At 44.2% G+C, this 72,089-nt stretch overlaps 2 protein-coding genes across 2 annotated transcripts; both read left to right on the forward strand.

Annotated features, from left to right (window-relative positions):
* The first annotated feature begins 26,241 nt into the window (after window positions 1-26,241).
* LOC127611384 (pirin-like) lies at window positions 26,242-33,808 on the forward strand. The gene is given in 8 exon segments (XM_052081892.1): window positions 26,242-26,264; window positions 27,082-27,297; window positions 27,299-27,338; window positions 27,408-27,492; window positions 28,010-28,054; window positions 32,548-32,630; window positions 33,033-33,099; window positions 33,184-33,808. Coding segments are annotated over 8 exon segments (678 nt in total). The 3' UTR covers window positions 33,303-33,808.
* An 818-nt stretch (window positions 33,809-34,626) lies between these two features.
* LOC127611546 (vascular endothelial growth factor D-like) lies at window positions 34,627-41,689 on the forward strand. The gene is given in 9 exon segments (XM_052082129.1): window positions 34,627-35,210; window positions 38,891-39,016; window positions 39,018-39,093; window positions 40,299-40,419; window positions 40,619-40,688; window positions 40,765-40,892; window positions 40,987-41,105; window positions 41,291-41,456; window positions 41,547-41,689. Coding segments are annotated over 9 exon segments (939 nt in total). The 5' UTR covers window positions 34,627-35,096; the 3' UTR covers window positions 41,566-41,689.
* The last annotated feature ends 30,400 nt before the right edge of the window (window positions 41,690-72,089 follow it).

The following is a 72,089-nucleotide window of genomic DNA, read 5'->3' on the forward strand; positions in this document are numbered from 1 at the left end:
GGGTGGGAGGGACTGGCCATCATAGCTTTTAGCTTAGTTAGCATCCTTCTGTTGCCCACCTCCTCCAGAGTGTCAAGGGAGCAACCCAGGACAGAACTGGCCTTCCTGACCAGTCGCTCCAGTCTCTTTCTGTCCCGGGCTGAGATGCTGCCTGACCAGCAGACAATGCCATAATGGATGGCCGAGGCCACCACCGAGTGGATAGAACATCTTAAGGAGTGACCCCTGAACCCCAAAAGACCTCAGTTTCCTGAGTAGGAAACTGTCCTTTCCTAATCAGGGTGTCCGTGTTTATACACACAAAGTCGCGCTGCTGCGGTCCTCTGCATTACATCTGTTAGTGAACGCAAAGAATACAACGGATAATAAACGCCATCAGGCGCCGACAGGTATGGCAGCCTCGGTCACACGCTCCCTAGTATTATCCCTGTTTTTGTCATTTTCGTTTATTTTTGCCGACCCTGAGCGGCTTACTTACACGAGGGAAAAGTTGCTGCGCATTGGGGAGGCTACGCTCGGCCTTTTTTCACCATCCCATCGATCCATCTTGCTAATCTACGATCTCTGCCAACTAAGATGGATGAACTTCTTCTCACAAAGGAAATTGGCTGTGCAATCTTCTGACATGCTCTTCCAGGTCAACATCATGAATGGGAGTAAATCTATTTCTGGCTGAAATCTGAAAAAAATTCATTTTTTTATGCAGGTATGAAGAGGAACAACACAACATCTCAGTGATGGCTCTCACTGTAAAGCCCTGAGTGGGGAGCAGTTCAATTTGATCACTTGTAATGTCAAGTGCTGGTCTTCCTCGTCTACCTAAAGTATGGAAATAAAAGGATTAAGGAATTCAAGCAAACGAATCACTACGTGTTTTTTTATATACTGTATACAGTACAGGCATATAGACACAGATGTACATAAAAGTATATGCAGCTTCAAAACCACGAGCAGCTATTTTCTCTAACCATTTTACTCAAGAAAAAAATAATTCAAACTTATAATTGAATAACTAAAAGATCACTAGTTATTGCTTAAAAGTGTACAGCCATCGCGTTACTTAATAGTCTACTGATTTGCAGGAAAACCACTGGTATAAAACGACGTTTGACAGGGTGATAGAAGGTAAGTCACAGCAAGTCGTCAGTAAAACCCGTGTGTAGTTCGAATAAAAATACATACGAAAAACCAATGACAAAAAATGGTAGCCATTTTACCTGTGTGCAAACGATGTGCCACATGGGAACAAACACGTCCACCATTAGGAGTGGGTCCCGCAATGATGACAGATCGGAGATCTATTGGACTTTGAATCAAACTTTGAATAGTATCAGCGCTAAACTGGTCACTAACTCTTCTTAAATTAGCAATTGAAATGTTTATCGCGCGTGCTTCACTTTCACCGGCAGACCCTTGATGACAGGCACTCTCTATTGCCCTGCACCTTCGCCGAATACGTCTCAGGACACTGTCCGCCATTGTTGCTTTAAAAAACTAAGTGGGCACAGAATTTCCAAAATCATGAGCCCTGACTGGTGGGATGACACTATTTTGAAACGTACAGCCAATAGGATACCGTTACATGTTTTCGTAATCATCCTTATTTGCATTTAATGCAAGTACAGTGTAATGTCACTAGCACTACAAGTGGGCACATTTATGGCCTTACATGTTCACTAGTAAGCGTCAAAATCATCTTACCAGTGAACTAGTGGGCACATTTATGGCCTTAAATGTTCAGTAGTAAGCGTCAAAATAATCTTATTAGTGAACTAGTGGGCGTTTTGCGGCTTACATGTTCACTAGTAAGCGTCAAAATGACCTTACTAGTGAACTAGTGAGCGTTTTGTGGCTTACATGTTCACTAGTAAGCGTCAAAATGACCTTACTAGTAAACTAGTGAGCGTTTTGTGGCTTACATGTTCACTAGTAAGCGTCAAAATGATCTTACTAGTGAACTATTGGGCGTTTTGTGGCTTACATGTTCACTAGTAAGCCTCAAAATGATCTTACTAGTGAACTAGTAGGCGATGTGTGGCTTACATGTCAACTAGTAAGCCTCAAAATGAACTTACTAGTGAACTAGTGGGCACATTTATGGCCTTACATGTTCACTAGTAAGCGTCAAAATGATCTTACTAGTGAACTAGTGGGCGTTTTGTGGCTTACATGTTCACTAGTAAGCGTCAAAATGACCTTACTAGTGAACTAGTGGGCGTTTTGTGGCTTACATGTTCACTAGTAAGCGTCAAAATGATCTTACTAGTGAACGAGTGAGCGTTTTGTGGCTGACATGTTCATAAATAAGTGTCAAAATGATCTTACTAGGGAACTAGTGGGCGTTTTGTGGCTTACATGTTCACTAGTAAGCGTCAAAATTACCTTACTAGTGAACCAGTGAGCATTTTGTGGCTTACATGTTCACTAGTAAGCGTCAAAATGACCTTACTAGTGAACTAGTGAGTGTTTTGTGGCTTACATGTTCACTAGTAAGCGTCAAAATGATCTTACTAGTGAACTAGTGGGCGTTCTGTGGCTTACATGTTCACTAGAAGCCTCAAAATTATCTTACTAGTGAACTAGCGGGCGTTTTGTGGCTTACATGTCAACTAGTAAGCCTCAAAATGATCTTACTAGTGAACTAGTGGGCACATTTATGGCCTTACATGTTCACTAGTAAGCGTCAAAATGACCTTACTAGTGAACTAGTGGGCAATATGGAATAAATACTCAAAGGGCTTGCCAGGCAAGCCCATTGAGTATTTAAAGGGTTCAAAGGGCTTGCCTGGCAAGCCCTTTGAGTATTTATTCATCCGTGATGGTATTGTAGACCAATGAGAGCACGTCCGACAGACACGTGGACTTCGGGCGGCCAATCATGATGCATTTCGAGCCAAGCCCCAACAAAAACGGAGGAGAAAACTTTCAGACGCTTTGAAAGCTTTTGGGGTACATATTACTCTTGTTGTTACACAAAATTTTGTTTTACGATTATTTTAGGCGGTAACGTTATGGTGTAAATGTCAAATACGTGGTCAATTTATCAAGATGAAGCCTGCTTAAAAATTTGCTCCAACAATTTTGGAGATGTGTCTGACTTTGACAGCAATGGCGGCAGTTCAACGCTGACAGTCGCAGTCGGGTGCAGATTTATTTCGGCAGGACTTTCTAAAATCTGCCGTTTGCTCTGACAGTTCTCTGTCTGACAGTCAAATTTTGTCTTATTACTCACAAGCTAATTGACATTTAAAAAAAGAGTTAATGTTTGGAACACGATTTTGCTCTTACTGTTTGCTGCCTTAGTTCGTTTGAAATATTCGCTTCCTGCATTACATGAAGTACATTTTTTAATATTCACAAGACTGTAACTGTGCATTATAAATAATGTCACATTTGCACTATGTTTTACTGGATCTACAACTAAACTAGGTCCTCGTTTCTGGGAGAGTCCACAGCACCTCCTGTATCACAACCATTCTGCCGGCACACCTTCAGCAGCACGATGTTTCTAACGGGAGCTGGAGGGTGATCAGCTTCATTGAAGAACAGGAGGAGGAGAGGCACAACGTTTGTCATTTGTGATATGTTTTTAGACTTTTCTCCTAACTAAAAAAACTATGTTTTGTTAATTTCTTGATATAGTTCTTGTATTTAAATATTTTAACAATCAAATATTTTTCAACTGTGTTTTAGATATGAATTGTATGAAATAAATCAGTGAAGCCCCATTCAAATTCTACTCTATCTAATCTGCTCGATCACACTGCTGTCAACCTGCTGTACCTCCAAACTCCTTGGCTTACTCGCAGTTGGAGGGTTCCCCCCGAACGGGGGGACAAATCAAGGAACCAATCCCTGCACCCCGAACGGGGTGCCCTTACGGCCGTTTTTTTTTTTTTCGGCTAACCGCCCCCTGAACCTGGCAGGGTGGCGGGCGGACCTTTTGCTCCAGGCGGGGGACATAGAGACAAATCCGGGGCCCACACAGACACTCTCACGCACGCAACAAACACACACACAACAAACTACCTGGACATGCGACATTTGCACACAACAGATTACAAGAAGACAGACATCCTTCAGATGCAACCACCACACACCACACTGGGTACACAAACATTGCACAAACATAAACACTAGACAATACAACATAACATGGAAATGCAGACTACATCCCAAAACACCACCACGAACAACAACACCTCGTAGGACACCAACAGGCAGCAGAGCACAAACAGACCAAAACAACACACTCGCCTCACCAACACTACCCTCAAACGCAACACGGACAGACAACTCCAACAGAGATACAACAAACACAAGACCACCCCCCCCCAAACCTGGACCTGCAATAGCTGCAATAGAATCATCACACGCAGACAAACCTCACTCAGATGCAACTCAACACACCCACACTGGATACACAGACATTGCTCCGGCATCACCACCCGCCAATACACAAACACGTGGACATGCAGAACACACACGCAAACAACAAACACCCCAACACCACAACCCCCGAACAACCCACAAAGAACAACACCCACCAACAAAAACAACAAACACACACTGACCATACTACAAATAAACATCAACGGCATCCAAAACAAGAAAACAGAACTAGAAGAACTCGCCTCACAACAGCACGCAGACATCATCACCATACAAGAAACCAAACTAGAAAAACAACACAACACACCTCGTCTCACCAACTACACCAGCATTAGGAAAGACAGAGAACACAAGGGAGGAGGTGGACTGCTCACATACATTCACAAATCAGTCACATTCACTCCCATGAACATCCCCAACAACATTAACACCAACACTACAGAAATTCAAACCGTAAAGATTCGCATAACCAACCACAAAAGACTACACATATGCAACATGTATATACCCCCCAGAGATACCACCCGACCAGACCACGCCACAGAAGACACAGACATCACCAACACCTTCCAATACATAAACTCGCTGAACAACACCATTCTAACCGCAGACATCAACGCTCACTCAACACAATGGCACTCTCCCTACGACGACCACAGAGGCACCCTCATTGCAGACATACTACAGAACTCCCAACAAATCACTCTAAACGCAAACACACCTACCAGAAAACCTACAAACATCAACCAACAACCAACATCACCGGACATCACAACAGCCAGAAACAGCATCACAAACAGAACAACATGGACCACAATACACGCACTCAGTTCAGACCACCTTCCTATCAAAATCACACACAACACGCGTGCTCCTTTCCGCCTACAACAACACCTTCAAACTTACACAAATTACAGGAAAGCAGACTGGGAAGGATACACCTCTGAAATAGAATCAGCACTGGAGAACATAACCATACCTGACAACATCCACACAGCCAACACCATGCTCACAAACCTCATACTTACAGCAGACAAACACCACATACCCCACGGAAAAATAAAAAGCAAATCACTTCTCCTACCACAACACATCAGAACACTCATCAGCCAAAGAAACGACATCAGACAACAAAACCACCAAGACCCACGCATCACAGACCTAAACAAAGAAATAGACACACAAATCCAAAAACACAAACAAGAGCTATGGAAAGAACACTTAACGGATGCATGGAACCACAGACACAAACAACACATACTCTGGAACACAGTAACAAGACTATCAAACAAAGAACAAAAAGCACCAGAAAACACCACAATACAGTTCGGACAACACACGGCAATATCCAACAAACAGAAAGCACGAGCATTCAACAAACAATTCACCAACATAATACAACACAAAACCAACAGAACATACAGACAACTACAACGCAAAATACGAAAACTCAACACCACGCCCATAACCATCACAGAACAACAAGTCAAACAAGCACTACAACGCTCCAAAAGCAACAACTCCACAGGCCCAGACAACATAAACATCAGACATCTGAAACACCTAGGCCCCAAAGCAATAACACTACTCACACACACTTACAACACATCACTCAACACCAACACCATCCCCGCAATATGGAAGACTGCAAAAATAATCCCAATACCAAAACCCAACAAAAACCACGCACTCGACCCATCTTACAGACCAATAGCACTACTCAGCCCAATAGCCAAAACAATGGAAAAGGTAATACTACCCTTCATTACCAACAACACTCAACTACCCTCTCACCAACACGGCTTCCGAAAACAACACTCCACAACCACAGCACTACACCACATACACAACATCATAGCCACAGGTTTCAATCAACAAAAACCACCACAACGAACAGTTGCCATAGCCCTAGACATGTCCAAAGCCTTTGACACGGTAAACCTACACACACTCACAAACAAACTCAACAACACTAACACCCCAAACATCATCATCAAATACATCTTCAACTACATAAGGGGACGCAGACAATACACTCAATACCGGGGGGAAACATCAGAACATAGAAACACGAAAACGGGGGTACCACAGGGGGGAGTACTTTCACCAACACTATTCAACATATACATGGCAGACTTACCATAACCACCTCCAAATGTACACACAGTTACATATGCAGACGACATCACCATTCTATCCACACATGTCAAACCACAACAGGCACAACAACAAGTACAAAAATATCTCCACGACATATACAACTGGACAAAACAGAACCAACTCACACTCAACGCAGACAAAACCACCACCACTCTGTTCACACCGGATCCGGCAGAATACAGCAACAGGCTCACTTTACAAATAGATAACACCACCCTACCCACAGTCCGCGAACCCAAAATACTGGGATTAACATGGGACCCCAAACTCACCTTCTCAAAACACACACAACACACTCTAACCCGCGCCAAGCAATCAAACAAAATACTTAAAGCCTTAACAACCACTCACTGGGGAAAATCCAAAGAAACTATACTCACCACATACAAAGCAACCACAGTCACACGCCTTGAATACGCAAACACTATATGGTCACCAACACTATCGGACACAAACAAGACAAAACTCCAGACCACACAGAACACAGCACTCAGAATAGCAACAGGATGCACACAAGACACAAACATACAACACTTGCATGAGGAAACAAAAATCTCCCACTGAACACCCATCTAAAACTACACGCATCGCAAATCAGACAAAAAGCCCAACACCCAACCCACCCACTACACCCACTCACTCAACAACCACCACCACCCAGACAAAAGAAACAAACAATCTTCCACAACAACAACTACACACACAACAAAGACACAGCACCACAGGACACCAACAACGACACCATAAAACAGAACATGAAAGACATACACACCCACTTTGTACAAACACACTTGGACACCAGACAACACAACAAAGTAATACATGCACCAGCACCAGAAATAGACCCATCAGAGCAAGACCTACCACACAGAACCAGACAACTCCTAGCACAACTCCGAACCAACAAATCACCAGCCCTCCACTCCTACCTACACAACATTACACCGGACACACACCCAACACCACTCTGTGCGCTATGCGGCACGCAAGTGCACGACACACAACACCTGTTCACCTGCACAAACATACCCACCACACTGACTCCGGAGGACCTCTGGCGAAACCCAAGCGGAGTGGCGGCCCTGCTCGCCCGCTGGGCGGAGGAGGGGGGTCTGGGGATCCGGGAGACGGAGTGAGGGCCCGGTCCCCCAATGTCGGGGCACGGGTGGGGTCGACAACAACAACAACAACAACATAAAAAAAGACTTCCCCTTTAAATATTCCTGCTGCATAATATATCTCCTTTCCTTTCGTAAAGGATGGTCAGAACCTTTCCTAAGCATTATTAAAATTTAGACGATCTTTGCTCCAGGTGCTACCGGCTCATCTCACTCGGTTAGGATAGGAAAGGAAAGTTCCTATGCCAAAATGATAATCCAAAAAGGGCCCCTGTTGGTGGATAATCAGGCCATGGGAGGTGTGAGTAAATTGTGAGGGGGTGTTGGCTGGAGCTAGAAATAATTTTGGTGTCTTGTCCCTGCAGTAGGTTCATTAAAAGAGCAACCAGTGTTTTCACCACCATGGTCGGATCTTACTCTGGAGGGTAACCCATACAGGCAGGTGGCTTGGACAAAATATTTCAACACTGTCAAAGCTGTGTTGCCTGTGCTCCAGTTGAAGGTACGTTATTAGCCTGGAATTCCCATCAATGCCGGCATGCGTCACAAACACCCACCTGTAAAACAAACATGAAAAGAATAATGATTAAATACAAGAAAACAATCAAGTTTCATATCTTGTTTGAAATATCATCTCGGTAGAGAAGGTATTGCTGTGCACTTAAGACTACATGGAGGCAATTTGGAGTTTGTGTAACTTGGATATACAAATGATAAAATTCAATTTAATCTGTGCTGTCCATACAATATGGCTTTCTAATGCTCCCACGAGTACAAATATAAGATGATCCCTTATTACCGAATGAGACGCATATGCCCATCTATGTGCCATAAACTATTGGGGAATGGCACATAGTATGTTCTTCTAGCCACAGTCTGGCTCCATCTCTGGGCTGCAGCAGCTGGCTCAATACGGTTGAGGATTTCTCGAACTCTTTTTCTTTGTACTACAATACCATCAGCACGCAGGTATGCCCTCATCATCTGCAACAGGTTCATAAAACAACACAATAAAGAAAGTACACTTTCACAATGAATATAATGATATATACATGAAGGGACAAGAGTATGTAGAGGAACACTTGCTTCCGAGCCTGATCTGGGAAATTGGCTGTGCAATCTTCTGACATGCTCTTCCAGGTCAACATCATGAATGGGAGTAAATCTATTTCTGGCTGAAATCTGAAAAAACTTCATTTTTTTTATGCAGGTATGAAGAGGAACAACACAACATCTCAGTGATGGCTCTCACTGTAAAGCCCTGAGTGGGGAGCAGTTCAATTTGATCACTTGTAATGTCAAGTGCTGGTCTTCCTCGTCTACCTAAAGTATGGAAATAAAAGGATTAAGGAATTCAAGCAAACGAATCACTACGTGTTTTTTATATACTGTATACAGTACAGGCATATAGACACAGATGTACATAAAAGTATATGCAGCTTCAAAACCACGAGCAGCTATTTTCTCTAACCATTTTACTCAAGAAAAAAATAATTCAAACTTATAATTGAATAACTAAAAGATCACTAGTTATTGCTTAAAAGTGTACAGCCATCGCGTTACTTAATAGTCTACTGATTTGCAGGAAAACCACTGGTATAAAACGACGTTTGACAGGGTGATAGAAGGTAAGTCACAGCAAGTCGTCAGTAAAACCCGTGTGTAGTTCGAATAAAAATACATACGAAAAACCAATGACAAAAAATGGTAGCCATTTTACCTGTGTGCAAACGATGTGCCACATGGGAACAAACACGTCCACCATTAGGAGTGGGTCCCGCAATGATGACAGATCGGAGATCTATTGGACTTTGAATCAAACTTTGAATAGTATCAGCGCTACACTGGTCACTAACTCTTCTTAAATTAGCAATTGAAATGTTTATCGCGCGTGCTTCACTTTCACCGGCAGACCCTTGATGACAGGCACTCTCTATTGCCCTGCACCTTCGCCGAATACGTCTCAGGACACTGTCCGCCATTGTTGTTTTAAAAAACTAAGTGGGAACACAGAATTTCCAAAATCATGAGCCCTGACTGGTGGGATGACACTATTTTGAAACGTACAGCCAATAGGATACCGTTACATGTTTTCGTAATCATCCTTATTTGCATTTAATGCAAGTACAGTGTAATGTCACTAGCACTACAAGTGGGCACATTTATGGCCTTACATGTTCACTAGTAAGCGTCAAAATCATCTTACCAGTGAACTAGTGGGCACATTTATGGCCTTAAATGTTCAGTAGTAAGCGTCAAAATAATCTTATTAGTGAACTAGTGGGCGTTTTGCGGCTTACATGTTCACTAGTAAGCGTCAAAATGACCTTACTAGTGAACTAGTGAGCGTTTTGTGGCTTACATGTTCACTAGTAAGCGTCAAAATGACCTTACTAGTAAACTAGTGAGCGTTTTGTGGCTTACATGTTCACTAGTAAGCGTCAAAATGATCTTACTAGTGAACTATTGGGCGTTTTGTGGCTTACATGTTCACTAGTAAGCCTCAAAATGATCTTACTAGTGAACTAGTAGGCGATGTGTGGCTTACATGTCAACTAGTAAGCCTCAAAATGAACTTACTAGTGAACTAGTGGGCACATTTATGGCCTTACATGTTCACTAGTAAGCGTCAAAATGATCTTACTAGTGAACTAGTGGGCGTTTTGTGGCTTACATGTTCACTAGTAAGCGTCAAAATGACCTTACTAGTGAAGTAGTGGGCGTTTTGTGGCTTACATGTTCACTAGTAAGCGTCAAAATGATCTTACTAGTGAACGAGTGAGCGTTTTGTGGCTGACATGTTCATAAATAAGCGTCAAAATGATCTTACTAGGGAACTAGTGGGCGTTTTGTGGCTTACATGTTCACTAGTAAGCGTCAAAATTACCTTACTAGTGAACCAGTGAGCGTTGTGTGGCTTACATGTTCACTAGTAAGCGTCAAAATGACCTTACTAGTGAACTAGTGGGCAATATGGAATAAATACTCAAAGGGCTTGCCAGGCAAGCCCATTGAGTATTTAAAGGGTTCAAAGGGCTTGCCTGGCAAGCCCTTTGAGTATTTATTCATCCGTGATGGTATTGTAGACCAATGAGAGCACGTCCGACAGACACGTGGACTTCGGGCGGCCAATCATGATGCATTTCGAGCCAAGCCCCAACAAAAACGGAGGAGAAAACTTTCAGACGCTTTGAAAGCTTTTGGGGTACATATTACTCTTGTTGTTACACAAAATTTTGTTTTACGATTATTTTAGGCGGTAACGTTATGGTGTAAATGTCAAATACGTGGTCAATTTATCAAGATGAAGCCTGCTTAAAAATTTGCTCCAACAATTTTGGAGATGTGTCTGACTTTGACAGCAATGGCGGCAGTTCAACGCTGACAGTCGCAGTCGGGTGCAGATTTATTTCGGCAGGACTTTCTAAAATCTGCCGTTTGCTCTGACAGTTCTCTGTCTGACAGTCAAATTTTGTCTTATTACTCACAAGCTAATTGACATTTAAAAAAAGAGTTAATGTTTGGAACACGATTTTGCTCTTACTGTTTGCTGCCTTAGTTCGTTTGAAATATTCGCTTCCTGCATTACATGAAGTACATTTTTTAATATTCACAAGACTGTAACTGTGCATTATAAATAATGTCACATTTGCACTATGTTTTACTGGATCTACAACTAAACTAGGTCCTCGTTTCTGGGAGAGTCCACAGCACCTCCTGTATCACAACCATTCTGCCGGCACACCTTCAGCAGCACGATGTTTCTAACGGGAGCTGGAGGGTGATCAGCTTCATTGAAGAACAGGAGGAGGAGAGGCACAACGTTTGTCATTTGTGATATGTTTTTAGACTTTTCTCCTAACTAAAAAAACTATGTTTTGTTAATTTCTTGATATAGTTCTTGTATTTAAATATTTTAACAATCAAATATTTTTCAACTGTGTTTTAGATATGAATTGTATGAAATAAATCAGTGAAGCCCCATTCAAATTCTACTCTATCTAATCTGCTCGATCACACTGCTGTCAACCTGCTGTACCTCCAAACTCCTTGGCTTACTCGCAGTTGGAGGGTTCCCCCCGAACGGGGGGACAAATCAAGGAACCAATCCCTGCACCCCGAACGGGGTGCCCTTACGGCCGTTTTTTTTTTTTTTCGGCTAACCGCCCCCTGAACCTGGCAGGGTGGCGGGCGGACCTTTTGCTCCAGGCGGGGGACATAGAGACAAATCCGGGGCCCACACAGACACTCTCACGCACGCAACAAACACACACACAACAAACTACCTGGACATGCGACATTTGCACACAACAGATTACAAGAAGACAGACATCCTTCAGATGCAACCACCACACACCACACTGGGTACACAAACATTGCACAAACATAAACACTAGACAATACAACATAACATGGAAATGCAGACTACATCCCAAAACACCACCACGAACAACAACACCTCGTAGGACACCAACAGGCAGCAGAGCACAAACAGACCAAAACAACACACTCGCCTCACCAACACTACCCTCAAACGCAACACGGACAGACAACTCCAACAGAGATAGAACAAACACAAGACCACCCCCCCCAAACCTGGACCTGCAATAGCTGCAATAGAATCATCACACGCAGACAAACCTCACTCAGATGCAACTCAACACACCCACACTGGATACACAGACATTGCTCCGGCATCACCACCCGCCAATACACAAACACGTGGACATGCAGAACACACACGCAAACAACAAACACCCCAACACCACAACCCCCGAACAACCCACAAAGAACAACACCCACCAACAAAAACAACAAACACACACTGACCATACTACAAATAAACATCAACGGCATCCAAAACAAGAAAACAGAACTAGAAGAACTCGCCTCACAACAGCACGCAGACATCATCACCATACAAGAAACCAAACTAGAAAAACAACACAACACACCTCGTCTCACCAACTACACCAGCATTAGGAAAGACAGAGAACACAAGGGAGGAGGAGGACTGCTCACATACATTCACAAATCAGTCACATTCACTCCCATGAACATCCCCAACAACATTAACACCAACACTACAGAAATTCAAACCGTAAAGATTCACATAACCAACCACAAAAGACTACACATATGCAACATGTATATACCCCCCAGAGATACCACCCGACCAGACCACGCCACAGAAGACACAGACATCACCAACACCTTCCAATACATAAACTCGCTGAACAACACCATTCTAACCGCAGACATCAACGCTCACTCAACACAATGGCACTCTCCCTACGACGACCACAGAGGCACCCTCATTGCAGACATACTACAGAACTCCCAACAAATCACTCTAAACGCAAACACACCTACCAGAAAACCTACAAACATCAACCAACAACCAACATCACCGGACATCACAACAGCCAGCAACAGCATCACAAACAGAACAACATGGACCACAATACACGCACTCAGTTCAGACCACCTTCCTATCAAAATCACACACAACACGCGTGCTCCTTTCCGCCTACAACAACACCTTCAAACTTACACAAATTACAGGAAAGCAGACTGGGAAGGATACACCTCTGAAATAGAATCAGCACTGGAGAACTTAACCATACCTGACAACATCCACACAGCCAACACCATGCTCACAAACCTCATACTTACAGCAGACAAACACCACATACCCCACGGAAAAATAAAAAGCAAATCACTTCTCCTACCACAACACATCAGAACACTCATCAGCCAAAGAAACGACATCAGACAACAAAACCACCAAGACCCACGCATCACAGACCTAAACAAAGAAATAGACACACAAATCCAAAAACACAAACAAGAGCTATGGAAAGAACACTTAACGGATGCATGGAACCACAGACACAAACAATACATACTCTGGAACACAGTAACAAGACTATCTAACAAAGAACAAAAAGCACCAGAAAACACCACAATACAGTTCGGACAACACACGGCAATATCCAACAAACAGAAAGCACGAGCATTCAACAAACAATTCACCAACATAATACAACACAAAACCAACAGAACATACAGACAACTACAACGCAAAATACGAAAACTCAACACCACGCCCATAACCATCACAGAACAACAAGTCAAACAAGCACTACAACGCTCCAAAAACAACAACTCCACAGGCCCAGACAACATAAACATCAGACATCTGAAACACCTAGGCCCCAAAGCAATAACACTACTCACACACACTTACAACACATCACTCAACACCAACACCATCCCCGCAATATGGAAGACTGCAAAAATAATCCCAATACCAAAACCCAACAAAAACCACGCACTTGGCCCATCTTACAGACCAATAGCACTACTCAGCCCAATAGCCAAAACAATGGAAAAGGTAATACTACCCTTCATTACCAACAACACTCAACTACCCTCTCACCAACACGGCTTCCGAAAACAACACTCCACAACCACAGCACTACACCACATACACAACATCATAGCCACAGGTTTCAATCAACAAAAACCACCACAACGAACAGTTGCCATAGCCCTAGACATGTCCAAAGCCTTTGACACGGTAAACCTACACACACTCACAAACAAACTCAACAACACTAACACCCCAAACATCATCATCAAATACATCTTCAACTACATAAGGGGACGCAGACAATACACTCAATACCGTGGGGAAACATCAGAACATAGAAACACGAAAACGGGGGTACCACAGGGGGGAGTACTTTCACCAACACTATTCAACATATACATGGCAGACTTACCACAACCACCTCCAAATGTACACACAGTTACATATGCAGACGACATCACCATTCTATCCACACATGTCAAACCACAACAGGCACAACAACAAGTACAAAAATATCTCCACGACATATACAACTGGACAAAACAGAACCAACTCACACTCAACGCAGACAAAACCACCACCACTCTGTTCACACCGGATCCGGCAGAATACAGCAACAGGCTCACTTTACAAATAGATAACACCACCCTACCCACAGTCCGCGAACCCAAAATACTGGGATTAACATGGGACCCCAAACTCACCTTCTCAAAACACACACAACACACTCTAACCCGCGCCAAGCAATCAAACAAAATACTTAAAGCCTTAACAACCACTCACTGGGGAAAATCCAAAGAAACTATACTCGCCACATACAAAGCAACCACACTCACACGCCTCGAATACGCAAACACTATATGGTCACCAACACTATCGGACACAAACAAGACAAAACTCCAGACCACACAGAACACAGCACTCAGAATAGCAACAGGATGCACACAAGACACAAACATACAACACTTGCATGAGGAAACAAAAACTCTCCCACTGAACACCCATCTAAAACTACACGCATCGCAAATCAGACAAAAAGCCCAACACCCAACCCACCCACTACACCCACTCACTCAACAACCACCACCACCCAGACAAAAGAAACAAACAATCTTCCACAACAACAACTACACACACAACAAAGACACAGCACCACAGGACACCATAAAACAGAACATGAAAGACATACACACCCACTTTGTACAAACACACTTGGACACCAGACAACACAACAAAGTAATACATGCACCAGCACCAGAAATAGACCCATCAGAGCAAGACCTACCACACAGAACCAGACAACTCCTAGCACAACTCCGAACCAACAAATCACCAGCCCTCCACTCCTACCTACACAACATTACACCGGACACACACCCAACACCACTCTGTGCGCTATGCGGCACGCAAGTGCACGACACACAACACCTGTTCACCTGCACAAACATACCCACCACACTGACTCCGGAGGACCTCTGGCGAAACCCAAGCGGAGTGGCGGCCCTGCTCGCCCGCTGGGCGGAGGAGGGGGGTCTGGGGATCCGGGAGACGGAGTGAGGGCCCGGTCCCCCAATGTCGGGGCACGGGTGGGGTCGACAACAACAACAACAACATCAACCTGCTGTAAATAATGCCTCCATTCATGATTGTAGAAACCCCAGAACGGTAAACATGTGATTATTTTATTTTAAAATATAAGAAGCCTATGTTTTGCAATTGTGCTCATTTTCATTGTATTGCACGACAAATATAATAGATGAGCCGGTTTGGGGACATCATCAACCAAGCTGCTGCTCCAATTGCAATGCGATATATTGTCCTGCTCTCCTAAATTCGCATCTACACCACAAATTATAACATCCTAACTGATTTAGCAACAACTGAAAATTCACATCATTATTTAGGGAGTTGCATAACTGTTGCATTATATGGTGCCCTATTCATTTTATTTAGTATAGCATACATATATAAAAGTGGAAAGATACTGCAGAGCTGTGCCATTACTCTTTATCTCTGTGTACATAATAAATAAACATCACCTACAGATACATTGGTAAAAATTGCTTGATTCCTTCTGTATACTGTAGATATTACGCAAATGGCGGTAAATAATTGTGAAAGCTCAGAATCAGGTTTTAAAGGGTTAATTCTTTGCTGGGTGGAGCTCTTATCATGGAGCCAATAGGAGGTGTCCTCGGGTGGTGTCCGTCCCTCATTCAGCTCGGGTCCTCCACCAGAGGCCAGGAAGCCCGAGGGCCCCGCGCAGTACCCCCGCCGCTCCCAGCACCGCACACCTCCGGACCGAGATGTCCGACGCTGGTCCCGGGATCTGTCGCAACCACCCATCCAGTCCGGGGGTCACTGCCCCGAGCGCCCCGACCACCACAGGCACGACCGCCACCCCCACCCCCAGGCCCTCCCCAGCCCCTCCCCGAGCCCCCCATGCTCCCCCCTCCCGATGCCTCCACCACCTGGGACCGCCACATCCACCACAACGGCCCTCCTCCGCCCCCCATCCACGACCACGACATCTGGCTGGCTCGCCACCACCATCCCGCCAGTCTGGATCCGGAAGTCCCACAGGATCCCCGCTCCGCCACCCTCCACCACCCTCGGAGGTGCCCCCCACTCCGACCCCGGGGCCCCCAGTCCACACTCCGCACAGATGCCTCGGCAGACCACGCCAGCCACCTGGCCATGGCGCTCCACGCAGGCCCCCCCTGCCAGCATCCCACACCCCGCAGCCACGTGCCGGATCGTCCCAGGCGCCTCCCCGCACAACCCACACCCCGGGTCCTGTCCGGCGCGGCACATCCGGGCCTCGACGGCTCCGGCGCCCAAGGCCCGCTCCTGAGCAGCCAGGATGAGCGCCCCTGCGCTGTCCCCCAGGCCAGTCCCCTCCAGCCACCGATAGGACTTCTTGAGATCAGCCACCTCAGCCACGGTCCGGTGGCACATCCCGCGTAGGGGCCCGCCCCACCACGATGGTCCCCCCCCCAGCGCCCGTCCCTCCGCTCCCCACTTGGGGCAAAAAATGAGCACATAACACCATCCAGTGTGGGTCCTTGGGCAAGAGCCTTCACGCTAATGCGTACCTCATACAATGATGAGAGACAATAAAATGAATGACATGCCAGCTCAGACGTCGCCCGGCCAAACAAGGTCTGCGTCAGGTGCTGGGGAACCAGAGCACCTTGATGAAAAATGGAGCAGAGATGGGCAAGATGCAATAACATGGCTCTGTTGGAATGCTACTACTCAAGCAAGCCTAGTCAGAGAGGTTACATGGAGAGAATGTGGGCTAAATGGTTACTTCGAAACCCACAGTCACGGGTGGCCACGAAACAACTCGTAACTCAGTGTTCCAACATCCACAAACGGCAACTGCTGTCACAACTTGAGATTGATGAGGTACAACGCAGGTTCCATGGTGAGGGGCCCCAGGCTGCCAGATCAGAGGAGGAGTTCATACCAGAGTGAATGCAGATGATGAGATTGGGAGGCCAGCCCCAATGAATGAAATGCTGAGCGAGGCAGCAACTGACCAGAAAGCTAAGATCATGGCAAGAATGAAAGCTGGGAAACCTAGAATCCGATTACAACGGCTATGTGAAGTACCACCTGAAAGTCTCTTGGAAAGTGTGAATTCAGCACTGAGGGCGATCCTTACCGTAACGATCACGGAAATTAACTGATATACGCTTCAGCATCAGTGATCCTTGAGATGCTTGGCTATAAGAGCAACCATGGAAGCCATGAGATACATTACCGACCATGGAAAAGACGGTTGGAGGCTAAGATCAAGGCGGCTCGGAAAGATGCGAGTCAATTGACTGAGGTCCAGAGAGGTGTGATGAAAAGGCCGATCCTGAGAGGTACATCCAGATGACCATATATGAAGCACTCGAAACAAAGGCTCCAAGCCTTGTCCAGCCGCCTAAAGCGGTACACGAAAGAGAATGAGGCCAGACGAATAAACAGGCTGTTTGCAACACAACCTGCGAAAGTGTACGCTCAGTGGCAGGGTCCTAACAACAGAGCTGATCCACCAAGACTGGAAACTGAAAGGTACTGGAGAGGCAGATGGGAGAAGGAGGTTGCACATAACAGCAGTGCACAATGGCTGGTCACCCAAAGAGAGGAGCACAGACACCTCCCTGAACAGAACCCAATTACCATAACAGTGGCAGACATAAAGGAAATAGTCTCAAATATGAAGAACTGGACAGCACCAGGCCCGGACATGGTCCACACTTACTGGCTAAAGAGACTCACAGCACTCCATGAGCGCCCAGCAGCACAAATGAACCAGCTGCCTCGGGATGCGACTCACCCAGGATGGCTAACCGAAGGGCGAACGATCCTTATCATGAAAGATCCCTCAAAGGGTGCAGTCGCATCCAACTATCGGCCAATAACCTGTCCCTCCACAATTTTGGAAGCTCATGTTGCGGCTAAGATAAGTGCACACATGGATCAATACATGAGCGAAGCACGGAAGGGCATTGGTAGAGATACCAGGGGAGCCAAACATCAGCTCCTGGTTGACAGAACAGTCGCACAAGACTGCAGGTCCCGATGTACCAACCTGTGCACAGCCTGGATTGATTAAAAGAAAGCCTATGACTCGATGCCACATACATGGATCACTGAATGCTTGGATGTGTATAAGGTGAACAGGACCCTAAGAGCCTTCGTTGCGAACTTGATGAGGATGTGGAAAACCACACTTGAAGCCAATGGCAAGCCACTTACCCAAGTGTCCATCAAATGTGGCATATACCAAGGTGATGCACTCTCCCCACTGCTGTCCTGCATAGGACTGAACCCCCTAAGCCAAGTAATCACCAAGACAGGCCATGGATACCGCCTCAGAAATGGAGCTACGATCAGTCACCTCCTCTACAAGGATGACATGTAGCTGTTTGCTAAGAGCGAAAGGGACATAGACTCCCTGATCCACACAATCAAGATCTACAGCAGCGACATCGGGATGTCATTCGTGCTGGAGAAATGTAGTCGGATGGTGACTAAGAGAGGAAGGGTAGTCCGCACTGAAGGGGTCTCACTCCCTGAAGGAACAATAGCAGACATTGAGGACAGCTACAAGTACCTCGGTATACCACAAGCCAATGGCAACCTCAAACTGGCAACAAGGAAAGCGGCTACGGCCAAATACCTCCAGCGAGTGAGGCAAGTCCTAAGAAGCCAGCTCAATGGCAAGAATAAGACCCGGCCGGGCAATAAACAGCTATGCCCTTTCCAGTGATCAGATACCCTGCAGGAAAAATAAGGTGGCCAAAGGAAGAGATTCAGACCACGGATGTTAAGACCCGAAAGCTCGTTACCATGCATGGAGGGTTCCATACCAAATCCAGCACCCTGAGACTGTACACAAGCCGAAAGGAAGGAGGCCGGGGACTAGTGAGTGTGAGAGCCACTGTCCAGGATGAAACATCCAAGCTCCACAAATACATCAAGGAGAAGGCACCAACGGATGATGTACTCAGAGAATGTCTCAGACAATGGGGAACAGAAGATGAGGTGCTGGAAGAGGGACCATCATGGGAGGACAAGCCCCTACACGGGATGTACCACCGGACAATAACTGCTGTGGCCAATCTCAAGAAGTCCGATCAGAGTTCTAGAGAGGGCTGGCCTGAAGGACAGCACAGAGGCACTCATCCTGGCTGCTCAGGAGCAGGCCCTGAGCACCAGAGCCATCGAGGCCTAGATATACCACACCAGCCAAGACCCAAGGTGTAGGTTGTGCAAAGAGGCACCTGAGACGATCTAACACATAACTGCAGGGTGTAAGGTGCTGGCAGGGAAAGCCTATATGGAACGCCATAACCAGGTGGCTGGCATAGTCTACCGAAACATCTGTGCGGAGTATGGACTGGACACCCCAAGGTCAAAATGGGAAACACCTCCGAAGGTGGTGGAGAATGACAGAGCGAAGATCCTATGGGACTTCCAGATCCAGACTGACAATATGGTAATGGCGAACCAACCAGATATCCTGATGATAGATAAAGGGCAGAGGAAAGCCGTTGTAGTGGATGTAGCGGTCCCAAGTGCTGGAAACATCAGAAAGAAGGAACACGAGAAACTCGAGAAATCCCAAGGGCTCAGAGAGGAGCTGGAGAGAGCCTGGAAGGTAAAGGTGACAGTCGTGCCTGTGGTGGTCGGAGCACTCGGGGCAGTGACCCCCAAACTAGATGATGAGTGGTTGCAACAGATCCCGGGAACAACATCGGACATCTCAGTCCAGAAATGTGCAGTGCTGGGAACAGCAAGGATACTGCGCAGAACCCTCAAGCTTCCTGGCCTCTGGTAGAGGACCCGAGCTGAATGAGGGACAGACACCACCCGAAGGTGGGTGAGACGAGGATTTATTTACTTATTTTTTGACTATATACAGTCCCTGATTGACTGTTGTATTCTTGAGATACAGCACAAACATTGCTGATTACTTCAGCGTTCATCCTTTCCCTATGGAATACAATGTTAACAGAGTGGTGGCTTGCTGACATGGTGATGCACTGCAGTTCCAAAACAACAATGGCGGAGCCACACGGGTTTGCAACAGAAAAAAAAACACAAGCAGCCAACACCTGACCAAAAAGATGTTTGTGAGAAATATAACAACAAAAAAGTCACCGATGCAAAAGCACAGAGACTATGTTTATATGCAGACGTACTATATGCTCATGCATACTTGACATTTTCAATGGTCAATTTCAACACCAGGTTGGTCATATTTTTTTTACAAAGAAAACACCTTTATTTCAGCCTTGTAACAGGACTGTACTGTGTTATGGCTGCTTCATCATCGCCGTCGTGAGTCGTTATGAGTACAAATATTTTTATTTGGTGACATTTCTCTCTTAATATACTGTATGATACATTTTAACTGTGTTTGATCATTTAAAAAATGTGTTAAAACACCTTTTTTTTTTTTACGTTCTGGAAATGATTTTATAACTTGCCTAAGGTGTGTAAATTGAAGGAAACAACTGTAACATTCGTTCATCTATTTTCTATACTGCTCATGAGAGTCACAGGTGACCTGGATCCTATCCCAGCTCAATCCCGATGATAGGCATGATAAACCCTGGTCGCCTCTCTATTGCAGGGCACTTATCGACAAACATCCATTCACACCTAAGGATTTGTTTAGTTTTCAATTAACCCAAAAAGTGTGGTTTTGGAATGCAGGAGGAAGCCAGAGTACTGGCATAAAATCCCAACAAACATGGAGAGTGCATGCAAACTTCTGGAGGCCCAAGCTCGGATTCTAACAACCGACCTCAGGACTGTTAAGTGACCACAACATATTATATATAATTTTACTTTGACCTTAATGAGTAACTTTTTTATTCAGTTCACATACTGTAAATACTTTTTAAAAAATGTATAATTTTCAAAGGCATTAAAAAGTTACTGAAGTTTTTTTTCTTTTTAAGGTAACCTCTATCCGCTGTTGCAGCATGATCTAATGGTTACTTTAGGCCAGTGGTCATCAACTAAAAATGCTGTAGGTCCACTTTTGTTTTTTTTAATAAGACCAAGGTCCGATTCCATGCACGGGAATCACGGGTAGCAGGGCTATATGCCCATTTAGTATGGTAAAGCCAAGCTTATACAAATCAACACTCCTCACAACAAATCAATAATGGGGTGCATGAAAATAACAATTATTCACTTTGCCAGTACACAGCAAATAATGAGAGGTATTGTGTTGAGGCACAGGAACTCTTTTATTTTGTTAAGTTGTGCCTGCTTAATAATACAAATAGCCCTTTCAGGGAAATAAGACATTTTTACTTTAACTTTGTTAAACAGTAGTTGTGTTTTTTCCCTTACTTTAACAAAAACAAAACACTAATTTTACCAAAATAAATACTAAACATGAAAACAAAAATATCATTTTCATGTGTACAATTCCTCTTTTCAAATCCCCTCTCCCCCTTAAAAATATATCAGAAGAGGTCGTGTTTTCCCGGTGCTTTGTGCTGTCATTTACCGTCCTCATAAATACAACAAAGACTTTTAAAGCAAATTTTCAACCTTTCTTGCGGAAATCAGGCTGAGATATGATCGTATCCTCTTAATGGGGGATTTTAATAATATAACATGTCCTCGGGGTATCGAGGAAACCACAGTCAGGTGGTAACAATTCAATCAAAGCGTTGTACTCACCAGTACCTGCCGAAGTCTCCGTAAGACACAGAAAATCCAAGTCATAGAAAGGAAATACTCCCTCGGAATATCGGTCTTGTTCGTCAGCGACCGGGCGTTTAACAACGCGATCCTTGTGGAAGTAGCAACGGGGGGATTGCCTCTGTCAATCGCCGAGGGGGAATTCCCTCAAAAGGTTTCGCTGGGTTGGGTACCCGGCGGCTGGGTGTTAGGTTCCGAGGTCGGCCGGGTCGCGATGGCACCGGCGGGGGAGCGGTCCCCGACGCCGGCCGCGGCCCGGCCTGGACTATGGGAGCGTAGGCAGGGCGAACGGCGACGCCGGCGGCCAGCCGAGGCTTTCCGCCGGCGGCCGCCGCCGCCCATCGAGGTCGGTCGCGCTCCGGGCGACGGGAGTGCCGGGGCGCGACGGGGTGCGCCGGCGCCGCCGCCGACGGCATCGCGGGGTCGGGCCGCGGGGGCCGGGGGGCGCTTCGGGGTCGGGGTGCGGGACGAGCAGGCGACCGGCCAACGACCGGCACCGTACCCACCGCACGCCCGTCCCCCTCACGCCGTCCCGGCCCCGCGCCTCTCCCCGCGGGCCGCCTTCGAACGTCGCCACCGCCGCCGCCGTCGCCTCCGCCGTCCCCCCCGCGCACTCGGCGCTTCCTGCTTTCGTGGTCCGGGGGCCGGGGCGCGCCGGGGTGCGCCGGCGCCGCCGCCGACGGCATCGCGGGGTCGGGCCGCCGGGGCCGGGTGGCGCTTCGCGGTCGGGGCGGGGGGGAGCAGGCTACCGGCCAACGACCGGCACCGTACCCCCCACACGCCCGTCCCCCTCACGCCATCCCGGCCCCGCGCCTCTCCCCGCGGGCCGCCTTCGAACGTCGCCGGCGCCGCCGCCGTCGCCTCCGCCGTCCCCCCTCGCATCCTGCTTTCGGGGTCCGGGGGCCGGGGCGCGCCGGGGTGCGAGAAAGGCGCGTTGGGAGAGCCAACGACCGTTAGCAAGCACGAGGCGACGGGGTCGAGGGCACACCACGCCGGAGCGATCGAAGTTTGTCTCAGATTCCGTTTTAGCTTCACAAGCTGACCACTGCGTTTGCTGCGGCGGCGGCGCTTCCGTGAAGGGAGCGAGCGAACGCGGAAGAGATCAACCGGCAGGTTAGCCACGAACGGAGGTAGCGTCTTTTCACCAGTCTTGCCAAAACGCGTGTGTATTGGGATAGACGCGTGCCGACGGTTATGTATGGGCACGCCTTAAATTCAAATGAGCCAATCAGCGTATCGTATATGCTGACGCTTAGGTATGGGCACACCGTAAATTCAAATGGGCCAATCAGCGCATAGTATATGCTGACGCTTAGGTATGGGCACCTAAAATTCAAATGAGCCAATCAGGGCATCGTAAATGCTAACGCATATGTGTGGGCATACCTTCATTTCAGAGGAGCCAATCAGCGCATCGTTATCGCCACATGCCCTCCTCAGACAGGGTCTCCAGTTAGTCAAACATTATACACACAAAGTCGCGCTGCTGCGGTCCTCTGCATTGCATTTGTTGGTGCACGCAAATACAACAGATAATTTTAACAAGCGATCGCGGTAATGCGCAGATTATAGTCCAAACATATAAAATGTATAACATAAAAATCACTTGATAATTTTTTATTTGATACAATTTGCCGTGGGTCTGGACAGAGAAGGCTCGGGCAGAGGAGGTCAGCGGTCCGGTCGTGGATTGCAGTCCGCCAGTTGAGGAAGACTGCTTTAGGCAAAACATGCAATACAGCAACTGGTTTGGCATGTGTTGGCATCACAGGGAAGACTCCATTAGTGAAATGGAGGAGCTATCTTGGTAATGGTTGGTATCCTAAGTCAAGCCATTTGACAGCCACTGTTGGATTCACCTGACGCTTTAAGAGGGGCGAAGCTGCCACTGACAGGCGACCGTTCGCGCGAGGTATAAAAAGCAGAGTCGCATTATGTTGCGTTAGTGAAAACACTCGCTTCTTCGTCGGCATGGCCCAATGATAAGCTACGCTTGTACTTTTATTTAACAGAAATCTAAAGTTAGCTTTAGATTGATCATGACCGGTTGCTTTGTTTGTCTGCTTTGCATTATGTCCGTTGTGCTTTGTTTGTAATCACAGTCATTACCGCTCGCAATCGGCAATGTAAACAGCGTGGGCTAAAGTGTTGTTAAAACAGTGGTGTCTTTATTTAACTCATTATGCATAGTTTTCATGTTTGTCCAGCCGTAATTTGATTTTGAACGAAGTACATTGCGTTGCAGCTGGGCTTAATCATGCTGGCGCTCCACTTCCGGTTTGGAGTGAATCACTAACACGCATTTCAATTGATACATTTATTAAAGACTCAAATGTTTAAACTCATTTCGATAATGTGTACACAATACCCTTGTATTTCAAACTACAGGGTCAGGCAAAATGATCTGACACATTTAAGTACACAAAGTAAAGAAATAAAAAAGTGTTTTTATTTTCAAAAAGTACATACAATGCCATTTTCATGTAATGCCATTTTGCTTTGTTTCTTAATGCCATTTCTCTCCCCCCCCCCCCCCATTTCTTTTTCATCTGCTGCCATGAATTGGACTGGTGAGCATCACACTTTCATTGTGGAAATGTTTATCAAAACAAACAAATATGTATGTAACTGCGACACAACGAGCGTTCCGTTTGCATTTCAATCTTGGTAGACATGATCCCGTACCAGCTTAAAACACGATTTTGTTCTGGGTTACCAACTTCAGAGCTACTGGATCTGCATTGAAACGAATATCAACCGGCTGACTTCGCAACGCCAGAACTCCACTTATTTTTTAAAACCTGATGAAACAGAATGGCATTATATCTACTTTTCAAAAATAAAAAAAAACGGTTTCTCTACTTAATTTGCCTTTTATTTAACCTACAAATGTGTCAGATCATTTTGCCTGACCCTGTACAACATGGGTGCCCATTACGTCGATCAGGATCGACCGGTAGATCGCAAACTGGTCCCAAGTTGATCGCGAGGGGTGTAGAGAAGGAAAAAAAACAAACGATAATTTGTGTGTCTTTGTGCATGTTAGTAATATATATTTTTGTGTTAATGTACACTGCACCCTAATCATCACATCAGACTCATTTTCATAAAATAAAATAAAGCAGGTAAATCTTTAACCGACGAAGTTGTTAGCGCTCAGGAGTCTGCAATTGCAGCTTATGATCCGAGCTGTTGTGCTATATCTTTTATCGTTATCATTATTCTCCACCAGAACTAAACATAATTTTTAAAACATAATGTAACAGAATGGCATTATATGCACTTTTCCAAAATAAAAACACTATTTTGTTTCTTTACTTTGTTTGCCTTTTATTTAACCTACAAATGTGTCAGATCATTTTGCCTGAGCCTGTACTTGTTTGATTTTGTACTTGATCAAAGTGCTCACTCACCGTGGACAGAACTCAACTCAACTGTATTTATACAGCACTTTAAAACAACCACCGCTGTATACAAGCACTGGACATGGAGCAAAAATAATCCATACAATAAATAAGACAGTAGAAAGCACAAAATCAATGAAACGAAAAAAAATCTCAAGTCCTAAACGTTGCTGAGTGAATAGCCAAAGAATGAAAATTCGTTTTAAGACGAGTTTGACAGATGGGCAGCAAGGGGCCTTGTCAAATGTACAGTGGAAGGTCATTCCAAAGACGGGGAGGGACCAGCGATATAAAGGCTCAATCCTCTCTTGGCCCCAGGTAACTTTGAATAGTGTCTCCTCTGCAGATGTGAGGCACCGGGCAGGTGAATAGAGGTGGAGGAGCTCAGAGAGGTAAGGTCGGGTGTGGCTATATTCAGATTTGAAAACAAATAATAGAATAGTAAAATGAACTCTAAAATGCATTGAGAGCCAGTGAAGGGATGCAAGATTAGGAGCGGTGTGCTCCCTTTTGAGTACCAGTCAAGAGGTGAACAGCAGCATTTTGGACCAACTGGAGATGCATAATGGAGGACTGGTTGATCGCAAAGTAACGTTCATCACAGTAATCCAGCCGAAATGTGAAGGCATGAATTACTGTTTCAAAGGGCTGTTGAAAAAGGAGAGGCTTTACTTTAGCCAGCTGCCTAAATTGAAAAAATGTTGGATTTAACAACAGCACCAATTTGCCGATCCACTTTGAAATCACTGTACAGTTTTGAGACTGTTGACTTTAGATAAGTAGTCAGGAGGCCCAAGTCAGCAAGAATGGTATGTAAGGGCCACTGGGACCAAACATCATCACGTCTCCTTGCTTTTCATTGAAATTGAAGAAATGCAACTCCATCCTCTAAACAGGATAAACGTGACGTCAGTGAGAAAGCATCTTTTTGGCTCAGCGGGAAATAGATCCTTAAGATGGAACCCAGAGGGAGCAGATTCAATCAGAGCAACTGAGGCGCCAGAATTGAACCTTGTGGAACACCACATTACAATGGGGCAGTTCGTGACTCCGAGCAACCAAGGCTAACGCAAAAAGTTGTGTCAGCTAAATAGGACATAAACCACTCAAATGACATGAAAACTAATGCCCACCTTGTGCTGCTAACGAGCAGATAGAATGATGTGACCCACCGTAAGTATAGAATCAATAGTTTTAAATAGTACACGTGGTTTGTGACGATAAGCCCAAATTAGGTTTTATAAATGTTTTCTTTTTGCCTCTTGAATGATGATCAGGTTGGTATTCCCGGCAGTCTTTCTGAAATATTGTTAAGTGGCCTGCAGCTTGTTCTTTTTCCAAATACTATGTCTTAGTTTAATCAAGTGACCAAAGTTTCTACTTGCCTGACTTTACGCCTGTACAGAACACTGGATTGTGACTTCTGTGTGTGTGTGTGCGTGTGGGGGCGCGCCCAGTGGATGACTGCAGGAAGGGGAGTGGTTCATGCTGAGATGCCCATGTCTGAGGAACCCTTGGTGGGTTTGCAGCTGTGGGTGAACCTGTCCAGGCAGAATAAGATGGTGCAACCAGCCTATCAGGAATTGCAGAGCTCAGATATCCCCAAAGAGACTCACGGTGGGTCACTGTGGCTGTAATATCGGAGAAGCCTTAGGAGCAAAGGTTTCTGCTTGTGTCTCTTCTATACAGTGTGTTCCATTGGTTTGCATATTGATTTATGCCGTATTGCAGTCCAAGGTCTACACAAGGACACCAACAATGTATTTGGATTTTGTGCTGAAGATTGGAGCCCAACATGTACAGCCAGTTCCATCAGGTAAATAATAGTCATAAGGTATATTGAATGTATGGAAGAGGTTTGGTTATTGAAATCGTTCTGCTGTGGTCCATAGAAAATAATTAAAAAAATTAATCGGATGACTGACTAAATAGCCGATTATGGCCCTTCAACCATTAACCAGAATAGTCGGCTAAATAGGGATGTTATTTTATGCATTGTGATTAAATATCTACCTTTTTTAAATGAACCGGCCTCTTAATTGGTCATCTATATTTTTCTCTGCTAAAAATCGTCCTCGGCCTCAAAATATCCAGATTGGTTGGGCCCTAGTTTCTACCAAATGGAGAAGTATTGGGCTTTAAAATATATAAAAAAAAGAATTTTGTAGGTCAGTTTTTCACATATTTGGCTATCAAATGAGTAATGTGTTAATATTTGTTATGTTTATTCTACACTTAGATGATCCATACATTATAAAGGGAACAACAGTATCTCTACTTTTGTTCGGCACATGCAAGCCGTACCACTTAAATAATTGTTTGAATTTTCATAGGATGGACTGCCTTCATTTACACTCTCTCAGGAACCATTCATGTTGGTGAGTCCTGGACTTTAAACAAGAACGACTCTTGTTTTATTTCTGTCATGTAACATTTTCTTCTTAACATGGAATCAAAATTAATAGTGCCCGGACAACCCCCTTTTAGGCTCACCTGCAATTATAGATCATCAAAAAATATTTTGGGAATGGTTTCACTGAAGATTGGGCGAGTACCGATACAGGTATTGTTTTTTTTGTTTGTCCATGGTGAGAGATGCCCTTGCAGGTGAGGGCATACTTATTGCTCCCCCGGCTCTGTTCCTTTACTTTCAAGTTTACCCCTGTGGACGAGATGATAGCCTCCTGCCTTCAGGTGGGGAGATGGGCTCCGAATGTTGTTTGTGCCTATGCACCTAACAGCAGTTCAGAGTACCGAACCTTCTTGGAGTCATGGAAGCGGTTGGTGGAGAGCACCCACTCTGGGGACTCCCTTGTTTTTTTGGGGGACTTCAATGCTCAATGGGCAGCGACGATGAGACCTGGAATGGCATGTTTGGGACATGTCTGAGGTGCACTCTCCTATTTCTGTGGTTGTGGTCACCGAGGTGGTTAAAAAGCTCCTCAGTGGCAAAACTCCAAATGTGGATGAGATCTGTCCAGCGTTCCTAAAAGCTCTGTATGTTGTGGGGCTGTCCTTGTTAATATGCCTTTGCAGCATCTCATAGACATTGGGGACAATGCCTCTGGAATAGTAGCACGGGGGCTTGGTTCCTCTTTGTTAGAAGGGGGACCAGAGGGTGTAGTCCAAATACACGGCGCTCACAATCTTACCCTCCCTGGTAAAGTCTATTCAGCGGTGTTGGAAAAGAGGGTACCGTGAGAAGTTGAATATTGGATTTAGGAGGAGCATGTGGTTTTTGTTATGGCCGTGAAGTCGAGGACCAGCTCTTCGCCCTCGGCAGGTGCTCTATGGACTTGGAGAAGAAGTTCGACCATATACCCCAGAGGATCTTGAGGGGGGGTGATCTAGAATGCCCCAGTATGGGCTGCTCGATCCATGTACATATGGTGTCAGAGTTTGGTCTGCGTTGACGGAGGTAAGTCGGATTAGTTTCCAGTAAAAGGTGGACTCCGACAATGCTGCCCTTTGTCAGCAATTGTGTTCATAAACTTGACAGGATTTCTAGGTGCAGTCAAGATGTTTAGGGGGTCCGGTTTGTTGACCACAAGTATTACATTTCTGCTTTTTGCAAATCATTTGGTGCTGTTGGTGTGGAGTGTAAAGTGATTGGAATAAGAATCAGCACCTCCAAATCGAAGGCCATGGTCTTCAGCCGGAAAAGGATGCAGTGCCCTCTCAGGGTCAGGGATGTGAGATCCTAGGCCAAATGGAGGATTTGGGGTCTGGTTCACAAGTGAAAATTGAATGGAGATCAACAGGTGCATCGATGCAGTGTCAACAGTGATGCGATTTAGTGTAGCGTCAGCAATGACGTGGACTATGTATCAGTGTGTCGTGACGAAGAAGGAGCTTTGCCGAAAGACAAAGCTCTTGATGTTCAGGTCATTCTAAGTTCCTACTCTCACTCATGGTGAATGAAAGAACAAGATCTTGGATACAAGCTGACCGAAATTACTTTCCACGACAGGGTCTCCGTGCTCTCCTTTAGAGATGGTGTGAGACGCTCGGTTATCCGGGAGGGACTCGGGGTCGACCTGCTACTACTCCGTACTGAGAGGAGCCAAATGAAGTTGCTTGGGCACTTTGTTGTTGTTCCTCTTGTACGCCTCCATGGTGAGGTGTCTTACTGGGAGGACTGCGAGGACCAGGATGACTCGGTACACGCTGGAGAGACTGACTTAGGAATGCCTTAGGGATTCCCCAGCCAGAGCAGGATGGAGTCGCAAGAGAAAGGGTGTTGGATTTATTATTTTCTAGTAATCATACATTCACGTATTATTTGATTGATTCTCGTGTCGTCATTTTATGCTCGCAATGAAGAATGCTTCCGCCTGTCAGTATAGTTTGATTTTGCTTGCAAAGAAGAACGCTTATGCTCCCAATCATTAGTTTGCTTTGCCTGCAATGAAGAACGCTTATGCTTTCAATAAAGATTTATCCTTTATTATTTACTCACATCTATAATCATTATATGCTCTTCATTATGTGCTCACTTTTGCTTGCTGTACTGTGTGAGGAGTTAGGGTCGCAACCACTTTTCCGAGGACGTGGCTGGGAAGAGATAACTGTTAAGACTAAACAGCGAGCAAGGCTGAACCGTGAATGGAGCCATCAACACCAGCTGCAACGGGATGTTTATGTCTATTTGCACACATGTACGTAACTTGCACTCACATACACACACATAGTCAAACAAGTTCAGAGTGTGTTCAACAGCCCCCACCCTTTAGGTTGGACACACCTATGTAGTAGCTTTTCCCAATAAATGAGGGGGTGAAGGGGGAGATCGTTAGGGTTCCGTGTGGAGAACTGAAACCGAACGCTCTCCTCGTTCCCTCCTGGTACCAGAATCGAGTCTCCTGTCTCCTCCTTTTGGTTATTCTTGAGTGTCAATTTGGACTAACCTGACAAAGGGAAAACTGCTAAATCTTCTGACCCCATGACCCCACCTCAGATGAGCAGAAGAAAATAGATTAATGGGTGGACAGCAAAATACTACAGGGCTTTGCAAATTAAGCTCCTTAACCGACTTCAATATAATTCCTTGATACCCGCAAAAGAGTGATTTCACAGATATTGTATGCATGTTCCTAGGGGTTCACTGTATAACTTCAGATGTCATAGCTACCTTTTAAAGATTCTACCTTTCATGTGAGTTGTCCTGTTTGCGCTTGATCTGGTTTTGTGTGAGAGACAAAACACTTTTACACAAAAGCTGCTATTTCCAGTGAGACATCTATTCCTCCCTCCAAAAATGTCATGTTTTATTAGTGACAAGCAAGCCTTTCTTAGATTGGGCAAAATTGCTCTCAGATGTGTTTATGAACCCAAAACAATAGGCATTTGACTTTAATCGCATTAAGATAAGATAAGATAAGATATCCTTTATTTGTCCCACAATGGGGAAATTTACAGCCTCCAGCAGCAAGAATGTATGTAGAAAGAAGAAGAGGAAAAAAACAACAACAACAAACATCTTTCAATTAAATAAATAAATAAATTCAATTAAATATGAACACAAATGGATAAATCGCAGTACTATTTACAATTTACCTTCACATCATTTAATTATTATTATTATTATGATTGTTATTTTTTATTCATCAGCCTGACAGCAGTCGGTAGGAACGAGCGTCGGTATCTCTCCTTCTTGCAGCGTGGGTGTAACAGTCTCTGGCTGAAGGAGCTACCAAGTGCTGTCAGGGCGGGCTGGAGGGGGTGGGAGGGACTGGCCATCATAGCTTTTAGCTTAGTTAGCATCCGTCTGTTGCCCACCTCCTCCAGAGTGTCAAGGGAGCAACCCAGGACAGAACTGGCCTTCCTGACCAGTCGCTCCAGTCTCTTTCTGTCCCGGGCCGAGATGCTGCCTGACCAGGAAACAATGCCATAATAGAGGGCCAAGGCCACCACCGAGTTATAGAACGTCTTAAGGAGTGACCCCTGAACCCCAAAAGACCTCAGTTTCCTGAGTAGGAAGAGTCGGCTCTGTCCTTTCCTAATCAGGGTGTCCGTGTTTGTGGACCAGTCCAGTTTGTCGTTGAGAAGAACACCAAGGTACTTGTAGGAGGTCACCCTCTCTATGTCCATACCCTGGATGTTCATCGGTGCTGGTGAGGACTTTTTCCTGCAGAAATCCACAACCAACTCCTTAGTTTTCCTCGGGTTGATCTGGAGGAGATTCTGCTGGCACCAGTCCACAAAGTCCTTTGTCAGTCCCCTGTACTCACGATCATCCCCTTCTGTAATGAGGCCAACAATCGCAGAGTCATCGGAGAACTTCTGAAGGTGGCAGTTTGGAGTGTCATGTCTGAAGTCCGAGGTGTAGAGGATGAACAGGAATGGAGCCAGAACAGTCCCCTGCGGCGCTCCAGTGCTGCAGAGAAGCTGGTCCGACTCACAGCTCGACAATCTCACGTACTGCGGCCGATTTGTGAGGTAATCTACGATCCATGCTGTGAGATGGTGGTCCACTCCGGCGTTCTGTAGTTTGCCTCCCAGCAAATTGGGCTGGATGGTGTTGAAGGCACTGGAGAAATCAAAGAACATGATTCTCACAGTGCTCCCAGCCTTCTCCAAGTGTGACAGCACTGAGTGGAGGAGGTAGATAATGGCGTCTTCCACGCCGATGCCAGGTTGATAGGCAAACTGCAGCGGGTCCAGTGACGGGCTCACCAGCGGTCGAAGGTGGGCGAGGATGAGTCTCTCCAGCGTCTTCATCAGGTGAGACGTCAGCGCCACCGGTATTAGCGTCCAACACCACATGTTCACGGGCACAATAACAATGAGTCAAATACTTGTCACTTGGATCATTTTTGGGGATCAATTTAATGAGACTGAGATGTTCCAGTTGAACATTGTTCTCTTGAAGGCCCTGATGACGAGCAGCAGAAGGTGGAGCCCCGTCACACGGTGGTTTTTGGAGATGGGGACAGTGTTCGATTTGAAAACAAGGTAAGAGATACTTTATATCACAGGTGTCGAACTCAAAGCCCAGGGGCCATATCTGCCCCGCCACCTCATTTTATGTGGCCCGCAAAAGCAGATCAAACATGTGAACTTCCATGATCCTTTCTAAAATGTCTACCAAAATTCTCATAATTTAAAATATCATATGTAATAAATAAGAGATATATTCTAAGCATTTTCTTGTTGCCAAATCCCTCATGATAGTAACTTAAACAATAGTTCAATCAGCAGCTATTCTTGACTTCTTTATATGGATTCAGTCAGAACGGCCCTCCAAGTGAAAGGCTAACTAAAATGTGGCCCGCGCCAAAAATGATTTTGACACCCCTGCTCTATATACTCTCTGTGTCATTCTACTTCAGTCCACTTCTTTTATTTTCTCTTCAGGGTTCCAACATTTGCCATTTTGTCCTGATAGCTGGAGAACCCATCAATGAGCCTGTGGTGAAGCACGGTACGTATGTTCATTTGTTTGTCGACAACATTCCGATGTGTGTATACTAAATGGAACAAATGGCTTCATGTGTTTGCTCTTCAGGTCCATTTGTAATGAACACGCAGGAAGAGATCAACCAGGCTATCAGTGATTATAGAAATGGTCAAAATGGCTTTGAGCGAGCCTTAAACTGGCGATCTCAGATCCGAGATTCTCTTTAACCATTATGTTGTACAAAATATATTGTTTGTTGCTTGCATCTATTTTTGAAATCTTCTTTTGGTCATAAAGTACATTTACATTTTAAATTCCATTTTATTAGAGCAACAACACTAGCACAGTAGTTTTTCAACCTTTCTATGCCGTGTGCTGTCTGAAAATAATATTCTCGCTCTCGAAGTGCTACCACAATTACCAACATCAAGTGTTCCAAAAAAATGTTTTATTTCTAAAAGGTTTATTTAATATTGCTGCAAGCTATTTTAATGTCATGTATATTTTGAACATTAACTCTACACTTAAGAAAATGCCAACAAAACAAAATTACTTATAAATAATGATTCATTTAAAATGCTTAGCGCGTAAAAGGTGAATTAAAAACTGCACCTAAACAAACAGTCCTAAAAGATTACAAGTAAATATATTGTCCTAACAAGTCAAATACAACTGAACTGTCCATAACAAATATATTGAATATTCAACATAAATAAAGGTTTGTCCATTTAAATCAGTTACCAGTATTCTTTTGCAATTACCCTGAAGGACGGTGCATCCAACATTGTCTTGAACATTTTTTATGTGTTAAAATATAATAATATAGAACTAAAAGAAATTATCATTTTACTAAATGTGTCATTTCTCAACAGCATTATGTTTAATTAATTCTTTATTCTGTCTTGTATTAGTCCTCACTTGATTTTGGGGTTGGGGGGGGGGGCAGGGGTTTACTTATTAATAATATTAAAGTTGTATTGAATTCAGGACACTTACAACTGATAATTTGATGACTCTTACTGTGTGTTGTCCTTTATATCGGAAATTGTTCAACTCTTCTGCTGGATCTCATTAGATTCTACAAGCCCAAGTCAATCAATACCACTGAGGTTTGCGAGTGATTGCGAAGGTAACAAATGTTTTCATCAGAGTTAATTCAAGGTCGCAAATGTTTGCAATGACGTTCTAATAATATGCAAAACGAATTTTGAACATGTTAAACAATTATTGGTGACAAGAAAAACGTTTTTCTTTTTTTTAATGTCTTTGCAAAAGTCGGCGACATTGAACGAATCCCGACAAAAAAAAATTGCTACCTTTGCAAACACTCAAACCTTCGTTGCTTGATGGGATTCGGGCTTCAATGAAATATCTTCCTTCATGGTGATTTCCTCCAAGTAAGGAGGGGTATCATCTGTGGGACCCTTTCATGTCTGGATCACATTTAAAACACATGTTTGTGTGTGTGCAGAAGAAATTCACGATGAGGGGATTTAACAGCACTGAAAGGGTTGAGAGCTCAAAGCCAATAAGACAAAAAGCATTTTGTGGATTACGAGGTACAGTAGGTGTAAGGCAGCCAACGACTAACTTAGATTCATAACCAAAGAGAAAGGGAACAGACTGAAATGCTCTCCGAGCTTTTTGCTGGTTCCATTTGGACAAAGGAGAAGGTGGGTGATAAGAAGCCTTCAAGGGACTCAGAATTTTATGAGGTCCTTTTCAGCTTCCAGCTCATTGCCTACTTACTCAAGTGAACACCGCATCAAAGCTGCACAAATAAGACGTTCGAGTTGTAAAGCCCCTCCATTTGGCTGGCGGGTGTCTGGGGGCTGCTTTTGTGACAGGTTACGTCTGGCTCACGCAGACACAGACACGCCCACAGAGCAGGGTTGAGAATTTATGCAGCACATACACGGAAGAGATCAGCTGGTCTGGCACTCAGAGACGTAGCCAGCTGTGAAAAGGAAGACAAGTTCATAGCGAGTGCTTCTCAGAGGCCAGAGCGGAGGATCCGGGGGATGCTGGTGAAGATGAAGCGGACTCTTTATCGAACCTCCTGCTTGGTGACACTGCTGGTGGAGCTCAGCTGGATCAATGGGGGCCTCGGCCTGCAAAGACAGGTTGGAAGTAGGGTGAGTGGCGCATGGAGCTTTTGGTCTTTATACACAAAAGTCACAAGAGCTTGGAGTGCGGTTGGAGTGCGTTGGGTGAATGGATGATGGATGGATAGATGCGGTCCTCAGGTGGGCGCATGTTAACCTGCAAAGCATACTTCACTGTAACCAGAAGTGGCACTCTCACTCTGTACTTAAATAGAAGTCTTACGTTAAAAATAAAAAAACACCATTCACGGTCACCAATGATAAAAGAACCTCAGTAAAAAGCAGTCACACACCGACCACGTACCGATGGCACCTAAGTGGGGTTTTTTTGGTCGAAAAAATTAATGTCCTAAAAGATACTATTTGAGGATTCTCTTGGAATAACTGAAATAAGAAGCTACGATGTTTGAATCAGTGACAACTGTACTTTGATTTTTTTTTTCAACTTCCAATATCTCTACCTTGATTCCATTATTTTTCACTCCTAGCCAGAAATCTGTCGTTTCACTTCCCCCTTCAATAATTCACAGTACTGAAATGTCATCACAAACTACTGAGTTTTGTATGTGTGTGTGTGTGTGTGTGTGTATATATATATATATATATATATATATATATATATATATATATATATATAAGGGCGGCCCGGTATCCAGTGGTTAGCACGTCGGCTTCACAGTGCAGGGGTACCGGGTTCGATTCCAGCTCCGGCCTCCCTGTGTGGAGTTTGCATGTTCTCCCCGGGCTTGCGTGGGTTTTCTCCGGGTGCTCCGGTTTCCTCCCGCATTCCAAAAACATGCGTGGCAGGCTGATTGAACACTCTAAATTGTCCCTAGGTGTGAGTGGATGGTTGTTCGTCTATGTGTGCCCTGCGATTGGCTGGCAGCCGATTCAGGGTGTCCCCCGCCTACTGCCCGGAGACAGCTGGGATAGGCTCCAGCACCCCCCGCGACCCTAGTGGGGATCAAGCGGCTCGGAAGATGAATGAATGAATGAATATATATATATATATATATATATATATATATATATATATATATATATATATATATATATATATATATATATATATATATATATATATATATATATATATATATATATATATATATAATCCTACAAAAACACTCTCACACTCACGAGTGAAACGCTGAAAAAATTATCAAAATGCAATCACACTCACCACTGAAAAGTTTGCACATGCTCAACTGATTTTTTTTTTCTCAGTCTATATACAGTACATTCTTGATGGTATAGTGGTACACTTGCATGACTTGTGAACGGGCAGCGTGGGATTGTTTCCTAGGGTGTGGATGTGTGTGTGAATGGTTGTTCGTCTGTATATTTGCCCTGGAAGTGACTGGCAATCAGTTCAGGGTGTAGCCCACCTTTCGCCTGAAGTTAGCTGGGATGGGCTCCAGCAACCCTCTGACCCTCTTCAGGATAAGCGGTGTTGAAAATGAAAAGATGGGTACGGTACATTACCGGAATGCTCTCATACACTACTTATCTCTTGCACACACATGATCGCATTTTCTATCACTTGCACTACTGACACTCTTGCACACAATTGAAATGCTACTATCAAAATACACATAGTGAAAGACACGTTTCAGTAGTAGGGAATAAACTCTTTTTTTAGTAGTGTGTTTCTGTGACCAAAAAAAATCATTCATGTACTGTATTTGAAAATGTTTTGTGTATAAGACAGTTTCCAGTAGTGTGTCAGAATGTTTCATTCGTATTTGTCTAAAAAAAAAATCACAAGTGGGTGTGAAAGGAATTATGTCCCTGATGGCCCATCATACAGCACACGTGGCTCTCTTGTACATGCTGGAGGAGTAAAGCTATTTTTTGATTTGAGAGAATTGCTGTCTCCGCCTCACAGGTTATATTGTGTTATGTAAGTGCGCACACGCAACACGAGAGTGTCGACATAGTGAGCTGTGAAGGTGATGACATACTGGAGACCAGACTCTTGGCTGCACGTTTGTGAGATTCGGAGTACTGACCAAGCCCTCAAAGATAAATTGTTTCAGCCTTGTGCGTGCATGCAAATTGACAAGATCCAATTCAAGTGAAGTTAAGACATTGTGTAAAACATACAGGGATTTGGAAATCATTTTCGACCTAGAATTAATTAAATACATTACAAAGAAATTTCATTTTAAACTTGATCATTTGGGGGTGGGGGGGGGGGTCCTTTTTCAAATATTCATTCATTTTGAATTTCATGCCTGCAACAAAAATGGGACAGGAGCATGTTCACCACTTTGTTACGTCTCCGTTCCTCTTAACAACACTCAATAGACAATCCGGAACTGAGGACACGAATGGTGAAATCTTTGTGGGTGGAATTCTTTCCCATTCTTGTTTGATGTACCTACATCTTTATTTGCTCAATAGTCCGTAGTCTCCATTGTCATAGTGCATTTTCAATGGGAGACAGGTCTGGGCTACTGGCGGGCAAGTCTTGTCCAGTCCTTTACTACGAAGCCACACAGGACATGTGCAGAATGTGGCTTGCCGTTGTCTTGTTGAAATAAAGCAGGGATGTCCCTAAAAAGGACAATGCTTGGATGGCAACATATCTTGCTCCAAAACATTTCTGCAACTTTCACCATTTTCACACATGTGCAAGCTACCCATGCCATGGGCGTAAACACACTTCCAAACCCTCATAGATGCTGGCTTTTGAACTAACCCACATGGTTTCTTTTCTCAAAACAAGTTGACATGGGCTCGTCAGACCACAGCAGACTTTTCCACTTTGTGTCAGTTCCTCTCAAATAAGAAGCCAGCGATGTTGATCTATGGCTTTCGCTTTGCATTGTAGCGTTTTAACTTGCATTTGTAAATGTAGCGACCAACCATGATAACTGATTGTGGTTTTCTGAAACATTTCTGACCCACGTGGCAAAGTCCTTTACGCAATGATGCCTGAGCGATCACAGGTCACGGGCATTCAATGTTGGTTTTCGGCCTTACGTGCAAAGATTTCTCCAAATTCTCCAAGTCTTTTGATGGTATTATGGACGATGGATGACCAAATAGCAAAATTTCCTTAAATTGCGCATTTAGAATCATTCTTAAATTAATGGACTATTTGCTCAAGACGTTGTTGTGTGAACCTTACCCCATCCTTGCTTGATAATGGTCCTTTTATATTCCAAACCTGACACTCACTGGTTTCCGATTAACTTGTTCACCTGTGGAATGTTCCAAAAGGGGCGTTTTTTTGCGTCAATTCCAAAGCTTTTCTTGCTCCTATTCCAGCATTTTTGGAATATGTTGAAGACATAAAATTCAAAATGAGAGAATATTTCCAAAAAACAATAACACTCAACAATTCTTGTCCTCTTCTGTATTCAATTGAAGACAAGTTGAAAAGGATTTGCAAATCATTGTAATCTGTTTTTATTTTCCCTCCCAGCCAGATGCTGTTTCTTTTCACCCTTTAATGTTGCCTGAATCATCTTTGTCTTCAACTTCATTGGAAGTGGGGGATTTGATTCTTTTCTGTTTCTTACTATCAGGCAAAAAAACAACAACAACAAAACAATCAATAAAGGTTTAATACAAGTCAGACATTTGAGTTTAGACATTAATTTAGTCTTTACATAATCTTGAGGCCTTGTATGAATTCAGTTTTTAGCATATATGTGACCATGTACCGTAAATGAAAAGATGACAGAGTGCAGTCTTTACAGGTAATGAAGCAGTGGGAGAGGAAGGTACGCTCAGCCTCCAGCCTTGACGAGCTGCTCAGACTTGCAGACTTCCCCGACTGGAAGTTGTGGAAGTGCCGCATGAGACTGCAGCAGTCGGACTCTCTTTTTTTCGCCACCTTCGGCCGGCTCCCACCGCTCGACACGTTACGCTGCAGAATCATACAGCTTGGAGATACTCAAAGGTAGGACAGCAAGTCATGTCCAGTGCTTGTGTACAAGTAGGCTATGAATTTTAGATCTACCTCTCACACACACACAAATCAAACATCGTCACACTAACTACTGAAACACTCATCAACAGAACACTCGCTAACACACTATTGAATGATATTTTTTCCCGCTCATATACCTTAGTAAAATGCTCACACTCTAAATGTTTTTTCTCAAGCACATTACTAAAACACTCCCACACACTGCTAATGGGCTCTCACACACATCTGAATAAAATTTGCTTTTGCGCATTCACTCACAGCTACTACTAAAACACTCTCAAATGCACCACAAGTTTTTTTTCCTGCTCTGATACGCTACGAAAATGATGTAGGCCATAACGGAATGCTCTCATGAGCAGTAATCAAATATTTGCAGCCAACTACTGAAACTCTCTTATTTACTGCACTGATTGATTTTTGCTCGAATTACTACACCGTTCTCACACGCTGCTGAATTTTTTGAGCACATATAATTACTGCAATGCTCTCACACAAAACCACTAAAACACTCACAAAAACTCTACTAAAACAGTCTCACAGCCACTACTGATTATTTTCGCTCTCATACACTACTAAAATACTTTCACACTTTGCTGTAATGCTCTCATGCGCACAAATGAAACACACGCGCAAACTACTGAATCACTCTCATTCACCGCACTGACTTTTTTCACACTCTCATACGCTAATGAAATGTTCTGGCACACCAGTGAAATGTTCTCTTACACACTGCTGAAACTGTCACACGCACGCACGCGCACACACACACACACACGTGACTAAAATGCTCTCCTGCAGACTACTGAAAAGCTCACATCATCCATTAATAAAATTCTAAGGCAGACTTCTGAATCACTGTCACACTGTAGTTGTAATTTTTTGGTTCCTATGCTGTATATTACTAAAACGTTCTCATGGAACTACTCTTAAACTCGTAACTGAAATGAATATTTCAGTCCATTAAGATGATCGCAGTTCATTAAATTAGGTGTGGAAGGGTTTCAGTACTGTGTATGAGAGTGTTTCATTGCTCTGTGTGCCAGCATTTCAATTTTGTGTGTGTGTGTGTGTGTTTGTTTGTTTGTGTGTGTGAGAGAGAGAGAGAGAGAGAGAGAGAGAAACTTGTCAATTGTGTGTCTGACGGCCCCTCATAGCGTGTTGTGTTTCCCATGCAGCCATAGATGAGGAGTGGCAGCGGACACAATGCATGCCAAGAGAGACTTGTGTGGATGTGGCCAAAGAACTGGGTACTGACCCATCCATGTTCTTCAAGCCACCTTGTGTGTCCGTCCACAGGTTTGTCTATCACAAAACCGCCTCCACGTCATTCACTTGATATTCACCGTCGTATGGATCACCCATCATTTACCTGCCATCCTTGATATCCGGCGAGAGGTCCATGTACTACAACACTCTTGGTCCACACTAGTAAGACAATTCGGTGCACGACTGGACAGACGTTATTCCACCGATGTTTTCATTTTCCTGCTGACAGGTGTGGTGGCTGCTGCAATCAAGAAGGTGTCACATGCAGAAACACAAGTACAGTGCTGGTCAACAAAACGGTAAGTGCATTTCTCAATGACATTGTGCTCTTGAGCAAATTAAATCCAATACATTTTATGTTGCCGTGCATTTCAGGTCCTTAGCGTGATTCCATTCAAGTTTGTACCAGAGCCTGTGCTGATAAAAGTTGTGAATCATACAGAATGCAAATGCATGGAGCCCGCCATTGTACAACGTAATGCTCAGCCTCACAGGGGCAGTGGGTGAGTCTGAAAACTGTCAATTCAGGCTCTCAAATGGATATAAACCATGGTTGATGTACATGCTGTATGAATGTAGGCTACTTTTTTTTCTCAGTTGTTCTCTGATTGGACAGCTTTCAGAGGCCGAGAATTCCAGGAAACTTTGCGTCAGCGGTTGGATTTGGGATTGTACAAGTGACAGATGCATACCGTACCCTTCTAATACTAGCCCAGGTGAGTGTTTAGTTTGTCTGGTCACATTGCATTAGGTGTCCAAGGTGCAAGATGTGAATTTTTCCACATATCGGAAAAAATAAAAGCAAACACAGTCACCAGAACCACATAAACCGGATCAAATAAATATTCAAATTGGCTTTCTCATCACTGACTTGCAACTATAATTGTTACCTCCTGTTTAGATTTTCCAATGACTTCATGGATGCCCAACTGTGAGATCGACGTGGATCATTGTGACTGTATTCCACAAGCTGATCCAACTCCCCAACTAAGAATGGTCCTACGGTGTCACCTCAACAGCTCCATCTGTTCTCACAGACGTCAATATTTTGACCCCTTCTCCTGCAGGTATGAAACGCATGGGACTTTTACACAAAGAGAGGTTCCCATGTGGACTTGTGTCCTAATGCATGGATGTTTTCTCTCTCCTAATGGCAGATGCAAGTGGCCCAAATAGCAGCAAGTATGACAACCTGCAGACCAATCCTTTTGGAGGCAGAGAAATAGTGGCACATAATTTATTTACAACATTATTTATGCAAACCACGTGAACTAATGGAGATTATACTTAGTCACAGGACTATATTAATTAATTATTAACATTCTGATCTTATGTTTGAATCAATTTATGAATTTTGATATTCATTTTTTTGTGCACTGAATATCTGGATAATAAAAAGGTTATTTTTTTATAATTCAGACTATTGCTCACGTTTTATTTTGCAATGCATTTGCAAAACACTGGTCAACAAACTTAAAATTATTTTTTTATTCAGTATATTATCAAAGATTTAATTCAAGTTTTCTCAATGATTTTCTGGGGGTGATCATTCCAAATCTGCCTATATTTTCTCCTGCTGTTTTCATAATAATAATAATAATAATAATATCAACTGTATTATATTGAGTAATTATTATTTAAGGGTTTGGTTCAGGAAAAGGTGTGTTTTTGCTGGACATGTCGGAGGAAAAAATTCATGGTATTGCCCAAGTTTTTAAAGGGCAAAATTAAAAACCAAAAAATGACAATACTGTATCTTAAAAATGTGCTTGGGGGGCATTTTATTTTATTTTTTTTAAGTCAGTATCAAAAATACTTAGTGTTACACATAGTTACTTTTGTGTGACAAATAGACAGGTTTCAGCCATGGAATAGAAAAATAATCGTTATCTGCATTTTACATATGCAGGAATGAGCTTTCAAGTTAACCGACGAAGATTCAGCTACATATTTGCACTTTTTTTATGTTTGCATGCCCATGACGTCGGTAGGTTAGAAAAGTTGTATTTTATATGCCAGTGGTTTTTGGTATTTTTTTTAAATGGTTTTAACATGCACGGATGTAGTCCTGTACAACTGCACTACATCATACTGAGGTGTCTCAAATATTTTGGTAAAGACATACCTGTAGTAATTTGTTGGGGTTTTTTTTCATTGAAAACACATTAGCAAGTTGGCCTCACAGTGCAGAGGTACTGGGTTCAATTCCAGCTCCATGTGTGGAGTTTGCATGTTCTCCCCGTGGCTGCATGGGTTTTCTCCAGGTACTCCGGTTTCCTCCCACATTCCAAAAACATGCATGGCAGGTTAATGGAACACTCTAAATTTTCCCATGTGCGCAAAAGTTTGAATGTCTGTGTGTGCCCTGCGATTGGCTGGCAACCAGTTCAGGGTGTCCCCCGCCTCCTGCCCGAAGTCAACTGGGATAGGCTCAGGCACGCCTCGCGATGCTTGTGAGGATAAGCAGATTAGAGAATGAGTGGATGGGGGGGGTGGAAGGAAAATATTGCTTTGCCGCCACCTAGTGGCATATTGGGGCCAAGAAACAAATTTGAATTGGGGACAATAGCTTCATTCAGTCTGGCCAGGCTTATAGAATAGAGAAACGTGTTTTGCCTCTATCTTGTGGCATACAAAGGCATTGACAAACCTTTTTTGGTTGGTTTTAAATTACCATCAGTGTAAACCAAAAGTAAATTTGGTAAATATGGTATTTGTGTGCCCTCAAAGTGATGGAAGTGGGAAACTACACCTTGCTTCTTTAAACGTGGAAATCTACTTGAAGGCCATTCCAAAATTAACTTTGGATACCAAATTGAAATGAATAATATATTAGCACAACAAAGTAAAGTAGCAGGAACATTGCCATAGAATTTTGACACTGTAGTACTTAGTGTTTCACTATGTCAAAAAATATAACAGCAGAGCTAGTTGCGAGTATGGAAAGCCATGACAGTGTTTTTTGTTGTTTTGTTGTTTTTTTTAATATCGTTAATAATCAGTTTAAGGTCCGTCGACTATTATATTGTTTGTCCTCACTGGTAATACACCCATTGCATATTTGGAATGACTTGAAAATATGTAAAAATAAATCTACAATTTGTATATTGCTTATGCATTATGTTGAATGCGAACAACTGTGCAGAACCATGAAAACTTTTTTATTTTCTTTATGTGGCCAAATGCATTTGAGAAAATAGTAGCTTAATTACGGCAAAATTAGAAACAGGCAGTTGGTTCAGTGTAGTACAAGAAACCACGAGTCAGTGTAATCATGTCTGCCGCAAATCGAACAGACACTGATCAAAATATGTATATTCAAACTAATTAATCAACAAATGACCATTCAGTCAGCAAATGATATGTCCCTTCTCCAGTTCTGGATGTGGCACACCCCAAAGCCATTTACGATCATCTTTCAATCTGTTGGCCTCGAACTCTGCCATGATTTCGTAGCCATTACAGAATATTGTCGAAATGGTTGAGTTTGCCAATTCATAGTCTCGGGCGAGCTTTGTCTGGGAGACACACTTTCCCTTTTGAAAGTGAGAAACAATTTCAGCCAGTCACAGCCATAAACGCACTCATTGCTGCTATTATAAGCTTTTCTCTTCAGTTCTGCCTTATTTCACGGCCAAGATACCCAGGAGATTTCTAAGGTTATAGTTGTTGCTGCTCAACTTTACACCCTTTCCGCTTCCTTTGACACTGTGAACTACCATTTTCTTTTGCATCGGCCCCAGTCCTTTGTGAGAATCTCTGGAACCATCTCCAAATGATTTCAGTTTTAGCTCACAGGTAGAGCTGAGTGTCTCTCCCAGGGGAACTCAAGATGCTTACCCTACACTGCCGCATGGGTGGGGTGCCACAGGGTTCATTTTTCGGGCCAGTCCTTTTTACCAATTACAGTACAGGCTTCCCCTGGGTCAGCTCATCAGCAGGCATGGTGTTTACTATCACTGTTGTGTTGATGACACCCTCATCTTATCGCTTATCACCCTCAGCCACAACAACTGCTTTCAGTTCTGGCCTGGAGGAGATGAAGCCATGGCTGACATCCAAGTTAAAGAGCGCCAAAGTCAGTCATTCCCCATTACAAACATCACTATCTCTGGCCGCAACATTCTCTTCTCCCCCACTGCCACAAATCTATGTGTCAAGTTTGATTCTCATCTTTCCTTTGACACCCACATCCGCCATCTCACCTGAGTTTCCTTCCTTCTTCTCAACACTGCCAAACTCCACCCTTTCTTCTCTTTGTCTTATGCTAATAAACTGGTCCATGACTTCATCTCATCCAGACTGAACTACTGCATCTCACTTCCTGTCTGGGTCTCAAACTCCAGCGCATACAAAACTGCGCTGCCAGGATCCTGACTCATAAATACAACCAGTTTACGCCTATTCCAGACTCTCCACTGGCTACCTGCTTTCTCCCAATTCCACTAGAAACTCTACCTTCCTACCCACAAGTGTGTTCATGGAAATGCCCTCTTATACCTGAGCAAGCTTTTCAGCCCACGTCACTCTACAAGGAGCCTCCGGTCTAAGCTAAGGTCATCATGATGGGAGAGAAGGCCTTCCAAATCTGTGGCACGATGACTCTGGAATGCACTCCCTGAGTTCCTGAGGGCTCCTCAAACTTTGACGATCTTCAAAAGGAAGCTAAAAACCTTTCCATTCATTTTAGATGTTAAACCTCAACTTTTTTCCTGACTCCAAGTGTGCTTTTATTTTCACCAGTTATCAGCTGTAGCCTTTTCAGTTTTTTACTTTGTCTTTAAATTCTCTGTAGCATTTTGTAATGTCAAGTACATTGCAAATCAAATTGATTGTTATTAATTATTATTATTAATTCTAAGCCTGGGCGGCCCGGTAGTCCAGTGGTTAGCACGTCGGCTTCACAGTGCAGAGGTACCGGGTTCGATTCCAGCTCCGGCCTCCATGTGTGGAGTTTGCATGTTCTCCCCGGGCCTGCGTGGGTTTTCTCCGGGTGCTCCGGTTTCCTCCCACATTCCAAAAACATGCGTGGCAGGCTGATTGAACACTCTAAATTGTCCCTAGGTGTGGGTGTGAGTGCGAATGGTTGTTCGTCTCTGTGTGCCCTGCGATTGGCTGGCAACTGATCCAGGGTGTCCCCCGCCTGCTGCCCGAAGACGGCTGGGATAGGCTCCAGCACCCCCCGCGACCCTAGTGAGGATTAAGCGGCTCCGAAAATGGATGGATGGATGGATGGAATTCTAAGCCTTATGGGCTGGACATTAATCACCGTGGCAATGGTTAGTGAGCATGCAAGGGGGTTCACTAGATCTACAAACACAAACTTAAAACAGCTTTAGAGCAAACGTTCCAAATTAATCTCCCAGTGTGGGTGTTTTGGGCTGTATTCCCAGCATGCCTTTCTGCAGGTGTGTTTGCTCACATGCTCGTGACTTTGGAGAAGATACAGCTGTGCTGAAAGATCACAGGAGGCTCGCAGTAGGAAGCCGAGCTTTCAGATGTTCCCCATTAAATTCTTTCCCTATTGAATTCCCGACCCCGAGCTCAGCTCTTCTCTTGGCCACTGGAGCAGCCAAAAAGAACACACACACACACACGCACACACGCAAAACACATGCGGCACGATCTGCATGAACAAGACCTAAAACATGACACTTCACCTAATGTGATTCTCTCCAACAAAGGTTCAGTTTGTTGGCTTGTTCATTTGGATATTAAAAAGTAATATTATTATATATATTTTTTAAAAATGCTTCTATGTATATTCAATGTCAGAACAAAGCTCAAGCATTTTTAAAAAAATGCTTTTAAAATGCTTCTATGTATATTCAATGTCAGAACAAAGCTCACCCCTCCGTGAGTCGTCACCTTACCGTGGTGGAGGGGTTTGTGTGTCCCAATGATCCTAGAAGCTAAGTTGTCTGGGGCTTTATGCCCCTGGCAGGGTCACCCATGGCAAACAGGTTCTAGGTGAGGGGCCAGACAAAGCACGGCTCAAAGACCCCAATGATGATCGAAATAAATGGATCTAGGTTTCCCTTGCCCGGACGCGGGTCACCGGGGCCCCCCTCTGGAGCCAGGCCTGGAGGTGGGGCTCGTTGGCTTACACCCATGGGGCCCGGCCGGGCACAGCCCGAAGAGGCAACGTGGGTCCACCTTCCCATGGGCTCACCACTCATGAGAGGGGCCAAAGGGGTCGGGTGCAATGTGAGCTGGGCGGCAGCCAAAGGCGGGGATCCTGGCGGTCCGATCCTCGGCTACAGAAGCTAGCTCTTGGGACATGGAATGTAACCTCTCTGGCAGGGAAGGAGCCCGAGCTGGTGTGTGAGGCAGAGAATTTCAGACTGTATATAGTCGGACTTGCCTCCACACACAGCCTGGGTTCTGGTACCAGTTCTCTCAAGAGGGGTTGGACTCTCTTCCACTCTGGAGTTGCTCACGGTGAGAGGCGCAGAGCAGGTGTGGGCATACTCATTGCCCCCCGGCTCAGTGCCTGTACATTGGGGTTCACACCGGTAGACGAAAGGGTTGCCTCCCTCCGCCTTCGGGTGGGTGGACGGGTCCTGACTGTTGTTTGTGCATATGCACCAAACACCAGCTCAGCATACCCACCCTTTTTGGAGTCCTTGGAGGGTGTGCTGGAGAGTACTCCTGCTGGGGACTCCCTTGTTCTGCTGGGGGACTTCAATGCTCACGTGGGCAATGACGGTGATACCTGGAGGGGCGTGATTGGGAGGAACGGCTCCCCCGATCAGAACCCGAGTGGTGTTTTGTTATTGGACTTCTGTGCTCGTCACGGATTGTCTATAACGAACACCTTGTTCAAACATAAGGGTGTCCATATGTGCACTTGGCACCAGGACACCCTAGGCCGTTCGATGATCGACTTTGTAGTTGTATCATCGGATTTGCGGCCGCATGTTCTGGACACTCGGGTGAAGAGAGGGGCGGAGCTGTCAACCGATCACCACCTGGTGGTGAGTAGGCTCCGATGGTGGGGGAAGATGCCGGTCCGTCACATCGCGTGGTCAGACCCAAACGTATAGTGAGGGTTTGTTGGGAGCGTCTGGCGGAATCCCCTGTCAGAAGGAGTTTCAACTCCCACCTCCGACAGAGCTTTTCCCATGTTCCGGGGGAGGCGGGGGACATTGAGCCCGTGTGGACCATGTTCCGTGCCTCTATTGTTGAGGCGGCTAATCTGAGTTGTGGCCATAAGGTGGTTGGTGCCTGTCGTGGGGGCAACCCTCGTACTCGCTGGTGGACACCAGCAGTAAGGGATGCCGTCAAGCTGAAGAAGGAGTCCTCTCGAGCCTTTATGGCCTGTGGGACCCCAGAAGCAGCTGACGGGTATCGACTGGCCAAGCGGACCGCGGCTTCGGTGGTCGCCGAGGCAAAAACCCGAGCGTGGGAAGAGTTCGGTGAGGCCATGGAAGCCGACTTCCGGACGGCTTCGAGGAAATTCTGGTCCACCATCCGACGTCTCAGGAGGGGGAAGCAGTGCACCACTAAGAACTGTGTACAGTGGGGATGGGGCACTGCTGACTTCGACTCGGGACGTTGTGAACCGGTGGGCAGAGTACTTCGAAGACCTCCTCAACTCCACCAACATGCCTTCCTTGGAGGAAGCAGAGCCTGGGGACTCTGAGGTGGGCTCTCCTATCTCTGTGGTTGAAGTCACCGATGTGGTTAAAAAGCTCCTCGGTGGCAAGGCCCCAGGGGTGGATGAGATCCGCCCGGAGTTCCTCAAGGCTCTGGATGTTGTGGGGCTGTCCTGGTTGACACGCCTCTGCAACATCGCGTGGTCAACAGGGAGAGTGCCTCTGGATTGGCAGACCGGGGTGGTAGTCCCTCTTTTTAAAAAGGGGGACCGGAGGGTGTGTTCAAACTACAGAGGGATCACACTCCTCAGCCTCCCTGGTAAGGTCTATTCGGGGGTGCTGGAGAGGAGGGTCCGTCAGGAAGTCGAGCCTCAGATTGAGGAGGAGCAGTGTGGTTTTCGTCCCAGCCGTGGAACAGTGGACCAGCTCTACACCCTTAGCAGGTCCTTGAGGGTATGTGGGAATTCGCCCAACCAGTCTACATGTGTTTTGTGGACTTGGAGAAGGCGTTTGACCGTGTCCCTCGGGGAGTTCTGTGGGGGGTGCTTCGTGGGTATGGGGTACCGAACCCCCTGATACGGGCTGTTCGGTCACTCTACCACCGATGTCAGAGTTTGGTTCGCATTGCCGGCAGTAAGTCGGAATCGTTTCCAGTGGGGGTAGGACTCCGCCAAGGCTGCCCTTTGTCACCGATTCTGTTCATAACCTTTATGGACAGAATTTCTAGGCGAGGCCGAAGCGTTGAGGGGGTCCGTTTTGGGGGCCTCAGTATTACATCCCTGCTTTTTGCAGATGATGTGGTGCTGTTGGCTCCTTCAAACGGGGCTCTCCAACTCTCACTGGAGCATTTCGCAGTGAAGCGGTTGGGATGAAAATCAGCACCTCCAAATCTGAAACCATGGTCCTCAGTCGGAAAAGGGTGGAGTGCCCCCTCCGGGTCGGGGGGGGGATATCTTGCCCCAAGTGGAGGAGTTTAAGTATCTTGGGGTCTTGTTCACGAGTGAGGGCAGGAGGGAGCGAGAGATCGACAAGCGGATCGCTGCAGCGTCTGCTGTGATGCGGACGTTGTATCGGTCTGTCGTGGTGAAGAAGGAGCTGAGCCAAAGGGCGAAGCTCTCAATTTACTGGTCGATCTACGTCCCAACCCTCACCTATGGTCACGAGCTATGGGTCGTGACCGAAAGAACGAGATCCCGGATACAAGCGGCTGAAATGAGTTTTCTCCGCAGGGTGTCCGGGCTCTCCCTTAGAGATAAGGTGAGAAGCTCAGTCATCCGGGAGGGGCTCAGAGTCAAGCCGCTTCTCCTCCACATCGAGAGGAGCCAGATGAGGTGGCTTGGGCATCTGATTCGGATGCCTCCTGAGCGCCTCCCCGGTGAGGTGTTCCGGTCATGTCCCACCGGGAGGAAACCCCGAGGAAGACCTAGGACACGCTGGAGAGACTATGTCACCCAGCTTGCCTGGGAACGACTCGGGATCCCCCGGGGAGAGCTGGAAGAAGTAGCTAGGGAGAGGGAAGTCTGGGCTTCCCTGCTAAAGCTGTTGCCCCCGCGACCCGGCCCCGGATAAGCGGTAGATAATGGATGGATGGATGGATGGAGAACAAAGCTCAGAAAAACACCATTTGTCACCCAGATTTGATGTTTACATTGTGTGACTGGTTGAACTTACAAGTGTTTAAACTGTAATTCTCTTTTGATTTGTGTGTCAGTGATGTGATATACATTTTAAAATGGGAGTTAGAAACAACAAGAAACAAACACGCTTTGGCACTTATGTGCAGAACTATGCGAGAAAGAGTGTGAACAGGTCATAACGAATACTTAAAAATAGCATTTTAATAAAATTAGGTGTGTTCTAATCGTCTTCATTTTATTGTTGTTGGAAAGAGAAAGCGCTCAGATCAGATCCTGCCTTTTTCACGAAACTGGACCACTGCTCTTATCCCATCACTGCTGTGATTGCAGCACCAGCAGTGACGAGGGACACTTCAAGTTCTTTCCCAGAGCGCAAATTCAAGAACCTACTTTTCCGATATTTTGACTCCCTCTCCATCGCCATCGGTCAAGCTCACTGAGAAAGCCGCCTTTTGTGCTTATGTTCGATGTTATGACATTTTGTTCCCTTGAAACTGCCCTCAGGATAAAGAGGAAACTTCCTTTAATCTTCCAGATGGTGGAGGTCTTATCTGTCAAGTGAGCTTGTTCTGCTGACCGTTTTTCAGTTTTAGGAAGATTGATAGGGCAGTAGATTGTTGCCGCGTCAACATTTGCCGTGTTGTCTTCTACACCTTCACTGTGTTGTTCCCCCAACAGGTAACATATGTGTTGGAAGGGGCCATAGCCCATGAAGACTTCTGTGGCCATTCAGGGCGACTGAAACCTGGCGATCTGCAAGTAATTATTTTCCAACATTATTGGGGTGGATTTTAGAGGAGAAATGCCATGCCAATCTGTGGCAAAAAGCAAGTTTGTAGGTGAGCATGAAAAAAAAACACATGATGAAAGCTTACTTTATCTTCAAAGCTTACCAAATTACCACCAGCTTTTAATAATACAAATAAATGTTGAAGTTTATAATAACTAAAATGAGGAACGTGTCGAATACTGTTTTTATGCTGCCGTTATGTTTGAGGTAAATTTGAACTCAAATGATTAACATCTCTAAATATATGTTTGACATTTTTTGTTTTTTGCTCGATATTCCATGACCTTAACAAATTGATCGGTGCCAACCAGATAGACACAAAGTTCAACAAAATTAATGTGAAGATATTTTTTCAATGTCCTAAAGTTGGAGGATGATTATGAATGGTTTTACTTGTAAAAACCCTTCTTGAATATTATTTGTTTTTGTTTTTTACATATGCTCAAATGAGTTCAAACCTCACACAGTTTTTCATTCCAGATGTTTTAGCCTGAACAAATATGGATTTTGAAATAATATACATTAACCTCCAAATTGTCACGTTTTCGGCATTCACAAATTCGCAGTCCTCTGTTATTCAAGTCAAGTCAAGTATTGCTTTGACTCCATCTTGTGGCACAGCGATGCCAAGGAACTAACTTGAAGTGAGCAGAGGAGCTTCAGTTAGCCGCACAACTGACCTGTCTAATAGAGGAGTTGTTTATGCCACTATCTTGTGGAATCTAAACCTTTCTTGAGGGGTTAAGGGCATCGATTACTTTTGGATTTTTACTATTCGCAGCAGGGACTGGTTCAGAGACATTAAAAGACTACAAATATATATTTTTCCAGGTTAAGGTAAATCTGTGAGATTTTATCGACATATGTATATTTCTCAATAATCCCGTAACTGGTTGTACTGGTAGGGCAGACTGGTAGTCCAGTGGTTAGCACGTCGGTTTCAAGTCAAGTCAACAGTATTTATAGAGCACTTTCAAACAGCCATCGCTTCACAGTGCAGAGGTACCGGGTTCGATTAGAGCTCCGGCCTCCCTATGTGGAGTTTGCATGTTCTCCCCGGGCCTGCGTGGGTTTTCCCCGGGTGCTCCTGTTTCCTCCCACATTCCAAAAACATGTGTGGCAGGCTGATTGAACACTCTAAACCAGGGGTGTCCAAACGTTTTGCCAAGGGGGCCAGATTTTATGTGGTAAAATGTCGGGGGGCCGACCTTGGCTGACATTCTTTACATTGAACAACAATATTGTTCAACAAATTTTAGTAAGCCAGTCTGTTTCACATTTCCATTTTTATTTTAATTTCAACAATCTTAAGAATTTCTTTTGGTTCATTTGAAACAGGTATATCACATGCAACTGCTTATTCACTTGACTTTTTCTTAAACAGAAGTCTCCTGAGTGCAAATTGATTGATTTAAAACATAAAATGTATCAGCATGACTTTTCAATAGTCACAAAACCTTTGACTCGAATAACGGGGAAATGAACAAGCAATACACATATCTACAACTGCAAGGATCAATTTAAATATGACATATCAGTCAATATAATCACGGAGTGATGTCTTGTTAACTCGTGAGTGATGCCCTCTAGTGTCTAAATGCTATTACTCATTTAGTGAATGCTATTACTCATTTAGCCACTAGAGGGAAGCAGTATTCTATGAAACATCACTCACCAGTCTACGAGACCTCAGTCAATGCAACACGTGTTCCATTGCGTCCAACCTGCGGGCCAGACGGCACTGATTTTATGACAGGGGCCGAGGGCCGGATGAAATTCGACCGCGGGCCGGATTTGGCCCCCGGGCCGGACTTTGGACATGCCTGCTCTAAACTGTCCCTAGGTGTGAGTGTGAGCGCGGATGGTTGTTCGTCTCTGTGTGCCCTGTGATTGGCTGGCTACCGATTCATGGTGTCCCCCGCCTACTGCCCGATGACTGCTGGGACAGGCTCCAGCACCCACCGCGACCCTAGTGAGGATCAAGCGGTTCGGAAGATGGATGGATGGATGGATGGATGTTTAAATGACCTCGCTCCACCTGACCTCTCTGAGTTCCTCTGAGCTCCACACCTGCCCAGTGCCTCAGGTCTGCGGACCAGACATAATTAGAGGTACCAAGAACTAAACGCAGGCTCAGAGGGGACAGAGCCTTTTCCGTTGCTGGTCCCTCTCTTTGGAATGTCCTCCCATTGAACATTCTGCAAGCCCCCTTGCTGCCCATCTATCTGATTGACAATGGGCTGATCACCAGATGACATACAGCAAACAGGTTGTCATTTCGTCACCTTCCTAAAATAAAGGTCCAGGTCGTCTTTTTCATTTTTTTGCTTCTTCTCAATAACATCAATGAAACACGTAAGTGTTACTTTTCATGATTATGCAGTACCTCTGACATCTATCAGATGTCTTTAAGCATGTTTTATTTTAATCAGCTTCTCTGACCTTTAACTCTTCTTTCTCCGTCGCTTCCTGTTGCTCTTTTTGTCCTTCTCCATTTTTGTAGTTTAATTATTGATATGATGCATTCTGTGTCCCTCTATCTGGGTAAAGAGGTTTAAGAGACACGACTCCACTCCATATATATATTAAGGGTGTGGAAAATAATCGATATTAATCGATACATCGATGCGCACGTGCGCGATGCGAGTGCATCGGCTCTTTCACTGGGTACGACGCGATTGACGGGTGAAATCGCGATTCATCACGATGCATTGGTGGGTATCGGTAAAATCTGATTCAAGCGCCGTTTTATTCATGTTAAACGTCATCTATCTGACCATTCCGAGGCGCTATGAATGCACCATCATTGTTTTGCGTTTTGTTTTGAATACGGACGGTAGCCGTGCGTCACATACAGTCCAGTACACAACTAGCGAAACACTACGAAGTTCGCGCAAGCAGCAGCGAGGAAACTACTGTATTTAATGCTTCCGCAACATTCAGATCTTATGTTTGGAAATACTACGGCTTCGAAAAGAAAGACGGAAAGATTGATAAAAGCTCCGTAATTTGCAAAGAAAGTCGCACTACGAAGCCATACAACGGCAGCACCACAAATATGCAGACCACTTAAAACGATGGCACCAGATCACCGACAAGTTTCCCGCTACCTCCCCCGCCTCCACGTCCAGTTCCTCGTTGGACATATTTTGGGGGTCCCTTGCAGCTCACTGTGACCACGCAAGGAAAAACTATATATGGATGACTCTTTTGGACATTTCATTTTGACACTCAGTGAGAGTGGTCTGTGTACGCTACAATACACACAGCAGCTTTGAGGCTGTGACTGCCACCTTGTTTCAATTGTATTTTTTTTCTGTCCTATGGAGATGGATATTTCATATAAGACACTCAGTGAGTAGTCTGTTTGTGTTTACACTACAGCAACAGCTGTGAGTCTCAGGTGCCAAATTGTTTGCATTTTCTTTGCACAAAACCCAATTGTGAAAGGGCTTAAATGTTAAATGCTAAAATGTTTTACACGTTCTACTATTTATAAGGAATAAAGTGGTCTACTTTTTGCAATACCATACTGAATTCCATCTTTTTTTTAACTTTTTTTCTTTGCGTATTTGCATCATGTTTAATTGCACACACAATATCACAACAAATTGTACTGTATCGTATCGGATCGCATTGATTTGAACTAAATGTGTATCGCGTCGTATCACATCGTGAAGACGGTGAAACGTATCGAATCGTGTCGCCAGAAAATTCCATGTATCGTTTAAGTATCGCATCGCTGGTAGTGCATCGAGATGTGTATCGAATCGTCCTCAGTGCTGAGATTCACATCCCTAATATATATATATATATATATATATATATATATATATATATATATATATATATATATATATATATATATATATATACACACGCATGCACGCACACACACACACACACATTTATTCCAAAAAGCTGCATGGTAAGTTAATTGATCACTCTCAACCATAGCTGCCAAACTCACCAGCAAGCTCTGTCGGAGCCTGGTAACGATTCTGATCCTTTGAATCAGGTGTGATGCAGCAGTTGAGCGATGGAAAACATGCAGGACAACGGCCCTCGATGACTGGAGTTTGACACTTGTGCTCTAAATTGTCCATAGGTGTGATTGTGAGTGTGAATGGTTGTTTGTTAATGTGTGCCCTGCGATTGCCTCGCAACCAGTTCAGGATGGGCCTCGCCTCCTGTTGGATGACAGCTGGGATAGGCCCCAGCACGTCCGCAACCCTCATGAGGATAAGCGGCTCAGATAATGGATGGATAGATGGATGGAGAGATGATGTGCAGCTCTCGTGGGATACTCATTACAGAAACGGTCCCGCCACGCAAATGAAAATAATATAAAATAATAAAAATAAGATAAAAAAAACCTTACAGTACTGACAGTTTATTTATGTGAAGTTGAAAAATATTTTAGTTTGAAAAATTACTGGATTTCTTCTGTTACATCTGTTTTTCATGGACTTCACGCATGTCAAAATGCTGTGTTAATTGATTTAATGTTTTGGTGAGATACAGTAATCCCTCGTTTATCGCGGTTAATGGGGACCAAAACCACCCGCGATAAACGAAAATTCACGAAGTAGCGTCCAAATAACATAAACAGGTTAAAAAAAAAACAATTTTAAAGTCCGCAAAGGGTCCGCGAGAAGCTGCAAAACCACAGCGAGTCACATAGAGCAACATATACAGTACTGTACTCTAAAAAAAAAAAAAATCCTCATCTCACCCCTCGGGTGGTGTCCGTTCCTCATTTAGCTCAGGTCCTCTACCAGAGGCCAGGAACCTTGAGGGTTCTGCGCAGTATCCTTGTTGTTCCCAGCACTGCACATTTCTGGACGGATGGCTGTACGTTTCAAAATAGTATCATCCCACCAGTCAGGGCTCATGATTTTGGAAATTCTGTGCCCACTTAGTTTTTTAGAACAACAATGGCGGACAGCGTCCCGAGATGTATTCGGCGAAGGTGCAGGGCGATAGAGAGTGCCTGTAGTCAAGGGTCTGCCGGTGAAAGTGAAGCACGCGCGATAAACATTTCAATTGCTAATTTAAGAAGAGTTAGTGACCAGTTTAGCGCTGATACTATTCAAAATTTGATTCAAAGTCTAATAGTTCTCCGATCTGTCATCATTGCGGGACCCGCTCCTAATGGTGGACGTGTTTGTTCCCATGTGGCACATCGTTTGCACACAGGTAAAATGGCTACCATTTTTTTGTCATTGCTTTTTTGTATGTATTTTTATTCGAACTACACACGGGTTTTACTGACGACTTGCTGTGACTTACCTTCTATCACCCTGTCAAACGTCGTTTTATACCACTTGTTTTCCTGCAAATCAGTAGACTATTAAGTAACGCGATGGCTATACACTTTTAAGCAATAACTAGTGATCTTTTAGTTATTCAATTATACGTTTAAATTATTTTTTTCTTGAGTAAAATGGTTAGAGAAAATAGCTGTTCGTGGTTTTGAAGCTGCATATACTTTTATGTACATCTGTGTCTATATGCCTGTACTGTATACAGTATAGAAAAAACACGTAGTGATTCATTTGCTTGAATTCCTTAATCCTTTTATTTCCATACTTTAGGTAGACGAGGAAGACCAGCACTTGACATTACAAGGGATCAAATTGAACTGCTCCCCACTCAGGGCTTTACAGTGAGAGCCATCACGGGGATGTTGGGTTGTTCCTCTTCATACCTGCATAAAAAAAATGGAAAAGGAAGGAGGCCGGGGACTAGTGAGTGTGAGAGCCACTGTCCAGGATGAAACATCCAAGCTCCACAAATACATCAAGGAGAAGGCACCAATGGATTATGTACTCAGAGAATGTCTCAGACAATTGGGAACAGAAGATGAGGTGCTGGAAGAGGGACCATCATGGGAGGACAAGCCCCTACAAGGGATGTACCACCGGACAATAACTGACGTGGCCAATCTCAAGAAGTCCTATCAGAGTTCTAGAGAGGGCTGGCCTGAAGGACAGCACAGAGGCACTCATCCTGGCTGCTCAGGAGCAGGCCCTGAGCACCAGAGCCATTGAGGCTCATTGCTCGGATTCTTCAGCCGAGATGTGCAACAGATTCCTTCAGTTCTTTATTGATAAGGTCTCTACAGCTAGGATTCCGGTCCCAAATACCGCATCTGACCCCTCTGTCCATGTTCCATGTTCAGCTGTCCTAAATTCTTTTGATACTGTGTCCTTGGCGCTTTTGGAGGATGTAGTTCGCCAGACGAAGCCATCTGGCTCCCCTTGCGACTCTCTTCCCCCACGCTTCTTTCAGGAGGTTCTCCCGAGTGTTGGTGCATCGGTCTTGGATATCATCAACAGCAGCCTTTCTTCTGGTGTAGTTCCCCAACAGTTTAAACATGCTGTGGTCCAACCCTTGATCAAGAAACCTGGTCTTGATCCAGATGAGCTGTCAAGTTACAGACCCATTTCCAAACTGCCTTTCATTTCCAAAATTCTGGAAAAAGTGGTGCACATGCAGTTGAAACTTTTCTTGGATGAACATAACATCTTGGAGGTCTTCCAGTCAGGTTTCAAGACGATGCATAGCACGGAGTCAGCCCTGTTACGCGTTTCTAATGACATCCTCCTGGCAAATGACTCTGGAGACCACGTGTGTCTGGTCTTATTGGACTTAACTGCAGCATTTGATACAGTGGATCACAGTATTCTGCTGACTCGTTTGCAGCACTTGGTGGGCATTGGCGGGAGTGCTCTTGATTGGTTTAGGTCCTATCTAGCTGACAGGACCTTTTGTGTCAGCCTTGGCTGCTCTGAATCACGCACTGCTCCCCTGTCATGTGGTGTTCCAGAGGGCTCAATTCTGGGGCCTCTGCTGTTCTCGCTGTATCTGCTCCCATTGGGTTCCATCTTAAGGAAACATGGTATTCCTTTCCACTGCTATGCAGATGACTGCCAGATCTATGTCCCACTGAGCAAGAAAGACACCTTCTCATTAAGGCCACTCCTATCCTGTCTGGAAGAAATCAAAACCTGGATGGCACAAAATTTCTTGAAGTTCAACGAAAAGAAGACAGAGGTGATATTGTTTGGCCCCAGTGGACCTTGTACATTCCATCCTGTAGACTTGGGCCCCCTATCTCCTTATCTGAAATCAACGGTCTCAAACTTGGGACTTAAACTGGACAGTGATTTCAAATTCGATCGGCAAATTGGTGCCGTTGTTAAATCCAGCTTCTTTCACCTTAGACAGCTGGCCAAAATAAAACCTTTCCTCTCACATGAACACTTTGAGACAGTAATTCATGCCTTTGTCACATCCCGGCTCGATTACTGCAACGCCCTGTACTTTGGAGTCAGCCAGTCCTCCATCAAGCGCCTTCAGCTGGTACAGAATGCCGCTGCTCGCCTCTTGACTGGTACTCGTAAGAGGGAGCATATAACTCCTACTTTGGCATCCCTTCACTGGCTCCCCATTCATTTTAGAATTATTTTTAAGATCCTCCTCTTTGTTTTCAAATCTCTGAATAATCTCGCGCCACCTTACCTCTCTGAGCTCATACGCCCCTACACCCCTGCCCGGCGCCTCAGGTCTGTGGACCAGTCTTTGCTAGACGTACCAAGAACTAAACTGAGGCTCAGAGGGGATCGAGCCTTTTCTGTTGCTGGTCCATCTCTCTGGAATGACCTCCCACTGAACATTCGGCAAGCCTCCTCGCTGCCCATCTTTAAAGCCCTCCTCAAAACTCACTTGTATTCTTTGGCGTTTGACTCAGCATGACTTAGATTTGCTCTTGATTTTACTGCTTGGTGCTTTCTACCGCCTTATTACTTATTACTTATTACTGATTCGTCTTACTGTTTATTGTATATGTTAAATCGCTCCATGTACAGCACTTTGTATGCAGCGATGGCTGTTTGAAAGTGCTCTATAAATACTGTTGACTTGACTTGACTTGACTAGATATACCACACCAGCCAAGACCCAAGGTGTAGGTTGTGCAAAGAGGCGCCTGAGACGATCCAACACATAACTGCAGGGTGTAAGATGCTGGCAGGGAAAGCCTATATGGAACGCCATAACCAGGTGCCTGGCATAGTCTACCGAAACATCTGTGCGGAGTATGGACTCGAAACCCCAAGGTCAAAATGGGAAACGCCTCCAAAGGTGGTGGAGAATGACAGAGGAAAGATCCTCAGGGACTTCCAGATCCAGACTGACAAGATGGTAATGGCGAACCAACCAGATATCATGATCATAGATAAATGGCAGAGGTTATGCTTTTGGCATGCGTGCCGGTTATGCTTTTGGCATGCGTGCCCATCTCACAGCAGCGGTGAAAAAACAAGTCAAGCAAATTAACTCTGAGCTTGCCGTTATTCCCGGAGGCTTGACTAAAGAACTCCAACCGCTGGACATTGGCATCAACCGGGCGTTCAAAGTAAAGTTGCGAAAGGCATGGGAACAATGGATGATCGGTGGCAAACACAACTTTACAAAGAGTGAGACGCAGCTCTTGGCGAGTTACGCCACAATATGCAACAACGAGAGGGAACGCGGCGTTTTTGATGGATTACGGTACTTGCACAATTGTTCAATTCTTTCTACACACACGCGCGCTACCACCATGTTTCGCTCTGTTCTTTACTTTCAAATGTGGGAAAGCTTCACACGAGAGAAATGTTGACTTTGCTGTTGCTACTCCTTCTTTCCGCTTCGCAATGCGTAGCAACTCACACTAGCATATGATGCGTTCAATGACAACTGGGATGTGCAGTCCTCTGCTTCTGATACAGAGGATGACGACTTTGATGGATTTCTGGGTGATGATTGATCGAAAAACGTGAGAACATTGTACGATGGCTAAATAAAATACACCCGAACTCAGTTCTGCTTTCGTTGCCTTTTTAAAAACGTGTTTCTAGCTTATCTGTATGTCTTGGCATGCTACCGTATGCTTCAAGCGAACGTGTTAGAGTGCGCGCATGCATGCCGTATGTTTAAGCTGGCGTATGTTTTACCACTGTAAAACTGCGGCCATTAGTACGGTGCGTCCTGTGTATGTGTAAAATACAGAAATGTCACCCATTAATGAGACTGCGGCCATTAGTACGGTGCGTCGAATAGTTGCGTAGTTCTTGTTTGAAATATCATCTCGGTAGAGATGATATTGCTGTGCACTTAAGACTACATGGAGGCAATTTGGAGTTTGTGTAACTTGGATATACAAATGATAAAATTCAATTTAATCTGTGCTGTCCATACAATATGGCTTTCTAATGCTCCCACGAGTACAAATATAAGATGATCCCTTATTACCGAATGAGACGCATATGCCCATCTATGTGCCATAAACTATTGGGGAATGGCACATAGTATGTATGTTCTTCTAGCCACAGTCTGGCTCCATCTCTGGGCTGCAGCAGCTGGGTCAATACGGTTGAGGATTTCTCGAAGTCTTTTTCTTTGTACGACAATACCATCAGCACGCAGGTATGCCCTCATCATCTGCAACAGGTTCATAAAACAACACAATAAAGAAAGTACACTTTCACAATGAATATAATGATATATGATAAAATATAATGATATATGATAAAATTCAATTTAATCTGTGCTGTCCATACAATATGGCTTTCTAATGCTCCCACGAGTACAAATATAAGATGATCCCTTATTACCGAATGAGACGCATATGCCCATCTATGTGCCATAAACTATTGGGGAATGGCACATAGTATGTATGTTCTTCTAGCCACAGTCTGGCTCCATCTCTGGGCTGCAGCAGCTGGGTCAATACGGTTGAGGATTTCTCGAGGTCTTTTTCTTTGTACGACAATACCATCAGCACGCAGGTATGCCCTCATCATCTGCAACAGGTTCATAAAACAACACAATAAAGAAAGTACACTTTCACAATGAATATAATGATATATACCGTATTTTCACGACTATAAGGCACCATTAAAAGTCTTAAATGTTCTCCAAAATGGACAGGACGTCTTATGGTGCGGAGCGTCCTTTATATGCGCTGAGTTCCAAAATCTGACTGACAGCCGACACGCTGTTTATATAGAGAAAAGGCGGAAGTGACTGTGGCCAGGCATGCGGGAAAGAAGTCGGCCAATCAGGGAAGGGTGGGCGTGTATATATACATATATGGAGAGAGAGAGAGAGAGAGAGAGAGAGAGAGAGAGAGAGAGAGAGAGAGAGGGAGAGAGGGAGAGGACAGGCAAGCTGGGGATCAGTCCGCCAATGAATGGTGAAGGGTGGGCGTGTAAGTGGACGCTAAAGGGATGCCGCAAGCCAGTACCAACACTTGTATAGAGTGTGGCAATGTGCATTGTTGCAAAACAACTCCGGGTTTGGTTTCTAAGAACCCCTGAAAATAAATTCGACAAAGAGACACGCCTACGAAGCTCAGTTCAAACTTAAAGCCACTGGTTATGCTTTTGGCATGCGTGCCCATCTCACAGCAGCGGTGAAAAAGCAAGTCAAGCAAATGAACTCTGAGCTTGCCTTATTCCCGGAGGCTTGACTAAAGAACTCCAACCGCTGGACATTGGCATCAACCGGGCGTTCAAAGTAAAGTTGCGAACGGCATGGGAACAATGGATGATCGGTGGCAAACACAACTTTACAAAGAGTGAGAGGCAGCGCTTGGCGAGTTACGCCACAATACGCAACAACGAGAGGGAACGCGGCGTTTTTGATGGATTACGGTACTTGCACAATTGTTCAATTCTTTCTACACACACAATACAATACAATACATGCTGATTTATATAGCGCTTTCACAACAGTGGCAGCTGCTACAAAGCGCTTTACAAAACAGTTAACATAAAGTAAAATAATAAACACAACACATAACATAAAACATGGACAGTCGTGCAGTCCTAACCACTTTTCCGTCACACGCTTGGTTGTTTGAAGCAGTTTGAGATGAAAGAGGCACACGCACTGCCACCACCATGTTTCGCTCTGTTCTTTACTTTCAAATGCGGGAAAGCTTCACACGAGAGAAATGTTGACTTTGCTGTTGCTGCTCTTTCTTTCCGCTCGGCAATGCGTAGCAACTCACACTAGCATGTGATGCGTTCAATGACAACTGGGATGTGCAGTCCTCTGCTTCTGATACAGAGGATGACGACTTTGATGGATTTCTGGGTGATGATTGATCGAAAAACGTGAGAACATTGTACGATGGCTAAATAAAATACACCCGAACTCAGTTCTGCTTTCGTTGCCTTTTTAAAAACGTGTTTTTAGCTTGTATCTGTATGTCTTGGCATGCTACCGTATGCTTCAAGCTAACGTGTTAGCGTGCGCGCATGCATGCCGTATGTTTAAGCTGGCGTATGTTTTACCACTGTAAAACTGCGCCCATTGGTACAGTGCGGTCTGTATATGTGTAAAATACAGAAATGTCACCCATTAATGAGACTGCACCAAACCGTACGGTGCGTCGAATAGTCGTAAAAATACGGTACATGAAGGGACAAGAGTATGTAGCAGAACGCTTGCTTCCGAGCCTGATCTGGGAAATTGGCTGTCCAATCTTCTGACGTGCTCCTCCAGGTCAACATCATGAATGGGAGTAAATCTATTTCTGGCTGAAATCTGAAAAAACTTCATTTTTTTTATGCAGGTATGAAGAGGAACAACCCAACATCCCCGTGATGGCTCTCACTGTAAAGCCCTGAGTGGGGAGCAGTTCAATTTGATCCCTTGTAATGTCAAGTGCTGGTCTTCCTCGTCTACCTAAAGTATGGAAATAAAAGGATTAAGGAATTCAAGCAAATGAATCACTACGTGTTTTTTCTATACTGTATACAGTACAGGCATATAGACACAGATGTACATAAAAGTATATGCAGCTTCAAAACCACAAACAGCTATTTTCTCTGACCATTTTACTCAAGAAAAAAATAATTTAAACATATAATTGAATAACTAAAAGATCACTAGTTATTGCTTAAAAGTGTATAGCCATCGCGTTACTTAATCGTCTACTGATTTGCAGGAAAACAAGTGGTATAAAACGACGTTTGACAGGGTGATAGAAGGTAAGTCACAGCAAGTCGTCAGTAAAACCCGTGTGTAATTCGAATAAAAATACATACAAAAAAGCAATGACAAAAAAATGGTAGCCATTTTACCTGTGTGCAAACGATGTGCCACATGGGAACAAACACGTCCACCATTAGGAGCGGGTCCCGCAATGATGACAGATCGGAGATCTATTAGACTTTGAATCAAATTTTGAATAGTATCAGCGCTAAACTGGTCACTAACTCTTCTTAAATTAGCAATTGAAATGTTTATCGCGCGTGCTTCACTTTCACCGGCAGACCCTTGACCACAGGCACTCTCTATCGCCCTGCACCTTCGCCGAATACGTCTCGGGACGCTGTCCGTCATTGTTGTTCTACAAAACTAAGTGGGCACAGAATTTCCAAAATCATGAGCCCTGACTGGTGGGATGATACTATTTTGAAACGTACAGCCAATAGTATTGCATGTAATGCAAGTACAGTGTAATGTCACTAGCACTACAAGTGGGCACATTTATGGCCTTACATGTTCACTAGTAAGCGTAAAAATGACCTTACTAGTGAACTAGTGAGCGTTTTGTGGCTTACATGTTCACTAGTAAGCATCAAAATAACCTTACTAGTGAACTAGTGAGCGTTTTGTGGCTTACATGTTCACTAGTAAGCGTCAAAATGACCTTACTAGTGAACTAGTGAAAGTTTTGTGGCTTACATGTTCACTAGTAAGCCTCAAAATGACCTTACTAGTGAACTAGTGAGCGTTTTGTGGCTTACATGTTCACTAGTAAGCATCAAAATAACCTTACTAGTGAACTAGTGAGCGTTTTGTGGCTTACATGTTCACTAGTAAGCGTCAAAATGACCTTACTAGTGAACTAGTGAAAGTTTTGTGGCTTACATGTTCACTAGTAAGCCTCAAAATGATCTTACTAGTGAACTAGTGGGCGTTTTGTTGCTTACATGTCAACTAGTAAGCCTCAAAATGATCTTACTTGTGAACTAGTGAGCGTTTTGTGGCTTACATGTTCACTAGTAAGCGTCAAAATGACCTTACTAGTGAACTAGTGAGCGTTTTGTGGCTGACATGTTCACTAGTAACCGTCAAAATGACCTTACTAGTGAATTAGTGAGCGTTTTGTGGCTGACATGTTCACTAGTAAGCGTCAAAATGATCTTACTAGTGAACTAGTGGGCACATTTACGGCCTTACATGTTCACTAGTAAGCGTCAAAATGATCTTACTAGTGAACTAGTGGGCACATTAATGGCCTTACATGTTCACTAGTAAGCGTCGAAATGATCTTACTAGTGAACTAGTGGGCGTTTTGCGGCTTACATGTCAACTAGTAAGCCTCAAAGTGATCTTACTAGTGAACTACTGGCCATTTTGCGGCTTACATGTCAACTAGTAAGCCTCAAAATGACCTTACGAGTGAACTAGTGGGCGTTTTGTGGTTTACATGTTCACAAGTAAGCGTCAAAATAACCTTAGTAGTGAACTAGTGAGCGTTTTGTGGCTTACATGTTCACTAGTAAGCGTCAAAATTACCTTACTAGTAAACTAGTGAAAGTTTTGTAGCTTACATGTTCACTAGTAAGCCTCAAAATGATCTTACTAGTGAACTAGTGGGCGTTTTGTTGCTTACATGTCAACTAGTAAGCCTCAAAATGATCTTACTAGTGCACTACTGGGCGTTTTGCGGCTTACATGTCAACTAGTAAGCCTCAAAATGATCTTACTAGTGAACTACTGGCCATTTTGCGGCTTACATGTCAACTAGTAAGCCTCAAAATGATCTTACGAGTGAACTACTGGCCGTTTTGCGGCTTACATGTCAACTAGTAAGCCTCGAAATGACCTTACTAGTGAACTAGTGGGCGTTTTGTGGCTTACATGTTAACTAGTAAGCCTCAAAATGACCTTACTAGTGAACTAGTGAGCGTTTTGTGGCTTACATGTTGACTAGTAAGCCTCAAAATGACCTTACTAGTGAACTAGTGAGCTTTTTGTGGCTTACATGTTCACTAGTAAGAGTCAAAATAACCTTACTAGTGAACTAGTGAGCGTTTTGTGGCTTACATGTTCTCTAGTAAGCGTCAAAATGACCTTACTAGTGAACTAGTGAAGGTTTTGTGGCTTACATGTTCACTAGTGAGCCTCAAAATGATCTTACTAGTGAACTAGTGAGCGTTTTGTGGCTTACATGTTCACTAGTAAGCGTCAGAATAACCTTACTAGTGAACTAGTGAGAGTTTTGTGCCTTACATGTTCCCTAGTAAGCGTTAAAATGACCTTACTCGTGAACTAGTGAAAGTTTTGTGGCTTACATGTTCACTAGTCAGCCTCAAAATGATCTTACTAGTGAACTAGTGGGCGTTTTGTTGCTTACATGTCAACTAGTAAGCCTCAAAATGATCTTACTAGTGAACTACTGGGCGTTTTGCATCTTACATGTCAACTAGTAAGCCTCAAAATGACCTTACGTGTGAACTAGTGGGCGTTTTGTGGCTGACATGTTCACTAGTAAGCGTCAAAATGACCTTACTAGTGAACTAATGTGCGTTTTGTGGCTTACAAGTTCACTAGTAAGCGTCGAAATGACCGTACTAGTGAACTAGTGAGCGTTTTGTGGCTTACATGTTCACTAGTAAGCCTCAAAATGATCTTACTAGTGAACTAGTGGGCGTTTTGTGGCTTACATGTTAACTAGTAAGCGTCAAAATGATCTTACTAGTGAACTAGTGGGCACATTTACGGCCTTACATGTTCACTAGTAAGCGTCAAAATGATCTTACTAGTGAACTAGTGGGCACATTAATGGCCTTACATGTACACTAGTAAGCGTCGAAATGATCTTACTAGTGAACTAGTGGGCGTTTTGCGGCTTAGATGTCAACTAGTAAGCCTCAAAATGACCTTACGAGTTAACTAGTGGGCGTTTTGCGGCTTACATGTCAACTAGTAAGCCTCAAAATGATCTTACTTGTGAACTAGTGAGCGTTTTGTGGCTTACATGTTCACTAGTAAGCGTCAAAATGACCTTACTAGTGAACTAGTGAGCGTTTTGTGGATGACATGTTCACTAGTAACCGTCAAAATGACCTTACTAGTGAATTAGTGAGCGTTTTGTGGCTGACATGTTCACTAGTAAGCGTCAAAATGATCTTACTAGTGAACTAGTGGGCACATTTACGGCCTTACATGTTCACTAGTAATCGTCAAAATGATCTTACTAGTGAACTAGTGGGCACATTAATGGCCTTACATGTTCACTAGTAAGCGTCGAAATGATCTTACTAGTGAACTAGTGGGCGTTTTGCGGCTTACATGTCAACTAGTAAGCCTCAAAATGATCTTACTAGTGAACTACTGGCCATTTTGCGGCTTACATGTCAACTAGTAAGCCTCAAAATGATCTTACGAGTGAACTACTGGCCGTTTTGCGGCTTACATGTCAACTAGTAAGCCTCGAAATGACCTTACTAGTGAACTAGTGGGCGTTTTGTGGCTTACATGTTTACTAGTAAGCCTCAAAATGACCTTACTAGTGAACTAGTGAGCGTTTTGTGGCTTACATGTTCACTAGTAAGCGTCAAAATTACCTTACTAGTAAACTAGTGAAAGTTTTGTAGCTTACATGTTCACTAGTAAGCCTCAAAATGATCTTACTAGTGAACTAGTGGGCGTTTTGTTGCTTACATGTCAACTAGTAAGCCTCAAAATGATCTTACTAGTGCACTACTGGGCGTTTTGCGGCTTACATGTCAACTAGTAAGCCTCAAAATGATCTTACTAGTGAACTACTGGCCATTTTGCGGCTTACATGTCAACTAGTAAGCCTCAAAATGATCTTACGAGTGAACTACTGGCCGTTTTGCGGCTTACATGTCAACTAGTAAGCCTCGAAATGACCTTACTAGTGAACTAGTGGGCGTTTTGTGGCTTACATGTTAACTAGTAAGCCTCAAAATGACCTTACTAGTGAACTAGTGAGCGTTTTGTGGCTTACATGTTGACTAGTAAGCCTCAAAATGACCTTACTAGTGAACTAGTGAGCTTTTTGTGGCTTACATGTTCACTAGTAAGAGTCAAAATAACCTTACTAGTGAACTAGTGAGCGTTTTGTGGCTTACATGTTCACTAGTAAGCCTCAAAATGATCTTACGAGTGAACTACTGGCCGTTTTGCGGCTTACATGTCAACTAGTAAGCCTCGAAATGACCTTACTAGTGAACTAGTGGGCGTTTTGTGGCTTACATGTTAACTAGTAAGCGTCGAAATGATCTTACTAGTGAACTAGTGGGCGTTTTGCGGCTTACATGTCAACTAGTAAGCCTTAAAATGATCTTACTAGTGAACTACTGGCCGTTAGGCGGCTTACATGTCAACTAGTAAGCCTCAAAATGACCTTACGAGTGAACTAGTGGGCGTTTTGTGGCTTACATGTTCACCAGTAAGCGTCGAAATGATATTACTAGTGAACTAGTGGGCGTTTTGCGGCTTACATGTCAACTAGTAAGCCTCAAAATGATCTTACTAGTTAACTACTGGCCATTTTGCGGCTTACATGTCAACTAGTAAGCCTCAAAATGATCTTACGAGTGAACTACTGGCCGTTTTGCGGCTTACATGTCAACTAGTAAGCCTCGAAATGACCTTACTAGTGAACTAGTGGGCGTTTTGTGGCTTACATGTTAACTAGTAAGCCTCAAAATGACCTTACTAGTGAACTAGTGAGCGTTTTGTGGCTTACATGTTGACTAGTAAGCCTCAAAATGACCTTACTAGTGAACTAGTGAGCTTTTTGTGGCTTACATGTTCACTAGTAAGAGTCAAAATAAACTTACTAGTGAACTAGTGAGCGTTTTGTGGCTTACATGTTCACTAGTAAGCGTCAAAATGACCTTACTAGTGAACTAGTGAAGGTTTTGTGGCTTACATGTTCACTAGTAAGCCTCAAAATGATCTTACTAGTGAACTAGTGGGCGTTTTGTTGCTTACATGTCAACTAGTAAGCCTCAAAATGATCTTACTAGTGAACTACTGGGCGTTTTGCGGCTTACATGTCAACTAGTAAGCCTCAAAATGATCTTACTAGTGAACTACTGGCCGTTTTGCGGCTTACATGTCAACTAGTAAGCCTCAAAATGACCTTACGAGTGAACTACTGGCCGTTTTGCGGCTTACATGTCAACTAGTAAGCCTCAAAATGACCTTACGAGTGAACTAGTGGGCGTTTTGTGGCTTACATGTTCACTAGTAAGCCTCAAAATGATCTTACTAGTGAACTAGTGGGCGTTTTGTGGCTTACATGTTCACAAGTAAGCGTCAAAATAACCTTACTAGTTAACTAGTGGCCGTTTTGCGGCTTACATGTCAACTAGTAAGCCTCAAAATGAGCTTACGAGTGAACTAGTGGGCGTTTTGTGGCTTACATGTTCACAAGTAAGCGTCAAAATGACCTTACGAGTGAACTAGTGGGCGTTTTGTGGCTTACATGTTCACAAGTAAGCGTCAAAATAACCTTACTAGTGAACTAGTGAGCGTTTTGTGGCTTACATGTTCACTAGTAAGCGTCAAAATTACCTTACTAGTAAACTAGTGAAAGTTTTGTACCTTACATGTTCACTAGTAAGCCTCAAAATGATCTTACTAGTGAACTAGTGGGCGTTTTGTTGCTTACATGTCAACTAGTAAGCCTCAAAATGATCTTACTAGTGCACTACTGGGCGTTTTGCGGCTTACATGTCAACTAGTAAGCCTCAAAATGATCTTACTAGTGAACTACTGGCCATTTTGCGGCTTACATGTCAACTAGTAAGCCTCAAAATGATCTTACGAGTGAACTACTGGCCGTTTTGCGGCTTACATGTCAACTAGTAAGCCTCGAAATGACCTTACTAGTGAACTAGTGGGCGTTTTGTGGCTTACATGTTAACTAGTAAGCCTCAAAATGACCTTACTAGTGAACTAGTGAGCGTTTTGTGGCTTACATGTTGACTAGTAAGCCTCAAAATGACCTTACTAGTGAACTAGTGAGCTTTTTGTGGCTTACATGTTCACTAGTAAGAGTCAAAATAACCTTACTAGTGAACTAGTGAGCGTTTTGTGGCTTACATGTTCACTAGTAAGCCTCAAAATGATCTTACGAGTGAACTACTGGCCGTTTTGCGGCTTACATGTCAACTAGTAAGCCTCGAAATGACCTTACTAGTGAACTAGTGGGCGTTTTGTGGCTTACATGTTAACTAGTAAGCGTCGAAATGATCTTACTAGTGAACTAGTGGGCGTTTTGCGGCTTACATGTCAACTAGTAAGCCTTAAAATGATCTTACTAGTGAACTACTGGCCGTTAGGCGGCTTACATGTCAACTAGTAAGCCTCAAAATGACCTTACGAGTGAACTAGTGGGCGTTTTGTGGCTTACATGTTCACCAGTAAGCGTCGAAATGATATTACTAGTGAACTAGTGGGCGTTTTGCGGCTTACATGTCAACTAGTAAGCCTCAAAATGATCTTACTAGTTAACTACTGGCCATTTTGCGGCTTACATGTCAACTAGTAAGCCTCAAAATGATCTTACGAGTGAACTACTGGCCGTTTTGCGGCTTACATGTCAACTAGTAAGCCTCGAAATGACCTTACTAGTGAACTAGTGAAGGTTTTGTGGCTTACATGTTCACTAGTAAGCCTCAAAATGATCTTACTAGTGAACTAGTGGGCGTTTTGTTGCTTACATGTCAACTAGTAAGCCTCAAAATGATCTTACTAGTGAACTAGTGGGCGTTTTGTGGCTTACATGTTAACCAGTAAGCCTCAAAAAGATCTTACTAGTGAATTAGTGGGCACATTTATGGCCTTACATGTTCACTAGTAAGCGTCAAAATGATCTTACTAGTGAACTAGTTGGCGTTTTGCGGCTTACATGTTCACTAGTAAGCGTCAAAATGACCTTACTAGTGAACTAATGAGCGTTTTGTGGCTTACAAGTTCACTAGTAAGCGTCGAAATGACCGTACTAGTGAACTAGTGAGCGTTTTATGGCTGACATGTTCACTAGTAAGCGTCAAAATGACCTTACGAGTGAACTAGTGGGCGTTTTGTGGCTTACATGTTCACTAGTAAGCCTCAAAATGATCTTACTAGTGAACTAGTGGGCGTTTTGTGGCTTACATGTTAACTAGTAAGCGTCAAAATGATCTTACTAGTGAACTAGTGGGCACATTTACGGCCTTACATGTTCACTAGTAAGCGCCAAAATGATCTTACTAGTGAACTAGTGGGCACATTAATGGCCTTACATGTTCACTAGTAAGCGTCGAAATGATCTTACTAGTGAACTAGTGGGCATTTTGCGGCTTACATGTCAACTAGTAAGCCTCAAAATGACCTTACGAGTTAACTAGTGGGCGTTTTGCGGCTTACATGTCAACTAGTAAGCCTCAAAATGATCTTACTTGTGAACTAGTGAGCGTTTTGTGGCTGACATGTTCACTAGTAACCGTCAAAATGACCTTACTAGTGAACTAGTGAGCGTTTTGTGGCTGACATGTTCACTAGTAAGCGTCAAAATGATCTTACAAGTGAACTAGTGGGCACATTTACGGCCTTACATGTTCACTAGTAAGCGTCAAAATGATCTTACTAGTGAACTACTGGCCGTTTTGCGGCTTACATGTCAACTAGTAAGCCTCAAAATGAGCTTACGAGTGAACTAGTGGGGACATTAATGGCCTTACATGTTCACTAGTAAGCGTCGAAATGATCTTACTAGTAAACTAGTGGGCGTTTTGCGGCTTACATGTCAACTAGTAAGCCTCAAAATGATCTTACTAGTGAACTACTGGCCGTTTTGCGGCTTACATGTCAACTAGTAAGCCTCAAAATGAGCTTACGAGTGAACTAGTGGGCGTTTTGTGGCTTACATGTTCACAAGTAAGCGTCAAAATGACCTTACGAGTGAACTAGTGGGCGTTTTGAGGCTTACATGTTCACAAGTAAGCGTCAAAATAACCTTACTAGTGAACTAGTGAGCGTTTTGTGGCTTACATGTTCACTAGTAAGCGTCAAAATGACCTTACTAGTGAACTAGTGAAAGTTTTGTGGCTTACATGTTCACTAGTAAGCCTCAAAATGATCTTACTAGTGAACTACTGGCCGTTTTGCGGCTTACATGTCAACTAGTAAGCCTCAAAATGACCTTACGAGTGAACTACTGGCCGTTTGGCGGCTTACATGTCAACTAGTAAGCCTCAAAATGACCTTACGAGTGAACTAGTGGGCGTTTTGTGGCTTACATGTTCACCAGTAAGCGTCGAAATGATCTTACTAGTGAACTAGTGGGCGTTTTGCGGCTTACATGTCAACTAGTAAGCCTCAAAATGATCTTACGAGTGAACTACTGACCGTTTTGCGGCTTACATGTCAACTAGTAAGCCTCAAAATGACCTTACGAGTGAACTAGTGGGCACATTAATGGCCTTACATGTCCACTAGTAAGCGTCGAAATGATCTTACTAGTGAACTAGTGGGCGATTTGCGGCTTACATGTCAACTAGTAAGCCTCAAAATGATCTTACTAGTGAACTGCTGGCCGTTTTGCGGCTTACATGTCAACTAGTAAGCCTCAAAATGACCTTACGAGTGAACGAGTGGGCGTTTTGTGGCTTACATGTTCACAAGTAAGCGTCAAAATGACCTTACGAGTGAACTAGTGGGCGTTTTGAGGCTTACATGTTCACAAGTAAGCGTCAAAATAACCTTACTAGTGAACTAGTGAGCGTTTTGTGGCTTACATGTTCACTAGTAAGCGTCAAAATGACCTTACTAGTGAACTAGTGACAGTTTTGTGGCTTACATGTTCACTAGTAAGCCTCAAAATGATCTTACTAGTGAACTACTGGCCGTTTTGCGGCTTACATGTCAACTAGTAAGCCTCAAAATGACCTTACGAGTGAACTACTGGCCGTTTGGCGGCTTACATGTCAACTAGTAAGCCTCAAAATGACCTTACGAGTGAACTAGTGGGCACATTAATGGCCTTACATGTCCACTAGTAAGCGTCGAAATGATCTTACTAGTAAACTAGTGGGCGTTTTGCGGCTTACATGTCAACTAGTAAGCCTCAAAATGATCTTACTAGTGAACTACTGGCCGTTTTGCGGCTTACATGTCAACTAGTAAGCCTCAAAATGAGCTTACGAGTGAACTAGTGGGCGTTTTGTGGCTTACATGTTCACAAGTAAGCGTCAAAATGACCTTACGAGTGAACTAGTGGGCGTTTTGAGGCTTACATGTTCACAAGTAAGCGTCAAAATAACCTTACTAGTGAACTAGTGAGCGTTTTGTGGCTTACATGTTCACTAGTAAGCGTCAAAATGACCTTACTAGTGAACTAGTGAAAGTTTTGTGGCTTACATGTTCACTAGTAAGCCTCAAAATGATCTTACTAGTGAACTACTGGCCGTTTTGCGGCTTACATGTCAACTAGTAAGCCTCAAAATGACCTTACGAGTGAACTACTGGCCGTTTGGCGGCTTACATGTCAACTAGTAAGCCTCAAAATGACCTTACGAGTGAACTAGTGGGCGTTTTGTGGCTTACATGTTCACTAGTAAGCGTCAAAATGACCTTACTAGT

This window comes from Hippocampus zosterae, chromosome 12, assembly GCF_025434085.1.
Source record: "Hippocampus zosterae strain Florida chromosome 12, ASM2543408v3, whole genome shotgun sequence".
NCBI lineage: Eukaryota > Metazoa > Chordata > Actinopteri > Syngnathiformes > Syngnathidae > Hippocampus > Hippocampus zosterae.